The 60948-nt window shown below is 38.6% G+C and overlaps 1 protein-coding gene across 1 annotated transcript; it reads left to right on the forward strand.

Moving 5' to 3' along the window:
- The first annotated feature begins 44476 nt into the window (after positions 1–44476).
- Positions 44477–59994, forward strand: oaz2a (ornithine decarboxylase antizyme 2a). The gene is given in 6 exon segments (XM_055192067.2): positions 44477–44653; positions 52227–52278; positions 52280–52357; positions 57135–57307; positions 57782–57867; positions 58247–59994. Coding segments are annotated over 6 exon segments (621 nt in total). The 5' UTR covers positions 44477–44555; the 3' UTR covers positions 58381–59994.
- The last annotated feature ends 954 nt before the right edge of the window (positions 59995–60948 follow it).

Here is a 60948-nt window from a genome sequence, read left to right on the forward strand (position 1 = left end):
CGGATCATTGCTGGACTGTACCGGAGGTGGAACTTCCCGTAGCTCTGGTCAAGACAGACAGATGATTGACAGACAGAAAAACAGACGGACAGATAGATTGCTAAGATGGACAAATAAGAGTTGGACTGGACAAGACCTGGATCTTTCTATGCCTCTGCTTAAGACAGAGAGACAGACAGACAGATCAAGGTTGTACTACCAAAGCTGGATCTTCCTGTAGGGCTGGTCAAGACAGACAGACACAAAGCTGGATTTTCCTGTAGGGCTGGTCAAGACAGACAGACAAACAGATGGATAAGGGTTGGACTGGACATGACATGAATCTACCTGTGACTCTGACAAAGACAGACAGACAGATGGTCGGATCAAGGTTGAACTGTACAAAAGCATGGATGGACAGACAGACGGATCAAATTTGGACTGTATCAGAGCTGAATAACAGACAGATAGATTGATAAGACTGATAGATAAGGGTTGGACTGGACATGATCTGGATCTTCCTGAGGCTCTGCGACAGACAGGCAGGCAGACAGACAGAAAGACGGATCATTGTTGGACTTTACCGGAGGTGTATCTTCCTGCAGCTCTGGTCAAGACAGACAGACGACTAACAGACAGAAAAACAGACAGACCGATAAATTGATAAAATTAATGGATAAGGGTTGGACTGGACATGACATGAATCTACCTGTGGCTCTGATAAAGACAGACAGACAGACAGACAGACAGACAGATCAAGGTTGTACTACCAAAGCTGGATCTTCCTGTAGGGCTGGTCAAGACAGACAGACAAACAGATGGATAAGGGTTGGGTTGGACTGGACATGACATGAATCTACCTGTGGCTCTGACAAAGACAGACAGAAAGTCAGACAGATGGTCAGATCAAGGTTGAACTGTACCAAAGGTGGATCTTCCTGTAGCTCTGGTCAAGATAGACAGACAAACGGACTGGCTGACAGTAAAACAGAAAGACAGATTGATAAGGAGACTGGACAGGGGCTGGATCTTTCTGCAGCTCTTATACAGAGCGCCTGTGCAAGATTTTGCGGGTGTCGCTCTGGTGGGATGTGGTGTAAAACAGCAGGCTTTTAGCCGCTCTCAGAGGGACAGCCTTCCACCTCACTGCTTCTCCTTCCACAGTTAAATCTTACAGTTCATTACCCAACCTGAGCTAAAAACATCCCTTCGCCTGAGCTCCACCAGTCAGAGGGCGAACCAGTGAAAAGAAATGGCACGGAAATCAATGATAGATGAGAAAGAAGTAGAGGAAAGCCTTTGGTTTTAATTCTTAATTTATCATCTGGAATCAAACGTTGAATTTATTTCTGACACAAATGTAAAGGTAGAGTCCATCAGAGACTGCGGTCTGATTCTCTTTAAAAACTGGTAAAGTGAAATCCTGGTTTAAAGCACAGGCTTTGATTGAATGGTTCTTCAAAGAACCAAAGATGGTTTTCTATTATTTTTTAAGGGTGTATGCATGGTAATTTAATTGATTTGGCAGTGTACATATTGAACAACAAAACATAATACTGTATGCCACAATATATTAGACAACTGGACACCAATAGCAGAATTAAACATTATAGCATGAAACACTAATACTAGTAGTTATGCTAATATTATTGCATCTAATAATCTAAAGCCAGTCAGACACAAACCTGCTTGAAACTCTCATGTTCATAGTATCTCCCGCTGCTGCTGTCATACTTAATAAACATCACTGTTCACAGTCACAACATGTCTTCTTGTATAGGTGTATATTTTCCTGTCCACCTTCCCCTTAGCCCAGGGTAATACGCCTGGCCCTTCCTGATCCCCCCAGACCCGGTTGCCTCATCCATACAGACACCACGGAGAAGGAACATACCTTATTTATGCTCCCCAGCTTTGAGAACCTCTAGTTTAGGGATGCGGTTAGGACAAGACCCTCTTTTCCCTGAACTTCCATAAATGATGAACACTAAAGCATGCCGCAGCGAAGCCCCGCTGTTCCCAGCAGTGCCGCCACAGGGACGCTAAATCATTCACAGCGCTGTGGCTTTGGAAAGAAAAGTTTCTGCTTGCTGTCGGCCTACGGCAAACGCAAAGGATGAAGTTGGCAAGGCAAGTGTCTTGAGAGGGCACAGGATGATGTCTTTAACAGGACTTTGGACAGTCTGGTTGTACCAGTAGATGACAGGCAGTCCGGTCATAATCCAAAGCTGATTTCATATTTAAGAAGGGGTCTGTGAAAAAAATATCCTTTTGTTAAAGCGATACCCCAGCCAAATGTCAATATTACCTCATGTTTTACAGTTAAACAATCCGACATACAAATGTCCACTATCTTTCAGAAGAACACATTTGGAGTTATTTTAGTAAATGTCCTTGCTGTTATAATGGGAGAAAACAGGGATCAGGGATCAACTACTGACTTTGAAGCCCAAAAATGTGCATCCATCCTTCACAGAAGTAATTCATACGGCTCCAAGGGGTTAATAAAAGTTTTGCAGGTAATCAATGCAATGTAAGAAAAAAATATATATTTTAAACTTTATAAACTATAGCTTTCGGTAACGACGCCATCTTGGACTCACGTGATTCACGAGAGTCACTGCGCAACGTTCCCATGGCAACGACTGCGTACTACGTTAAAACTCTCGAGTGAAACGCATGAGTCCAAGATGGCGCCGTTACCGGAAGCTAGTTATTATAATTTATAAAGTTTAAAATATTGATATTTTTCTTACAAATTGTGGCGATTACTCGCAGTAGACCTTTATTAACCCCTTGGAGTCATGTGGATTACCCATGTTAAGGATAAATGCACTTTTGGCGGTTTAAAGTCAGAAGTTTCCCTTATCCCTGTTTTCTCCCATTATAAGCTTGGAAGAGCAAGGACATTTACTAAAATAATTTTAAAAGATAATGGACATGTGTATCTCAGATTGCTTAAAGGTGAGTAAATCATGGGGTTATTTTGATATTTGGCTGGTATATTCCTTTAAGCAGGAAACATGAAGAATATAAAGACAGGAAGTGAGGTCATTGTTCAGACGGACTGAAGAATTACACACCTGAGCATAGAAGGAAATGGGAATTCCACTGTCCTAATGAGGAAAAAATATAGGGATTGTCCAACATCAAACATGTTGTACAAATATTATTCTCTGTTGCGAACTTTCTGTGAACATTTCTCATGTGAAATAACTTGTTCATGGCAGGACTAAATTAAAATTTTCCAGATTCTGCAAGGTGTATGTAAACTTCTAACCTCAACTGTCACCTTGTTTACTTTATTTGTGTAACATAAGGTTAAAATTTCCATCTTGTGGTGATTAATCTGGTTATGGGTCTCACCTCACCTCTCTCTCCTCCAGATGATTCACCACTCTCAGACTCCCAGGAGAAGTGAGGGTTGTCTGGCCATTACATCACACTCCTAACACCTGAAAACGACAGCTTGTTTAAGTTTAGAAAAATGCAAAGAAATTGTTTTCCAGTTGCACTTTCCTAGTAAACTGCTCCCAATAATCTTGCATAGTAGGTTCAGTCCAAGACTACCATTCAATATGCAATATGCGGCAGAATCAGATTATGATTAATTTGTTTTTAAACAGGCTTCCTTAGATAATGCAATTGGTTTATATTCATTTATACAGGTTATATTCCCATTATTTGCTGCATCATGCTTTCTTGTACCAGCACAAGAGGTTGCAGTCGGTACAAGTAAAGCCATAGATTCACCTAGGCTATAAATGCAGCAGGTCCCTCAGCGTCCCCCAACTCTCTCTCCATCCCTTTTCCCTTCTTCGTTCTTTCACTCTCTCTATCTCGCTTCGATGGATACATCCAATCGCATTAGCTTCATCTCAGTGCTAAAACGCTCTCTCCGCACCCCCTCTGTCCTCTGCGCCCTCATTTCCACAGAAGAAAAACACTCTGAAATCTCTCACAACAGGAAAGATCCAGGCCTTCACTTCCTGTGCAGCATTTGTGTTTGATAACACTCAAGACGACATAATGACAGAAAATTACTCCAGCGATTTTGTAATTAGCTTGTGGATTTGTTTAAGTTCCACTTATGTTGTGCTCTCAAATCTTATCAGCGTTTTAGGGCATTTCCTTAATCGGCTGAGATCTTATACAACTACAAGGCTATGGTCCAAACACACAGAACTAGGAATTCTGATCTTAAAAGTCTAAATATTATGTTGCAAAAATGTCCTGCCCAGCACAGATATGTGTTACAGATCAGCAATTACCTCTGAGACGTGCCATAGGGAGTGTAATGGTTAAAAGATAACTCCACTTTCATAAAAAATCCTGATAATTTACTCACCCCCATGTCATCCAAGATGTTGATGTCTTTCTTTGTTCAGTAGAAAAGAAATTAAATTTTTTTGAGGAAAACATTTTTCTCAAATTAATAGACTTTATTGGACCTCAAGGGCTCTTAATGCTCCCAACCGAGGCATAAGAATCTTATCTAGCGAAATCATTGTCGTTTTCACCAATAAATAAATACAAATATTTACTTTTTAACCACAATTTCTCGTCTTGCACTAGCCGTGCAATGCGCTAGCGCGATCTTACGTATTACGCAATCACATCGAAAGGTCACGCGTTACATATGTTAAAAGCACACTCGCGGACCATTTTAAACAATAAACTGACACAAAGACATTATATAGTATCATTCCACATACAAAAATGTCAGAACGGTCCTTTTTTCCACACTTGTAAACACTGGAGCGGTAGATTCGCATACGTCAAGCGTGACCTTTTGACGTGATTACGTAATACGGAAGGTTATGCTGGCGCATCACATGGCTGGTGCAAGACAAAAAGTTGCGGTTGAAAAGTATAATTTTTTTTGTGAAAATGACGATTGTTTTGCTAGATAAAACCCTTATGCTTTGGTTAAGATCGTTTAGAGCCGTTTGAAGCTGCATTGAAACTGTACGTTGAGGTCCACTAGAGTTCACTATATGGAGAAAAATTCTTCTCAACTTAACAAAGAAAGACATCAACATCTTGGATGACATGGGGGTGAGTAAATTATCAGGATTTTCTATGAAAGTGAAGTAATCCTTTAAAGTTTAGGGCTGGCAAATAGATGGTTCCTGGTTTGATCTTCATGAGGCACAAACCATGAGTTATCACCAAGTTTAAAGGAACAGTATGTAGGATTGTGGCTAAAACTGGTACTGCAATCACACAACTGGTGGCCAATACACAAAATCACAACATAAACATCAGTTGAGGGCTGCAACTCCACTTTTAAAATGACAATATCCTGGCCAGACCACTGTTGTCAGTGATATAAGTATTTGAAAAGAAAATGATTTCTTAATGTCTAGTGACATATCAGGGCCATTTTATGATTTATTGATATAAATTTCTTACATACTGTTCCTTTAAGTGTTTGATACCAAATAAGTATGGAAGTATGGAGCAGAGGAATGCTAATCCTACAAACATCATATTACATACAATCAACACTTGTGGTCAAAGCAGAAAATTTTCATTTTTGTTTACAGTAAGAATACAAGAATTCATGACCACAAGTAATGTACTTTTTTCATGGAGATTACTGTAATGCTTGTAATAAGCAGGTAAGTCACACACACTGTAAAAAAGTTTGTTTAACTTAAAATGTAAGTTAACTGGTTGCCTTAAAATTTTAAGTTCATTGAACTTAAAAAAAGTATTAGGTGACACAACAATTTAAACACAACTTTTTTTAGTGCTGGGCAAAGATTAATCGCATACAAAATAAAAGTGATTTTTTTGCATAATATATGTGCGTGTACTGTGTCTAATAATTGTGTATATTTAACCACACACACATTCATATATTCATTTCATAATTGTTTTACTTATATATAATTGTTTTTAATTTATTTTTAATATAGAATATATAAAAATATAAATAAATATATATAAACATGTAAATGTTTCTTAAATACGTACATGAATGTGTGTGTATTTATTTATACATAATAATTACACACAGCACATACTCATATATTATGCCAAAAATCACTTTTATTTTGTATGCGATTAATCGCGATTAATCTTTGCCCAGCACTACTTTTTTTAAGTTGAATGAACTCAAAATTTTAAAGGAAAACACCACCGTTTTGTAATATTTTACTATTTGCTTACCTCAACTTTACGAATTAATACATACCTATCTTTTTTCAATGCATGCACTTAATATTTGTACAGCGTGTCTTGAATGTGTTAGCATTTAGCCCAGCCCCATTCATTTCTTAGGATCCAAACTGGGATGAATTTAGAAGCCACCAATTTTTAGACCCTATTTAAAGGCTTTTACATGAGTAGTTACACAAGTAATGATTTTTCTGCACGCCGTGGTCGAAGTGCTGCAAACTAAGTGCTCTTCTGCCATACAATATAGTTATCATTTTTTATCCGCTTAAAAAAACACCACGTTTTATTTTGTGTCACCATACTTACTCGTGTAACAGTCTTTAAATAAGGAAAACATTGAAGTGTTTGGTGGCTTCTAAATTCATCCCTGTTTGGATCCTAAGGAATAAATGGGGCTTGGCTATATGCTCACAATGCGCTGTGCAAAGATTAAGTGCACGCATTGAAAAAAAAGGATAGCAAAATATTGAAAAAGTTGGTGTTCTCCTTTCAAGGATTAGTCCATTTTCTTTAAAAAAAATCCAGATTATTTACATCCACAATGTTGATGTCTTTCTTTGTTCAGTTGAGAAGAAATTATGTATTCTGAGAAAAACATTCTAGGATTTTTCTCATTTTAATGGACCCCAACACTTATTAGTTTTAATGCAGTTTAAAATTGCAGTTTCAAAGGACTCTAAACGATCTCAAACGATGCATAAGGGTCTTATCTAGCGAAACGATTGTAATTTTTGGCAAGGAAAAAAAAATGCACTTTTAAACACCAACTTCTCGTCTATCTCCGGTCCTGTGGCACGCCAGCGCGACCTCCTGTAATTGTGTGATGACGTGGAAAGGTTATGTGTTACATATATGAAACGCACATTTGCGGAGCATTTTAAACAATAAACTGACACAAAGACATTAATTAGTATCATTCCACATACAACAATGTTGGAATGGTCCTCTTTCGCCACACTTGTAAACACTGGGGCGTAGTTTCACATACATCATCCGTGACCTCTTGACGTATTACGTGAGGTCGCGCTGGCCCATCACAGGAGTAGGACTAGAGGAAGATGAGAAGTTGTGGTTTAAGAGTGCATATCGTTTCGCTAGATAAGACCCTTATGCCTCGTTTGGGATTATTTAGAGTCCTTTGAAGCTGCAATTTTAAACTGCATTAAAACTAATAAGTGTTGAGGTCCATTAAAGTCCATTAAAATGAGAAAAATCCTGGAATGTTTTCCTTAAAAAAACATAATTTCTTCTCGACTGAACAAAGAAAGACATCAACATTTTGGATGATGTGGTGAGTAAAATATCTGGATTTTTTTTTTTCAGAAAATAGACTAATCCTTTAAGGCAACCAGGTAACTTACTTTTTACATTTGAACCAACAGTTTTTATTTACATTACTGTAGGTCAGCAGGTAGAGCCCTCACTTTTTGAAGAGACAATCATTTCAGTAGATGTTACTGAACTCAAACACAAGGCCCTTCAGAAATGCATCTTTGGTGAGTTTAGTGAGACTTTGTGGTGTAGGAGCGACACAGAGACGGTCTGATTGATGACATGATCTGTCTGCAGAGATCTGTACGATCGGCTAAGGCAAGATTAGAGCCAGAGACTTAAAAAACTCTTTCTGTCTGTCTTTCTACATCTTAAGCTTTATAAATCTCTTCTTTTGGAATGCCAAGCATAAGAACAGTCTGTCCTCACGATGAGGTGTTTACATTCTGAAGGGCCCTCCAAACTCGCTCTCCCCCATCCGGCTCTCCCTCACTCTGTGCAGGAGGACAAACCACTGGAAGTCAGCGAGGGACTTGGATGCGGTCCAGTACAAAAACAGAGACAAATACTGTAGCACAAAGTGTGCATGTGCAGAACAAAAGAAGTCACGTGACCAGTGGAATCACAAGACCGATCGAGATCACACCTGACGTATGACAGACGCATGCAGGGAAAAGCGCTTGAGCGGTAACTCTCACATGATGACGTCAGAAAGTAAGTGCAAGCCCTCTCTGTTATTGCAGTGAGAGGTCAAGGGCACCATGTTCCCAACAAAAATGGAGGAGAAACGATTAACAGGACTTTCACAGCACGAGAGAAACATGGAGAGAGCTGAGGGGGTCTCAAGAGATCCAAAATAGCAGAAAAATGACCTTTTTCCTTACTGTGTCGCTGAGAGCATCTCCAAAGCTCCTAAATATAGTTCTCTGGGAATTTTTGGGAGTGAATGGAAAAACATGGGAAATCTCCCTCCACGAAGAATTCGGTGTTCTTCACTGACTTGACGAAGTTGTTCAAACAAAACAAAATGCAAAGTAATGCCGGGTACACACCAAAAGATTGTGTGATAGACCACAAACATGAAAATAAAAAGATATAACCGTTAGATTTAACCATTTTCCTTCTATTGTGAACACAGGAAATCTCGCAAAATCACACAAGACTTCAGAATAAACATGGCGGATGATATGCAGGAAAAAAATAGTTTCGAATGATTTTCACAGAAAATTCAAGAAAAAAAGGGTTTGGGTGAAGTCGTGGAGACAGCGGGAACATGGTCTGTACAAGTTGATTTTGCATCAACTTCATTTTGTGCTACGCCACCCAGGTGAAAAAGTAGTGCATATCCATGTACTTAAAGTGCTTCATTTTCGCACACTAATTTTGTACTAAATATACTAAAAATTCATCTTTAGTACTTCTTCCTAAGATCATCTAAGTGTACCTCAGTGTGCTATTTTGAGACACCATGAATATTAACTAAAATGCACTTTTAACATACTATCTCTGTATTAAAAAATTTATTTAGTTCACACTTGTATTAAACTTGAACTCAACTTTTATACAAAAATGGGTTCAAGTTTACTATAAGTGGTACCTAAATACATTTTTAGCACTTTTAAGTTCATATTTATGGTCTCAAAATAGCACAGTGAAGTACACTTAGATGATCTTAAGAACATCTTAAGAAGTACTAAAGATGAATTTTTAGTATATTAAGTACAAAATTAGTGTGCGAAAATAAAGCACTTTAACTCTTTCCCCGCCATTGACAAGTTATCTCGTCAATTAAGAGAAAATGCCGAGAATTTCCGGCTTTCCGCAATACCGCTATTATCCACCAGGTGGGTGGAAGTAGCGCCTCGCGTGAAAGAGAAAGAACTCCGTGTATGTACGCAAAAATATAATTATCTCAGCTTTTGCTGAAAAATTGGTGTTTTTGAAGAAACCTACCCATATCTGAGAGTTGATAAAAAGAGAACTTATCAAGTTAGGATGAATCGTTTTTTGTTTTTTTAAAGCAGAGGGTCTGTTCTTTCATTTGATATATTGTATGTTTATATATTTAAAGAAGAACGTTTTCTGGAAGGCATTAAACTTTTGTGAAAATCATGAAAATTGCTGGCGCTGGCTGTCAACTTATTTTTTTTAAACGCTGGCGGGGAAAGAGTTAAGTACACTATGAAAGTGTACTACTTTTTTACCTGGGCATGACTGCTCCATCTTCCGTCATCTTGCTTTCTGATTGGATATTGTTTCGTTTCACGTGATAATCTCAAGAGCCTGTGCGCGTTTGTCCTCGGCGTTGCCCCCACACATCAGGATTTCTGATTGTAAATATTTAACATGTTTAATATTTACGATTCGCGATCGGGGTGGCTCCGACGTTCTTCCAGTCAGGTTCGGACACTCTTAACACACCTCACACCAAGAGAAAATCTGATAACAGAACAATCTTCGACAGAACACGTTTTGTCACTACGTTGACAATAGCCTCTTTCACACAGTAATTCTGGTAAATTACCATGAATTTACCAGAATGAATTTACCAGTAAATACAAAAATGTGCTGTTCACACACGCAGTGGCGTTCCGTTATTTTACCAGTAAGACATCATTCACAGCTCTGTATCAAAATACCGGTAAATTCGTTGAGAAAGCGGAAGTACCTGTGGGGTGCGGCGAGCTCAGTGTTGTATTTGTAAACAATCCACGTCGTTCATAACCACGGTCCGTATTTTGTTGTTTTCACGTCTGTGGTAAACAGTCGCGAAGTTGCTCATGACCAAACAACATTGAATGAGACGACGTCAAACCGAAAATGCGTTTTTAACAACAGTTTGCACTTTAGGCTTCACAGAGGGCGTGCTAAGGACGTCGGCAAGTCGGCGGTAAGCTGTTTTAAACAACTTTGGTGAAGAAATGTGGACGTAAACTTCAGATGTGCTCAACTTTCAAGCAGCATGTGTGTGGAAACGCCAGTAAACAGTTCGGGGGTAAACGCGTCATCTGTATTAAAACGCTATGATTGGCCCGAAGCTGTCAGCACGGTCTGACGTCGTCCGTTCTAAATGCCGGTAATCCTATAATTTTCATAACACACAGCGCTTACCGGTAAATTACTGGTAATCTTACAACCTGTCTTACTGGTAAATTGGGAGCACTGATTTACCGGAAAGGTTCTGTTCACACGACATGTTAACGGCAATTTACCAGTAAATTACCAGTAAAGACTGTATGTGTGAAAGGGACTATTGACAATCTTTGTCTTGTGGTGGCTATTGTAGCTTCTCATTGCGTTTCAAAATCAAGGTTGGTTACAATTCTCAATCTCACCGCTAGATGGCGCTAAAAACCTTTTAAAGGAACACAAATGAAGATATTTTGAAAAAATTTTACAAACCAAAACGATCTGGGGTCTCATTTATAAAACTTACTAAATCTTACTAAAAGTCTACATACGCACAAAAGCAAAAAAATGAAGACTTATAATACAAAGCAATGTTCCCTTTATAAATCACAGATCACCTGAATACATGAATCAACCACAGATACCACCCTGCAAGCACATTCGCCGGTCAAGATTGTTTTATATAGATCACAACCTTTGCATGGAAACTAGGGATGCATAAGATTAATCGTGATTAATCTATAGCAGAATAAAAGTTTTTGTTTACATCATATATGTGTGTGTGAACTATGTATAACAATTATGTATATATATAAATATGCACACATGCATGTATAATTTTAAGAATTTATTTATTTATTTATTAAGTATTTATATTTATATATAATATAAATTATACATAAATATACAAATATATATACAGATGTAAACATTTCTTAAAGGAACAATATGTAGGATTGTGGCTAAAACTGGTACTGCAATCACACAACTGGTGGCCAATACACAAAATGACAACATAAACATCAGTTGAGGGCTGCAACTCCACTTTTTAAATGACAATATCCTGGCCGGACCACTGTTGTCAGTGATATAAGTATTTGAAATGAAAATAATTTCTTAAAGTTTAGTGACATATCAGCGCCATTTTATGATTAATTGATATACATTTCTTACATGCTGTTCCTTTAAATATATACATGCATGTGTCTGCATTTATCTATACAAATATTTTATACACAGTTCACACACAAATATGATGTAAACAAAAGCTTGTATTCTGCTATAGATTAATCGCGATTAATCGTTATGCATCCCTAGTGGAAACTGGCGTATACTTTATACATGATACCTCTGGTGCACCATTTACTTTCATACTACTATTTTATCTTACTATGGAAGTCAATGGTGCCACACATGTGCCATGTGTGTACATAAAGCAGAACAAAGACATTTATAAAAGTGTGTGAACATCTTGAGGGTGAGTAAATTATGACAGAATCATTTTTGGGTAAACGATCCCCTTAACAAATATAAAAAAGTAAATCAATTAAAAGGGTCAACAAAAGTTATTATAAAAATCCTAAATCCTAGCTCTATAATTGGAATATTTTTTGTTCCACCTTTCCCATGACCAATATGACTGACCAATTCATGACCACCATACATCCCCACTGGGGTTAAACCAGGGGGAAGTCTCTGCTGGGCTTCCACCCACAGATGTTCTGCCTTCCTCTGTGACCCATTATTCCCATTTCTGATCCACACAGCGTGGGAATCCCAGCAGCTTGTCACAACATCTCTGTGTAAATTTACAGGCTAATAAACTTGAAACACTCCTATAGCATGTTTTCTACAAATAACATGTATGCTTAAAATACATCGGCCTTGGTTTTATATAACGTAACCTGGACCACCAACAGAACATTTGCTCATAAAATGACAATATTTTTCTTAATCTCTAAGTGGGCGATTCTTCATCAGTCTTTGTGTCTATATACAAAAATCCTGGATTCGCAAGTTAGCATGAGCTTGATTTCGGGAAAGATTGTTTTATCTTTGTCTTATATAAATACAAGCTTACAGTAACATCTTCAGATTCGAGACATTCCCAGGGGTTGTGTTTCTTTTGAAGAGTCTTTTTACGATAAGATATCTTAGTGTCAGACACTCTCGAATTAAAAACAATGGAAATCTTCACCATTTCCCCATACAAATGCGCTCATGAGGTAATGTCACCTCACTCTTTCATCTGGGAGAGTTTTTGGGAACTTCCTGCTCAATACGAGAGGTCTTTTGTGAGTGTTTGTACCCTGAGCTGAAGAAAGTCTGAGCGCATCAATCAGAGATCTGAAACCAAAACACATGCCATCTCTGTTTATATCTCTCTGTCTCTCTGCAGCTCTTCCCACCATCTTCTGGATTACGTCTACAAGCTGTCAGTGATAAACCACAGGCGCACCTGAAAACTCTTGCAGTGCTAAACAAGCGTTTCATCGACCCTCTCTTCTCTGCATGTTTACATTACCTCCCCAACATCGAAGTATTTAGTTTGTTGAATTTGGAAAACAAATTAAAATGTGTTATTTGACTACAATATCTGAGCATACATCTGAAGTCACATCTATTGATAACAAACACTTGCAGAAAGTTTAACCTCATCTCAGATAATCTGATCTGTATACTATGCACTCAAAAATGCTGGTAAAAAATACATTGAATTTTTTTATGTTGTTACTGAGTCACAGGTGGTTTCTAAGGTGCTTTTAGCCCATTGCAGTTGCTGGAGTCTTGTGGAGGGTTGCTAAGATGTTTCTGGAACATTGGTATGTGGTTGATAAGGTGTTGTTAAGGTGTTTCTGACGCATTGCTATAAGTTTGCTAGTGTTGTAGACGGTAGATGTTGCTAAGGTGTTTCAACATGTTTGCTGGAGTGGTTTAGAGGGTTGCTAAGGTGTTTCTGGAACACTACTATGTGGTTGCTAAGATGTTGCTAAGGTGTTTCAGGCATATTGCATTAGGTTTGGTAGTGTTGTGTGATGGCTGAAGTGTTGTGGATGGTTGCTAAGGTGTTTCTGGAACATTGCTATGTGGTTGATAAGGTGTTGTTAAGGTGTTTCTGACGCATTGCTATAAGTTTGCTAGTGTTGTAGACGGTAGATGTTGCTAAGGTGTTTCAACATGTTTGCTGGAGTGGTTTAGAGGGTTGCTAAGGTGTTTCTGGAACACTACTATGTGGTTGCTAAGATGTTGCTAAGGTGTTTCAGGCATATTGCATTAGGTTTGGTAGTGTTGTGTGATGGCTGAAGTGTTGTGGATGGTTGCTAAGGTGTTTCTGGAACATTGCTATGTGGTTGATAAGGTGTTGTTAAGGTGTTTCTGACGCATTGCTATAAGTTTGCTAGTGTTGTAGACGGTAGATGTTGCTAAGGTGTTTCAACATGTTTGCTGGAGTGGTTTAGAGGGTTGCTAAGGTGTTTCTGGAACACTACTATGTGGTTGCTAAGATGTTGCTAAGGTGTTTCAGGCATATTGCATTAGGTTTGGTAGTGTTGTGTGATGGCTGAAGTGTTGTGGATGGTTGCTAAGGTGTTTATGGAACATTGCTATGTGGTTGCTGGAGCGTTGTAGATGATTGCTAAGATGTTTCAACATGTTTGCTGGAGTGTTGTAGACGGTTGCTAAGATGTTTCTGGAACATTGCTATGTGGTTGATAAGGTGTTGTTAAGGTGTTTCTGACGCATTGCTATAAGTTTGCTAGTGTTGTAGACGGTAGATGTTGCTAAGGTGTTTCAACATGTTTGCTGGAGTGGTTTAGAGGGTTGCTAAGGTGTTTCTGGAACACTACTATGTGGTTGCTAAGATGTTGCTAAGGTGTTTCAGGCATATTGCATTAGGTTTGGTAGTGTTGTGTGATGGCTGAAGTGTTGTGGATGGTTGCTAAGGTGTTTATGGAACATTGCTATGTGGTTGCTGGAGCGTTGTAGATGATTGCTAAGATGTTTCAACATGTTTGCTGGAGTGTTGTAGACGGTTGCTAAGATGTTTCTGGAACATTGCTATGTGGTTGATAAGGTGTTGTTAAGGTGTTTCTGACGCATTGCTATAAGTTTGCTAGTGTTGTAGACGGTAGATGTTGCTAAGGTGTTTCAACATGTTTGCTGGAGTGGTTTAGAGGGTTGCTAAGGTGTTTCTGGAACACTACTATGTGGTTGCTAAGATGTTGCTAAGGTGTTTCAGGCATATTGCATTAGGTTTGGTAGTGTTGTGTGATGGCTGAAGTGTTGTGGATGGTTGCTAAGGTGTTTCTGGCACATTGCTATGTGGTTGCTGGAGCGTTGTAGATGATTGCTAAGATGTTTCAACATGTTTGCTGGAGTGTTGTAGACGGTTGCTAAGATGTTTCTGGAACATTGCTATGTGGTTGATAAGGTGTTGTTAAGGTGTTTCTGACGCATTGCTATAAGTTTGCTAGTGTTGTAGACGGTAGATGTTGCTAAGGTGTTTCAACATGTTTGCTGGAGTGGTTTAGAGGGTTGCTAAGGTGTTTCTGGAACACTACTATGTGGTTGCTAAGATGTTGCTAAGGTGTTTCAGGCATATTGCATTAGGTTTGGTAGTGTTGTGTGATGGCTGAAGTGTTGTGGATGGTTGCTAAGGTGTTTCTGGAACATTGCTATGTGGTTGATAAGGTGTTGTTAAGGTGTTTCTGACGCATTGCTATAAGTTTGCTAATGTTGTAGACGGTAGATGTTGCTAAGGTGTTTCAACATGTTTGCTGGAGTGGTTTAGAGGGTTGCTAAGGTGTTTCTGGAACACTACTATGTGGTTGCTAAGATGTTGCTAAGGTGTTTCAGGCATATTGCATTAGGTTTGGTAGTGTTGTGTGATGGCTGAAGTGTTGTGGATGGTTGCTAAGGTGTTTCTGGCACATTGCTATGTGGTTGCTGGAGCGTTGTAGATGATTGCTAAGATGTTTCAACATGTTTGCTGGAGTGTTGTAGACGGTTGCTAAGATGTTTCTGGAACATTGCTATGTGGTTGATAAGGTGTTGTTAAGGTGTTTCTGACGCATTGCTATAAGTTTGCTAGTGTTGTAGACGGTAGATGTTGCTAAGGTGTTTCAACATGTTTGCTGGAGTGGTTTAGAGGGTTGCTAAGGTGTTTCTGGAACACTACTATGTGGTTGCTAAGATGTTGCTAAGGTGTTTCAGGCATATTGCATTAGGTTTGGTAGTGTTGTGTGATGGCTGAAGTGTTGTGGATGGTTGCTAAGGTGTTTCTGGCACATTGCTATGTGGTTGCTGGAGCGTTGTAGATGATTGCTAAGATGTTTCAACATGTTTGCTGGAGTGTTGTAGACGGTTGCTAAGATGTTTCTGGAACATTGCTATGTGGTTGATAAGGTGTTGTTAAGGTGTTTCTGATGCATTGCTATAAGTTTGCTAGTGTTGTAGACGGTAGATGTTGCTAAGGTGTTTCAACATGTTTGCTGGAGTGTTGTAGGTGGTTGTTAAGGTGTTTCTGACGCATTGCTATAAGTTTGCTAGTGTTGTAGACGGTAGATGTTGCTAAGGTGTTTCAACATGTTTGCTGGAGTGGTTTAGAGGGTTGCTAAGGTGTTTCTGGAACACTACTATGTGGTTGCTAAGATGTTGCTAAGGTGTTTCAGGCATATTGCATTAGGTTTGGTAGTGTTGTGTGATGGCTGAAGTGTTGTGGATGGTTGCTAAGGTGTTTCTGGCACATTGCTATGTGGTTGCTGGAGCGTTGTAGATGATTGCTAAGATGTTTCAACATGTTTGCTGGAGTGTTGTAGACGGTTGCTAAGATGTTTCTGGAACATTGCTATGTGGTTGATAAGGTGTTGTTAAGGTGTTTCTGACGCATTGCTATAAGTTTGCTAGTGTTGTAGACGGTAGATGTTGCTAAGGTGTTTCAACATGTTTGCTGGAGTGTTGTAGGTGGTTGTTAAGGTGTTTCTGACGCATTGCTATAAGTTTGCTAATGTTGTAGACGGTAGATCAGGGCTATTCAATTAGTTTGTCATGGGGGCCAGTTCATAAAAAGTATCTTAAATGAGGGGCCGGAGATATAACAGTGATGATGACTAAATTTTTCTACATTTAAACATATTCATGTTGGGTTTTTTTAACTGCATAACAACAAATTCAGTGCATTGTACAATAAGCTTTTTCTACAAACATGTATTTTGAAACTGCATTCAACAACATTAGTGCATTGTTAGATGTCAAAGTAGGCTTTTTCTACATCCAGGCATGTTCATATGTTGTATTTTAAAATTGCATAACAACATAAGTGCATTGTAAGATGCCCAAGTAAGCTTTATTCTACATTTAAATAGGTAAATAAGATCCATATCACACTTATTGAGAATTTAACTCATTTACTCACTTCAGTGCACATAACAAAAAAGTTTATAATATGGAACATAATTGTTTTATGCTGTTTTTTGTCAAGGCTAATTATTACAGTAGCCCCTATTTAAACTACAACAGCCATCTTAATAATTGGCGAACATTAGGCTACCTTCTAATAAACAGAATATGTTTTTAGATTTCGCAAGAGCAGTAAAATGAGGTGTATGTTTGTCATGATACGCATACAGTGGTGCAGGTGCTGGGCTTTGAGCCATGGGTGACTACTGTTACTCGTTTTAATTGCATTCTTGTGTGAGAACGATAACTCGCATAATATTTGAGCCTTTGTCTGCTTTGAATTTTGGAGAAACGGCAGGATCTTTTTTGTCTAACTTAGTTCACAAAATCGTTTTAACGAGTTTCCTTTATCTAACGTTAATGTCATTGTGGATAAGCATAAACATATCAGACAACAATTGTCGGAAAAGGCAGTGTTTTAAGCTGAAAATACAACAAATAAAGTTAAACAACCATAGAGTCCGGTCTCTTAACTCACCACTGTCAGCTATCGCGTCTTGAGACGCGGGCGCGAGCGGGGGAGGCGATCGCTTTGAGCTTGTGGACAAAAGCGCGAATATAATCACGTGACACAGCTGCTCGCACCAGTCACGTGACTCGCGCTCTGCAGCTCATGCTGCATGAAACAGACGCACGCGCATCAACTCGTAACTGTACGGCCCGTTGTCTAACTTACTAAATTTATTTTAGAGATGTCTTTGTTACAGACTACATAAAGGGCCGGATCAAATAACCTTGGGGGCCGGGTTTGGCCCGCGGGCCGCCAATTGAATAGCCCTGCGGTAGATGTTGCTAAGGTGTTTCAACATGTTTGCTGGAGTGGTTTAGAGGGTTGCTAAGGTGTTTCTGGAACACTACTATGTGGTTGCTAAGATGTTGCTAAGGTGTTTCAGGCATATTGCATTAGGTTTGGTAGTGTTGTGTGATGGCTGAAGTGTTGTGGATGGTTGCTAAGGTGTTTCTGGCACATTGCTATGTGGTTGCTGGAGCGTTGTAGATGATTGCTAAGATGTTTCAACATGTTTGCTGGAGTGTTGTAGACGGTTGCTAAGATGTTTCTGGAACATTGCTATGTGGTTGATAAGGTGTTGTTAAGGTGTTTCTGACGCATTGCTATAAGTTTGCTAGTGTTGTAGACGGTAGATGTTGCTAAGGTGTTTCAACATGTTTGCTGGAGTGGTTTAGAGGGTTGCTAAGGTGTTTCTGGAACACTACTATGTGGTTGCTAAGATGTTGCTAAGGTGTTTCAGGCATATTGCATTAGGTTTGGTAGTGTTGTGTGATGGCTGAAGTGTTGTGGATGGTTGCTAAGGTGTTTCTGGCACATTGCTATGTGGTTGCTGGAGCGTTGTAGATGATTGCTAAGATGTTTCAACATGTTTGCTGGAGTGTTGTAGACGGTTGCTAAGATGTTTCTGGAACATTGCTATGTGGTTGATAAGGTGTTGTTAAGGTGTTTCTGACGCATTGCTATAAGTTTGCTAGTGTTGTAGACGGTAGATGTTGCTAAGGTGTTTCAACATGTTTGCTGGAGTGTTGTAGGTGGTTGTTAAGGTGTTTCTGACGCATTGCTATAAGTTTGCTAATGTTGTAGACGGTAGATGTTGCTAAGGTGTTTCAACATGTTTGCTGGAGTGGTTTAGAGGGTTGCTAAGGTGTTTCTGGAACACTACTATGTGGTTGCTAAGATGTTGCTAAGGTGTTTCAGGCATATTGCATTAGGTTTGGTAGTGTTGTGTGATGGCTGAAGTGTTGTGGATGGTTGCTAAGGTGTTTCTGGCACATTGCTATGTGGTTGCTGGAGCGTTGTAGATGATTGCTAAGATGTTTCAACATGTTTGCTGGAGTGTTGTAGACGGTTGCTAAGATGTTTCTGGAACATTGCTATGTGGTTGATAAGGTGTTGTTAAGGTGTTTCTGACGCATTGCTATAAGTTTGCTAGTGTTGTAGACGGTAGATGTTGCTAAGGTGTTTCAACATGTTTGCTGGAGTGGTTTAGAGGGTTGCTAAGGTGTTTCTGGAACACTACTATGTGGTTGCTAAGATGTTGCTAAGGTGTTTCAGGCATATTGCATTAGGTTTGGTAGTGTTGTGTGATGGCTGAAGTGTTGTGGATGGTTGCTAAGGTGTTTCTGGAACATTGCTATGTGGTTGATAAGGTGTTGTTAAGGTGTTTCTGACGCACTGCTATAAGTTTGCTAATGTTGTAGACGGTAGATGTTGCTAAGGTGTTTCAACATGTTTGCTGGAGTGGTTTAGAGGGTTGCTAAGGTGTTTCTGGAACACTACTATGTGGTTGCTAAGATGTTGCTAAGGTGTTTCAGGCATATTGCATTAGGTTTGGTAGTGTTGTGTGATGGCTGAAGTGTTGTGGATGGTTGCTAAGGTGTTTCTGGCACATTGCTATGTGGTTGCTGGAGCGTTGTAGATGATTGCTAAGATGTTTCAACATGTTTGCTGGAGTGTTGTAGACGGTTGCTAAGATGTTTCTGGAACATTGCTATGTGGTTGATAAGGTGTTGTTAAGGTGTTTCTGACGCATTGCTATAAGTTTGCTAGTGTTGTAGACGGTAGATGTTGCTAAGGTGTTTCAACATGTTTGCTGGAGTGGTTTAGAGGGTTGCTAAGGTGTTTCTGGAACACTACTATGTGGTTGCTAAGATGTTGCTAAGGTGTTTCAGGCATATTGCATTAGGTTTGGTAGTGTTGTGTGATGGCTGAAGTGTTGTGGATGGTTGCTAAGGTGTTTCTGGAACATTGCTATGTGGTTGATAAGGTGTTGTTAAGGTGTTTCTGACGCATTGCTATAAGTTTGCTAATGTTGTAGACGGTAGATGTTGCTAAGGTGTTTCAACATGTTTGCTGGAGTGGTTTAGAGGGTTGCTAAGGTGTTTCTGGAACACTACTATGTGGTTGCTAAGATGTTGCTAAGGTGTTTCAGGCATATTGCATTAGGTTTGGTAGTGTTGTGTGATGGCTGAAGTGTTGTGGATGGTTGCTAAGGTGTTTATGGAACATTGCTATGTGGTTGCTGGAGCGTTGTAGATGATTGCTAAGATGTTTCAACATGTTTGCTGAAGTGTTGTAGACGGTTGCTAAGATGTTTCTGGAACATTGCTATGTGGTTGATAAGGTGTTGTTAAGGTGTTTCTGACGCATTGCTATAAGTTTGCTAGTGTTGTAGACGGTAGATGTTGCTAAGGTGTTTCAGGCATATTGCTTTAGGTTTGGTAGTGTTGTGTGATGGCTGAAGTGTTGTGGATGGTTGCTAAGGTGTTTTTGGCACATTGCTATGTGGTTGCTAGAGTGTTGTAGACTGTTGCTAAGGTGTTTCAACATGTTTGCTGGAGTGTTGTAGAAGGTTGCTAAGGTGTTTCTGGAACATTGCTATGTGGTTGATAAGGTGTTGTTAAGGTGTTTCTGACACATTGCTATGTGGTTGCTGGAGCATTGTAGATGACTGCTAAGATGTTTCAACATGTTTTCTGGAGTGTTGTAGGTGGTTGCTAAGGTGTTTCTGGAACATTGCTATGTGGTTGATAAGGTGTTGTTAAGGTGTTTCTGACGCATTGCTATACGTTTGCTAGTGTTGTAGATGGTAGATGTTGCTAAGATGTTTTAACATGTTTGCTGGAGTGGTTTAGAGGGTTGCTAAGGTGTTTCTGGAACACTACTATGTGGTTGCTAAGATGTTGCTAAGGTGTTGCAGGCATATTGCTTTAGGTTTGGTAGTGTTGTGTGATGGCTGAAGTGTTGTGGATGGTTGCTAAGGGGTTTCAACATGTTTGCTGGACTTTTGTAGATCGTTGCTAAGGTGTTTCTGGCACATTGCTATGTGGCTGATATGGTGTTGCTAAGGTGTTTCTGGCACATTGTTATAAGGTTGCTAGTGTTGTGTGATTGCTAAAGTGTTGTAGATGGTTGCTAAGGTGTTTCTGGAACATTGGTATGTGGTTGATAAGGTGTTGTTAAGGTGTTTCTGACGCATTGCTATAAGTTTGCTAGTGTTGTAGACGGTAGATGTTGCTAAGGTGTTTCAACATGTTTGCTGGAGTGGTTTAGAGGGTTGCTAAGGTGTTTCTGGCACATTGCTATGTGGGTGATAAGGTGTTGCTAAGGTGTTTCTGACACATTACTATAAGGTTGCTAGTGTTGTGTGATTGCTAAAATGTTGTAGATGGTTGCTAAGGTGTTTCTGGAACATTGCTATGTGGTTGATAAGGTCTTGTTAAGGTGTTTCTGACACATTGCTATGTGGTTGCTGGAGCGTTGTAGATGATTGCTAAGATGTTTCAACATGTTTGCTGGAGTGTTGTAGACGGTTGCTAAGATGTTTCAACATGTTTGCTGGACTGTTGTAGATGGTTGCTAAGGTGTTTCTGGAACATTGCTATGTGGTTGATAAGTTGTTGTTAAGGTGTTTCTGACACATTGCTATGTGGTTGCTGGAGCTTTGTAGATGATTGCTAAGATGTTTCAACATGTTTGCTGGAGTGTTGTAGATGGTTGCTAAGATGTTTCTGGAACATTGCTATGTGGTTGATAAGGAGTTGTTTGCTAAAATGTTTCAACATGTTTGCTGGAGTGTTGTAGACGGTTGCTAAGATGTTTCAACATGTTTGCTGGAGTGTTGTAGGTGGTTGTTAAGGTGTTTCTGACGCATTGCTATAAGTTTGCTAGTGTTGTAGACGGTAGATGTTGCTAAGGTGTTTCAACATGTTTGCTGGAGTGGTTTAGAGGGTTACTAAGGTGTTTCTGGAACACTACTATGTGGTTGCTAAGATGTTTCTAAGGCGTTTCAGGCATATTGCTTTAGGTTTGGTAGTGTTGTGTGATGGCTGAAGTGTTGTGGATGGTTGCTAAGGTGTTTCTGGCACATTGCTATGTGGTTGCTAGAGTGTTGTAGACCGTTGCTAAGGTGTTTCAACATGTTTGCTGGACTTTTGTAGATGGTTGCTTAGGTGTTTCTGGCACATTGCTATGTGGTTAATAAGGTGTTGTTAAGGTGTTTCTGGCACATTGCTATGTGGGTGATAAGATGTTGCTAAGGTGTTTCTGGCACATTGCTATAAGGTTGCTAGTGTTGTGTGATTGCTAAAGTGTTGTAAATGGTTGCTAAGGTGTTGCTAAGGTGTTCATAGCACATTGCTATGCAGTTGCTAAAGTGTTTTAGATGATTGCTTAGATGTCGCTAAGGCGTTTCTGGGACATTGTTTTGCGGTTACTGTTGTTTTGAGGTTGCTGGAGTGTTGTGGATGGTGTTATTTTAGGCACAATGCTATGTGGATGCTAAGATGTTGCTAAGGCATTTCTGGCACATTGCTATGCGGTTGCTGAAGTGTTGTAGAGGGTTGGTAAGATGTTGCTAAGGTGTTTCTGGGACATTGCTATGTGGGTGATAAGGTGTTGCTTAGGTGTTTCTGGCAAATTGCTATAAGGTTGCTAGTGTTGAGTGCGATCCATTGATTGTGCAGTCCAATGCAGTCTATTTGTGTGATTGCTGAAGTGTTGTGAATGGTTGCTAAGGTGTTGCTAAGGTGTTTATAGCACATTGCTATGTAGTTGCTAAAGTGTTTTAGATGATTGTTAAGATGTTGCTAAGGTGTTTGCTGGAGTGTTGTGGATGGTGTTATTTTAGGCACATTGCTATGTGGATGCTAAGATGTTGCTAAGGTGTTTCTGGCACATTGCTATAAGGTTGCTAGTGTTGAGTGCAGTCCATTGTGCAGTCCATTTGTGTGATTGCTGAAGTGTTGTGAATGGTTGCTAAGGTGTTGCTAAGGCACATTGCTGTGCAGTTACTAAAGTGTTTTAGATTATTTCTAAGATGTTGCTAAGGTGTTTGCTGGAGTGTTGTTGACGGTGTTATTTAAGGCACATTGCTATGTGGATGCTAAGATGTTGCTAAGGTGTTTCTGGCACATTGCTATGCGTTTGTTGGAGTTTTGCAGACGGTTGGAAAGCTGTTGCTAAGGTGTTTTAACATGTTTGCTGAAGTGTTGTAGACGGTTGCTAAGGTGTTTCTGGCACATTGCTATGTGGTTTATAAGGTGTTGCTAAGGTGTTTCTGGCACTTTGCTATGTGTTTGTAGGAGTGTTGAAGACAGTTGCTAAGATGTTGCTATGGTGTTTTAACGCGATTGCTGAAGTGTTGTGGATGGTTCTAAGGTGTTTCTGGCACACTCCTATGTGGCTGCTAAGATGTTGCTAAGGTGTTTCTGGCATATTGTTTACATTTGGTAGTGTTGTGTGATTGCGGCAGTGTTGTAGACAGTTGCTAAGGTGTTTCTGGAACATTGCTATGTGGTTGCTAAGATGTTACTAAGGTGTTTCTGGCATATTGCTTTACGTTTGGTAGTGTTGTGTGATTGATAAAGTGTTGTTTGTGCATGGTTGCTAAAGTGTTGCTTAGGTGATTCGGCACATTGCTATGTGGTTGCTGAAGTGTTGTGCCAGGTCATTACTTTGCTGTTGGTGGCTATGATTATTAATAGTGCAAATTTTTATGAATTATGGTGAAATCCCAGCACATCCAAAAAGCAGAGGGCGCTTTCGTGCAGAAACTCCATTTTTGCCACACAAGAAGTAACATACACACACTATTCCAGGAAATGTCTACAACAACATTTATATCACTGTTCTTCAAATTGTTTCAGGTATTTTCATGGTAATAAAGAATATTTTGAATTAATTTCTTTAACGAGTGTTGCTTTTTTAAATGCACTTTATAAACGACTCAAACTCATAATGATTGTAGATTGATAAGACTTCCTACTGACCAAAATGCCGTACTACATGCACAAGCTGTGCATGAAACACAGAATTGCAGCCTTGCGATTCAGAATCGATTCCAGAAAGGCTTTTTTAATGGGACACGCGATTAATTGTCACGGCCATAGCTGTTGGTAAGATGCTCTGAGTGTTTAAAATGAATTGCTATGGTGTGCTGGGTGGTTAGTAGACACCACTATGACATTTTCCACCACAAATTTCCACCAGGATAAGAAGAAAGTCACACACTACCCTAAACACACACATATGACCTCCAGCTCTAAACCAGCACCATCTATGGATCTGTAGCTGCAGACGGGCCAGGAGATCTGATCTGTGCTCAAATTGACCCGTCTTACCGCCAATTACTGACCATAAAATAAAGGCCTTGTTTTTTCAGTCTACTGCTTTGTCCCGACTTGGGCTGCAGAAAGGCATGGGCAGTGGGTGGAAACTAATCTCATTAAATATGAAAAAGCTTCCAGTGAATCTGGGAAAGAAAAACAGAGAGTGAGAAAAATACAGAAAGAGGAGAGGTGAGGTTACTAAAAGTTAAAGTGCTCGAGTGTGCGTCCGTGCACACGGCTCATAAATCTAAACACTTGTCCGGAGAGTTATGAGAACTTTGAGGAACTTTGACGTAATTGTGTCGCAGTGCGTTTCCTGTTTGGACAGGCAGAGGAGGTGGGACTTAAATGACGGACATTCCACCGGACGAATGCGAGCTCAAGTCAACAGGAAATACCTGGTTCTCTTAGTTGACAGCATGTATCTTCAAAATCCGAGTAAAAAAAATGTAATTAAATTGATCATATAAATAAGATTTTCCTCTGCTCTTATGATCACAAAGCTAGGATTATTAAAACAAGACTTATTGTCCTTCGGAAAAGTGCGCACTTGGAACAAGTATTAAGGAAATGAATGGGTCAAATTCATGTTGAAGGTCTGACAGAGGGTGAAAAACAGTCATGAAAGTAAATAATGACTTCAAAATGTTTTTGGTGCATAAAACCCTGACTAACATTATTAGTGGAAAAAAGCTACAAATTTAAAGAATATGACTCCCTTTTAAAAGCATTCACATCTAAGAGAACATCTAGTTCCACTAAAATAGGAAGAAACCAAAAACACAAGCGCACATTCCACAAAACTTGCAAAAGTGCAATTATTTACCTGCGTGACACGTATCCAATAATAGCAATAACAATGAGCGAGGGACCGATTTAATCAGGAAAATGGAAATTAGCCATATATGGGCTCAGTAACCAGAATGAGGAAGTCGAATCATGGAAATCTGAATACATCACTTTACTTTGGTTGGCAAGAGGGGGACTTATCTAACACCAGAGGAATGCATAGAGAGAGAGAGAGAGAGAGATTGGAAAGGATTTGTATCTGGAAGGATTTGTTACCACATTTACGTCTATGGGTTTCACCTCTATGCTCTGATTTGGGCTACTAAAACTAATTTATTACCCTGCTAAAATGTGCAGATTGGTTTACATAGGAAATGCACAAAAAGAAACAAGAACAGGAATAAACATCCTGTGCTGTTTGTGGTTGTCGCCATTACAAAAATGTGTCACCATCTGGCATTAAATGGTACTTCAATAAATCCTCTGTGATCAACATTCATCATATATATTTTTTTACGATAGTATGCTTGGCCTGAAAATCTTAATACCAGGGCTCCAAACTAACTTTTTTCACTAGGAGCACAGTGGCCCCCAACTGAACATTTTAGGGGCGCAACCAGAAAATTTAGGGGCACACACTGTAAATCAACATGTTATCCAAATATTCAGATTTCTACTCATTTCCACTGTATTACTAATAAATACTTTAATGATGTATCCAGAGAGTACAATGTGCTGTTTTCAATTCAGAGTCACATCACAAAAAAAGCTTAAATTTACTGGTCGCACATGTGCAACTGGATGTAAAATTCAGTGGCACACTTTCAAATTTTGGTGGCAAAATGCCCCCATTTGGTGGCAGTCTGCAGCCCTGAATACTCATGAATTTTAGATGATTCGTGTTTTAATGCAGATGACTAAGGAGCAGAGTGCCAAACTGTGTGCTTTTTGCGAGTTGTCGCCCTGCGAGGTCTCCACAGACTTCGTCTTGAATCAGAACCATCCAGCTGATCTCCACTTAACAGAGTAAATATTTCATGCTCACATCGAACTGCCATTTCAAGTTGAGAGATACAGACGAAGAGCAGCCGTCACTGAACTCCACAGAGCCTGCATGATTCAACAACTCTATTTCTAGCTTTCCAACTCTCTCTCTCTCTCGACACAGCCAAAGTTCAGTGTTTGTAACCGCAAAGTTGTTGATTCACCTATCCTTAGGTTAATCCAGCTCTGTATAAATGCATCGCAATTGTTCGAATCATTCCCAGCATGCAGAACGAATCAGATCTTAAAATTGAGGAAAAATGTGATCTTTTGGTTTCGCCAAGACTGTCGGTAGGGGATACGAGGCCCTCGGTGATGCAAGACAGATTAAATGTTTTGATCATGACGCAACACTAAAGGAGTAAACTCCTCTGCGCTGGGCTAACGTTCACTTCCCGACTGGAATTCCACTTGTTATTCATCAACCGAGCAACATGCCAGTATGGTGACATCACAATGAAAGACTCTCCTCAGTAAATTAGGCTAAACTCCCTCTGATCTGAAGTTCATCGAGAGAAAGAGAGAGGTGAATGAACATGAAAGCAGATTAATAATCCAATGTATGAGATCCACAGTCTGTATTGTCTTTTGAACAACAGAACTGTTGAGAAAGAGAGAAAGAGAGATGACTGGCGTGTATCAACAGTTTTTTGTTTTTCTCGAAGAACCAAAAACACAATAATGGCGCTGAAATATGGGTCAATCTGTTTCACAATGAATCCCTGAGAAACATCATTTCATAATGTGTTTGAAATGAAAAAAACAATGTTATTTTGTGTATTTGGAATAATATAATGTGTTTGCGTGGTTTATAGTTAAAAAAAAACATATTATTTTTCACATACCGTACATTTTTTAGCGTCTGGTGTAAGCCCTGCATAGGAATGAAGTGTTCATATTTCAAAACCTTTTAGCAGTAATAACAATGCAGTGACAGTCATTTATTAATTTGTAACAAGAGTATGCAGCAAAGGGGTCATAGCATGAAAATCTAACTTTGTCATGTTTAGGTCCTATAATTGGGTCCCCAGTGCTTGTATAATCTTAGAAAAAGTGAAAAAGAAAAACCCAGTAACTTAGTTTTGGTAAACCATTCTCTGCAAGCATGTGAAAAATTAGGTTGTTAAGATTTCGCCTGTTTTGTGAGGTAGGTAGCAAGGCCAATTACAATAATAATGCCCCTTAATCTGCACTATCAAATCACGGCACTGCTCTTTATTGTAGAGAAAGAGAGAGACCAAAAAATATTTGACAGTACAATTGAGTTTCAATTGCAACAAACCACCATTATTCCAATCAGTGTTTGAATTTCATCAGCTCATTTGCATTTTAAAGGACACACCCAAAAACGGCACATTTTTTAACCTACAAAGTGGGGATTTTAACATGTTATAATAAATTATCTGTGGGGTATTTTAAGCGAAAACTTCACATAAGCACTCTGGGGACACCAAAGACTTTTTTACATCCTAAAAAATTTCATAATATGACCCCTTTAACACCTAGTGGCCGTTGTTGGTAAAACCGCTAAAAGTGTAACACAAATCTCGTTGTATGTGATACTTTTATATATAACATAGATAGTTTATTGCGTTAATTTTATTTAGTACAATAAATGTTACTGCTTACTTTTTTTATATATATATATTTTTATATATTATAAAAACTTTAAAAGTGTCTTTTAAAACAACAAACTGCTTTGCCTTTACTGTTTGGTCTAATTTATCCATACCAAATATTTTTTAGATTTTTAATGAAATCAAGCCATTAGTTTTGTAAATAAATTTGGCAAAATTTTGGCATTTGTATACAAAACTATTTCAAGCATTTAAACATGGAACATAAAAAACTAAATGTGACCCTGTCTGTGGAATACAGGCAAAAGTATCATAATCTAATGATGAGATTAGGAGCATCAAAGTTTGATTCTATTCATTGATTTCAATCATTAATATGATCATAATCAATATTAAAGATATCAAGGTTTTATAGTTACTATGTAAAAAAAAAACAGTACATTACAAAAAAATTACTTTAGCTGGTTTTTCACAGGTAGGGTAACAAAATCTGAGTAGTCACTGTCAGATTTATAAAAGTGTACATATGTAAATGAGACCTGTGTGAGGTCTTACTCTCTTAAGGAGTGCAGGCCTTTCATATTTTATGTGGTCTCATGACAAAAGAATTCTGAGGATTTTGTAAAGTGCTGACACAGATGAGGTCCCGGCGCAAAGCATTTAGATTTTTTAATAGCAAAGACGCCTCTGGTTTTCTATTCCTCAGATCTGCTAATTCATCCGAACGTCGGATCACATGACCGACGTGCCTCATGAAACATAACACTGTGGAAAAACATAAAAGAATGAAAGAAGGAGATTTGGTTTATTATGTCCAGCTGTTAGTTACGCAGCCCCCTCGGTCTGTGTTGTAACACACTGTGTGTGTGGCAGACGATTATTTACACTCATAAGCGGTGTGGGCTTTAGGTCTCTGTAGCGATATAATAGTTCTTAAAACGTCAGAATTAAGATATCTATTTATTAATGTAGCTTCTGTGTAAAGATGATATTAAGGCATGTAAAAAAAAATATTTGTATGCAATGATATCCTCACACACAGCAAACTGTTTTAAAATAACTTAAACTCCAATATAAACAATTAAGAGTTCAGCCATATTACCAACTGGTTTTACAAATGCACGCTAGTGGCAGAAGCTGTTTAAACTGGTCATGACTGGTGCAGCCATAATGGGTGACCAGACAAAACATATCTGATACTGGTAGCCAGTAATAACGTTTAAATGGTCAGTTAATCTGCTTTCCAAATGAACAGTTTTAGCAAATGAGACTGTTTTTGTCATCAGGGATGTTTAGGAACGGAAATGACCCAATTCACATCTCAGCTGTAGTTGACTTGTACTGACCTCTGACCTTTAAACTGTTTAGTCCCCCAGCGAGAGCGACAGAGAGAGAGAGAGAGAGAGAGAGAGAGAGAGAGAGAGAGAGAGAGAGAGAGAGAGAGAGAGAGAGTGAGAGAGATGGCCTCTGGCGTCCCCTAGTGGAGAGAGTCAAAATTTCATATCCTACCCTGGACTATTCCTACTGTATGTGGTTTTATAATTTCACACTGTACATTTGTGAAGTATAGGTAAAAAGGGCCGCTAACGAAGGTGTTTTCAGCAACATAAAAATAGTCTCTGGTTTTCCCAGAATGTGTCTGTAAAGTTACGGTGTTGAACATGGCCATTTGTGGCTGCTTGAAAAACGCGCTGTTTTTGTGTGTGTTTCTTTAAATGCAAAGAAAGCTTCTGTTCCCCTTCCCATATGCAAAGTAAGGGGTAGAGCGCTTACACATGTGCTTTGGACTACACCAAAACGTGTCTGTGGCAGAAGATTGAACTACGCGCTCATAAGGCGGAGTCTGTGAACGGTTATGGTTGGGGCAGAATCAATGTGACATCACATTGATAGGGGATCCCCAACAGATGTTACACAAAGAAGAATAAATGGATATGTATCCACCTGTTTCTTGACGTAAATGTGGGTGCCGCCATCTTTGAGCTTAAAGTTTATGACTTCCGGTGAGCCACTAAAGCTAATGGTAGTCTATTGCAAAGGACACAAGTGTGCCGTTTTGACTGGCTGTTTAATGTTTATTATGAAATCCAGGAAGACCGACATAATTTGTGCAGCTATGGGTTGTCATAATAGCTAATACAAACGCAGTAAATCTCTACAAAACATTTGTTTTAATCCCATGCACAAGAGCTGAATGTGTATGTTGCGCACATGCACACAAGATCTGTATTTACAAATCCATCCAGTAAAACCTTTCATAGAAACTGACAATAAATACAATAATTGTTTAAAAACAAATAATATTATGATGATAAAAATATGCTGGTTTAGCTGATTTATTTATTCTGCTACTATATATTATTACAAAAATGCAATTACAGTACAGAATATATATATACAACATAATCTGCTTAGTTAATGTTTAAAACAGTTCGTAATGTGTTTGCGCGTACTTTTATGATGTTTTAAATTAAAAAGCAAATACTTTTAAAAGTAAGCAAATAATTTCATAAGCTCATGTCTTCACCTAGTACGTAAGTAAGAAGCGATGTAATATTTAACGGATATAAATGAAAACAATACTCAATACATGTGGTAGTTTAATATGTTTATTATGGTTTGTTCAAATAACTTACAATGTGTTGAATGAGAAAGATACTGCTGACTGTGTCGGACCGCATGAAGTTCGACGTGTCGCCATAAACAAGTCCATTAAAAATTACTGTTTAAAAAAACCTCACACAAGAGGGACAGTTGTGACATTTAAAACCATCCCCTGAAAAAAAACATGAAGGCTTGGTAAATTCCATGTACAAACACTCGACTGACTTTCCCATTGTAAAGATACTGGTATGTCTGTGTGGTTTTATATTTGCGCATTGAAGACCTGCGATCCTCCGATCAACAACACGAAATGATTGAATATATCTTCATATATCAAGCCACTTCTTAATTTCATCCTCACACTGGTTCATACATGGAAGGTGTAGTAAATATTAACTGTTTAAATCATGTTTTATGCGTGCTCCTACTACACTGTTTTCTACCGGCTGTCTATTGAACCAGAAGTCTCGCACCGGAAAGGAAATACGTCACATCACTTACTTCCGCGTTCAAGAAAAAGGTGGATAATAACAGAATTTTTCTGCAAACACACACTGGCGACTCATTTTCTGATAGAAACACTTTTTAAACAGCGTTATATCATTATATTAAGTTATATATTAAACATGTTGGTAAAGTTACTAAATTTAGCACTAAAAATGAACCAAGACAAAGATAAAGGGAATATAACTGGTTACACTGCAAGCTAAAAGTAGGCTTGATATATTTAAGCTATTTAATAAAAAATTATTTCCTATAATTTATAATTAATAAAAATATAATAAAAAACAACAAACAAATAAAAATGCAACGACATATAGATAAAACAAAAATGAAATGGTTCAGTGGTACACTTAAGGTAAAACCATATTACTTGGATGTGTACACCGTAACTTTTATAAGGTGTGTTAATATTTATTTTACTACTGTGAAAATATGTATCGTCTTGTTGAATATTATACACAATTTTTTATAGTAATTTATCTTCTTTCTTTCAAAAACAAAAAATATTTTATAATTTTGCAGAAAATTAAATTTAAAACCTTTCATTTATTACAATTTTCGCTATGTAAGTTAAGTATTTTTTATGGTTACCAATTCATATGTTTTAATGCTTGGAGTTTTACATTATTTTCTGTTAAAATTAAATTTTTTTTACAAAAATGGTGATGACCCAGTGTTAAAATCTTACCTCCAGCCACCGACAGATGGCGCTATCTGCCAATACAACACTACAGAAACCTGCTGTCATTGATTCAGACTCAAAGCTCTGCCAACATCTTACCTCTTATGAAATAAATTGTGCTTTGGATCAATTTCATTTAAACAAATGTATCCACTGTCACTTTAACTGATCAGTGTCAGATCAGCGGTGTATCTGTCAGCAGTCATTGTTATCACAAAACTGATTCTGGCATCAGCAAACCTGTCAGTCAAACAGATTGACCGTTGGCCCTCCAACAAATCAATAACTCATCTTTAATCATCTGAGTGAATTTGGGTTTGGTTATGTTGTTGACTTAAAGCCCAACCCATTTCAGCTGTTTCTGCACACATTTTCTTCTCAGTTCTTTTGATAAAGGTTGATATTTCACCAGCTTGGCAGTAAAACGGTCAATATGCACGTACAAACAAGAGGTTTGAGGTCATGAGCTCATAAACTCTGCAAAGCTTATCACACATGTGCATGTGCACGTTCAGTGTCAGATGATCCTCAAAACATTATTATGTCACACACAGGTGCTGCTGACACACTATACTACTGTGCATATGTATGGATATGTTTGTTCTCCACAGACCTGTACATGGATGTTAGAAAACATTTTTGCAGCACTTTAAAGAGCACCTTTTGTCCGATTCACATTCTTACATTTCCTTTTGGTGTGTATTAGTACATGTTAACGATATGCAAAAGGTACAAAACCCAAAGTAAACAATGAAGCATCTCCAACAAAAATATATTTTCTTGGACAACAACAAACACACGGATTGAAGGCAACAGTTAACTTCATGGGATTGGTGATGTAGTAAAGACCGACATTATCATAATTCCTCCCGCTTCAGACTCAAAGCCTGTAAGTCAACTCCTGTCAGCATTGCATTGTGAGCGAATCTTTAAAACATGGTAAGGAGCGTCACGTTTCCGGCTGACGTCAGAGGTATTCAGGCTAATCACAATGTACAGATTAGTTGGCCAATCAGGGACACAGAGCTTTTCAAATCTGTGCGTTTCAGAAAGAGAGTGAAATCTGGAGCTACAAAAATGTACGATATGTGGATAATAATGTGTTTTTAACCACAAACCACGCAAACACATTGTATTACACCAAATATACAAAATAACATTGTTTTCAGCAATGAAATGGGTGCACTTTAACTTTCAAAATTAAGTTAAACAAATTCAACTTGTTTTTATAAGTTATGTCAACTGTTTGCATGTCAAAACTTTAAATAGTAGGTTGAATTGACTTGTCAAACCAAGCTGTTTTAACTCCATGCTTCATATTTTTACAGTGTGGATATTTGGCCGATATATAGCTATTTGAAAATCTGCAATTTAAGGGTTCAAAACAGTCGGAGCCGATGGTGCAGTGGACAGTGCTCCGACATATGGTGCAGACGCACTTCAGGCGACCCGAGTTCGAATCCTGGCTTAAAGGTATAGTCTACTCATTTTCAATATTAAAATATGTTATCATGTTTTTATTGTGTTGTATTGTGCTACTTAGCTGTATTTCTTTAGTTATGAAGGTTTAAATAAAAAAAACTGCAGTTTGATTGATATTAATTGGAATGCACAATTAAAAAATAAGATTGTTGATACATCCCTCTATCATCTGTGTGCGTGCACGTAAGCGCTGGAGCGCGCTGCGACACTTCGATAGCATTTAGCTTAGCCCCATTCATTCAATGGTATCAAACAGAGATAAAGTTAGAAGTGACCAAACACATCAACGTTTTTCCTATTTAATGTGGCACTAGCTGGTTTATGCTGGTCCTCCCAGCCTGACAAAGCTGGCCATGCTGGTGGGCCAGCTGGTCTTCCAGCCTGACCAGCTAAGTCCAGCTAGACCAGCTTAAAAAGTGACCAAAACACTAGACCAGCTTGCTACACCAGCAAAACCAGACCGGCTAAAACCAAGCTGGGAGACCAGCTAAAACCAGCTCACCAGCTTATGCTGGTCTTAGCTGGATTTTTCAGTAGGGTCAGCAGATCTCCGATGACAGATCTCAAGTCAGCTGCTGTCTTTGAGCTTTGTATAAACAGCGCTGCAGGCTCTGAGTCAGGTGATGAATGTAGGCCAACTGCAAACAAGTACACAAACATATTTGTTTGCAAGCATTAATTGTGAGTGTTTTTTCAGATCGCAAAAAGCTTCTGAAAGTAACGCAGTTTGACACCCAAGAAGATCTTGTCCATCTCTCTTTCTTTCTCTCTCTCTGGTCATGGATTTGAGATTTCCTCCTCATGCGAGAAGTTTCCGGGATACATGTTTCCCAGCACGCACTGTTGCTGTACTGTGAGGTCAAAGACATGCTGACCAAACACTAAGAGATTAAAATCAAAAACACACAATGTTTCTCATCCCCAGTATTGCCTGCCGCCAGCATATTGTGTTGCTGATACGCTTCTTACAACCTTAACCAACTAGATTTATTTGGTAGAAATGCCATGCCGACTGACCAACCTGGCAATGCTTGACTAACATTAAACCATCACAAATCATTTTAAGGTGTTTCGGTCACCATGGCATGACTCCTCTCCTTGTTTTGCTCAGATTCAATCATGCAGAAACGGACTTGGTGAGCGGAAGTATGAGAGGAATTCCCTCGACTCTGCAAAAATGTATCTCTCTTAAGCCTCACTGTATGGCTCGAACCATGAAAACACTTTATACCGCAGATGTTTACTGGCATGCCGGGAAGAACACAGAGACCCGGACATACCCGGAATATCTGCACACGCTCGCTCTTTAAGCACAGAGATTAAGGAAAGCCGGGCAGTAACAACATGCCGATTAAGTGCTTAATGCTGTTTCAGTGTCAGAATGTCGCATCAGTTCCGTATATTATGCAGGATGTGTTTATTCATATATACTTAAATATTACAAATAAAGGTTTTTCAGATTATAAGAAGGTAAGAAATAAATGGTTCTTTCGTAAAAACCAAAAATGGTTCTTGTCTCTGAAGAACATCATAACCACCCTTGTTGTGTAAGACAGGAACAATGTTATTTACCGATTGCTTTGCTTAAACCGCTGTACTGGTCACGTTCTAGCTTCCTACTGGAAACCATTTCCATAAACAACACCCAAAAGCAGACATTACCGGTCAGCATGGTTCATTTCCAGTCAAGAGACCTTTGAAATTTAGGTTAGTCACAAAGTATCCTATAAATAGTTTAAATTTAGTGTTAAAGGAAGCGGAAATATAGCAATAACACCAGTAAATAAGAAGCGTGAGAGCTTAAATCCCGGAAATGTACGCAGAATTATGGGAAGCAGGACTTTCTCTCCGTGGGCTACTGGGTCCAGAGAAATAACTGTCAGTGTTCTGCAGTCCCACACCCTGATTCAGCTCCGTGTTTGTTACTCATACATTGTTTCTTCACTTCCTCAGTTTCTCTTTTACTGCACTTCTGATGTTTTCTGTGGAAGCGAGTCACTACTGAGGGTCCAGGCTGGTGGGTTGAAGCGATTCCCACGACCCGCTGCCCTTCCTACTTACACACTTTTCGAAAAGATTGTCTGGATTTTTTCTCAGGGCACCGGGTATAAAAATAGAGCCAGATGGGAACCGTGAAAAATAAGGGATCTCAGGACTGAAAAGTTGAAAGCCACTTTACACAATCCACGAGTACGTCTATGATCTTTGTGTGTGTGAAGCAAATCAGAAAATGGGTCACTTGCGCCCACCAAATAATGGGGCAGGTCGTAGGCTGTTCAAAATGTTTTCTATTGTTCATCAGGATGTCTTTTTAGGTTTAGTTTTATGACATGATGAAATTTATTTTTAACCGAATATCTTAAGTGTCACATTTGACCCCCGAACTAATCCTGGTGATCTGTTATATGCAGGTGAGGTGAGCAGAGAGTGCAGGTGCACATAAAACTAGACACGGTTCCAATACAAAACACATCTAGACTAACACTTATTAGTGCTGACTGAACAAATGTTTTTTATTATACAAATTATATCATTCACAGGGTTTTTAAAAATCAGGCAGTATTGCTCATGATCTTTTTTATGACTCTATTTGACGGTTTGCCACTGTACGTTAGTGTTAACGACGACAGTGGGGCTTCTGGCCTTAGTCAAACGAGTTTCTGTTACTGTTTTAAAGATCAGATGGGGGGCCCCATACATAGATTCGAACTGGGCCCACAAATTTGCTAAATCCTCAACTATGGGTAATATACTTATGCTGCAATAGTTAGCCTGTCTGGAACCGAGCTGACTTAAACCACATCACTGTGTGACACTTGCATTACATGTGAACGGCCCCTACGCTAATAGGATTTTTTTCTCGTCCTCGACCCTGAGGACAATGAGACAAACAGACCCAGTTCCCGTAAATGTGAAGGTCGGAACATCCCTGATTTACTAGCCGTCCTTCACATGATGCCCAGCTGATGCCTGACCAACGTCAGTCAACGACTTTTTTTTCTCCCGGCTAAAAAAGTCCGGGTTTTTTTTCTCCTAGGGGTTTTTTCAACCCGGGGAGTCAGCCTTCATTGGCTTAACTTAGCACCCTCTTCTATACGTTACATTAGTAATACGCTCGCTTATAGTGTTGAATCAAATCCGCAGCAAATTTTGCTGCTTATGCTATCTGTATTATGTTATGCTATCTGTTGATTTTTCTGTGTTTTTCCCTGCTTCTATTAATGTAAAGCTGCTTTGAAACAATTACCAATTGTGAAAAGCGCTATATAAATAAAATTGAATTGAATTTCTCTTTCTGTCTCTCTTTTTCTTTCTATCTCTCCATATGATTACCATCTTCTTTGGACAAAAAAAGGTTTATTTATTTATTAGAGGTTTATATTACAATTATTTCAAAATATTCAAGTAAAACACTAAAAACTAATCTACGGTACTTCGCAAAATCACCATGCCACCATTAGATTTGTATTTGCAATAGTGACCATATATAATTATTTCTCAATCTTTTTATTAGAATACAATGCATTATTAAAAAACAAGGCATTAAAATTATAATCTTACACTTGATCAATAGCAGGAACCTGCTTTCTCTTTTAAACCTAAATGAAATGAAACCACAATTTCCAATTCAAATCAAATGACTTCAGGACTTTAGTTTCCTCAAACAAGTTCAAGATGTGTTTAGTGCCTAGAAAGAGATCACGCTTAATACTGACTTTTACTGGGACCTGGGACTAGCGCAGGTGTTTTCAAACCGTGGGTTGGGACCCACTAGACTAGTGGGTTGCACAGTGGGATTAGGTGGGTCCGGCAAAGTTACTTGGTTGTTGTAGTGAATGACACAAAAACAGTTTTGTCCTATTAATGACAATTAGTAGCAATGGTTTTAATTTTGAAAAGTATTTTGGTGAGTCCTGAGATAAAATATACTAAAGTCTAGGATTAGACTACTGGACTAGACAACACATGAATAAAGAGATGTGTGGACGATAAGTACATGTTTTAATAGTAATGACAATACTGATGGATATATGGATGAATGAAACTGGACTTCTGTGTTCTAGTTTGTAAATCAGATGGCAGTCAAACACTAGTCATGTCCTGTGTGATAGGTTGCAATGGAAACTTTAAGAACCAAGAAGCCAAGAACATAAAGTATTAGTGTCAATCAGCTTAATGCATTACAAACACACACTGTACCGTACCGTACTGTAATGAACACACACACTCGCTTTAAAATCGTCTGATCAATGACAGATATTCAATATGTCCATCACGGGCCAGAGTTCAAATCTATTTACTTACATAGGAGCATTTTATGGATATACTCTATTACAAAAAAAAACATATAACACCATATAAAAATCTAAAGCTTTTAACTGCTACAGTAATGGTGATTTGACGCGTCGTCAAATCACCGGAAGAAAAATGCACGACTACATATTCTGAACGTTCTGAATGTGGGCGGGTCTTGAGGCCAGATGATTGACAGTAGATGATAACATTCTTTGATTGACAGCTGCACAGGATGAGCTAACGTTAGCTTGCTTTGCTCGTGTTCATAATCAACATTATCTCACAAAGTTCCGTGGGATAGTCACTGAATTTTTTTGCTCATTTTTCCGTGGCATTCTCACGGAGCTCCGGAATTTCTTTTCCATGGCCCTGCCACGGACTTTCTTTTCATTCTCACGGATTGGCTACTCAACTACCCCTTCCCATTCTCAAACCATTGTCGCTTCGGTTTGGTGTTTGCATTAGTATGTCACTGTAATTATTGGTTTATACTTTTTTTCATATTTATTCTTTTATATTTTCTAAACTTTAAACAATTGTCGCCTGGTGTTGGGGTTAGAGTTGAGTTTGGGTAAGGATGTAATTTTATGTAAATCTAACCCTACACCGAAATGACATTTGTAAGAAAATAAGACAAAACAGTTGAGTAACCAATCTGTGAGAATTTTTTGCTCATTTTTCCGTGGCATTCTCACGGATCTCTGCATTTTTCCGTGGCCCTGCCACGGACTTTCTTTTCAATTCCGCTTTAAGTGGTGCTAAAGCATGACTATAGCAGCACAATATGGTTCTACACAAGTGCTACAAAGGTTCTACATAGGTGATGTAGCACTTAAAATGGTTCCCCTATATGATTACGAGCCAGTGAACCATGTGTATGCCCCTTTTCCACAAGAAAGAACCTGGTGAGCGTGTGACGCGCTATTCTTTTATGCTGCTGAATGATCTCCCCTGCAGCGCGGAGAGTGAGGAGCTCCCAGTTTGCAAACATTTCTTGTTGTGAATGTTAATCTAAATGTAAATCCCTCATTTAAAGGAGCTGAACCATGACTTCGTTGTTGCGATGATACCATAGACTGTAAAAAAGATGGACGACGCCCGTTCGCTCTCTTCCATTGGTGAAAAGGGAAGCCGCCAGTGTCCCGATATGGTGCTGACATCTTGGGTCTTGAGTCTGCGCACGCAGTAGCGATTTCGTGACCAGTCATGCGCAGTAGTGAGCAGGAAGTAAAGCTGCGAAGTCAAGACCCCGTCCTCGCTCTCGCAGAGTGCGCATATCACACGGTATCACAGCTGTCAATCATGACGTGACACCGCCGTTTTTATATCATAACTAAACACAAACTTATTTTAAAAACAAAAACTACTGTAAATGACAGAAACCAGCTTCGGAAAAAAGATATTTGAAGTGTAATTAAATTTTTTAGTTGGTCTCAAGTCCCATTAAAAAACATGGAGAGGCGGGCTTTATGACCTATACTGGGACCAGTCACTGGGGGGGGCGATCGAAACATTTTGGCTTCACTTTTCAGGGCTTCCCTACTGAAAAATCCAGCTAAAACCAGCATAAGCTGATAGCTGGTTTTAGCTGGTTTAAGGTGGTTTACGCTGGTCCTCCCAGCCTGACAAAGCTGGTCATGCTGGTGGGCCTGCTGGTATTCCAGCATGACCAGCTAAGTCCAGCTAGACCAGCTTAAAATGTGACCAAAACACAGCTTGCTACACCAGCAAAACCAGCTTCCTACACCAGCAAAACCAGCTAAAACCAAGCTGGGGACCAGCTAAAACCAGCTCACCAGCTTATGCTGGTCTTAGCTGGATTTTTCAGTAGGGTTGTGCGGCACGCTTGGATGATACGCGCATCCTCAGTACGGCACGCCCCTTACGGAATTGTTTCTGCATCTTATCCACACTGAGGGCTTTCCGGGAATGTTATGGGAATGTTATAGGTCCTCTTTCCGGGAGCGATCCCAGAACTTTTTTGGGACGTGTTTGCGTACACAAAAGCCTGTCTGCCAATTTTACGGGTATTTTCTGGTGTGCTGTGTCAATGAGGTTTTACAGTGAAACACACCTGTACCTTATTACAAAATTTTTTTTTTTAATGCTGTACTTTTATCTATAGTGGTTTTGTGACTCTTTTTTAAAGTATCAGATTAGGCACGAGTAATGTTTTAAAAGTATCAGGAAAAACAAACAAACGATACCCATCCCTAGTTTCTGTATGCTGTATATATTCTACCCTTACAAAAATTTTGGTGTATCAATTACCATTGGAAAAAACATGACCTTGGGGTCAGGGTGCACAGAATGCCTTTAATTGAAATGTAACTGTGCCTCAGAATGTGCAGGTACCTGATACACGTGTCTACGTCAATGAACAGAGAATACACCCAGGTGAGCATGCATAAGGCAGAGTCTGAACTCGGCATCGCTGGTGAAAGTTCATTCAATTAGACTGAGGCATTTTATTGTTGGCAAGCATCAAGTCAGAAACTAGGTGAGAGCTTACAGTCAGAACAAGACCATTTCTTTAAAAATGAAACCTATATGCATATGAGATCAAATAAATGTGCATTAGCTTGTTATGTATGTTATGAATGAAGCAGAATTTATAAACTGGCGTGACAAAGACTCTTCGAGCTAATTACCTGACAGTAAACAAGCATTTCCTGGATATACAAGAGCGCCAAGGAGGAAAAGGTACAATGGAGCTTTTAATAGATCTGTAGCATATGCTGTCCATGGGATGACACATACTCTGTGTTCCTGCTAGCCTAACAGAACGGCGTGTACCACTATGTGTCAGCAGGTTTTAGTTGAACACTTTTCTTTAGTATCATGTTCAGTGCAGTTTCATTACAACAATTAACCAATCTATCTGATTTATTGCTCTAAAAACCTTTAATAATATGCGCTATTCGTTGTGATTATTCATCGTCACTGCATGGTGAGGTGATGTGTCATTATTAATGAACTAAGAAATCTTAGGGTCCTGAGGGTTTAAAATGACACATACCTGCAACACATACGTGATGTGAAGTGACATATAGGTCACCCAACTTGTTTATCTATTTAAAAAGACAGCGACCAGAATGCATTGCTGTTAAAGCCATAAATAGCCTAATGAGCTAAACAACAACAAAAACTAAAACTAAAGTCCCTCTTATAGCTGTGGTTTCTGTTCTCAAAATGAGATTTAAGCAGGTCACAACCCACCCCCTTTGCTGTTTCATTACTACAGAAATGAATCCTATAGTGGCCTGTTGAAGTTAAACTGTATCATTTAGGATATTGAGTAAGTTGTGGGTCCTCTCTGGAGGTCATACACCCCACTCAACCAACCCTGTGCAGGACTGGATCTCATGGTGTCTGATTCCTAATCCTTTAATCTTTTGGCATAGGGTTGTTTCCATTAGCATTTACATAAGTTGTGTCTGCACTGTTCCCCAATCAGTCTTGTAACTGCAGAAGCAATTTAAATTCAATTATAGGATTCATTTTAGGGCCCACACCATTGGTTTGTGTTTTTGTTTCATTTCTTAATTCATATAGTGATGATGATATGATATTTGCCAATATTTCATTTGATGTTGCTCATAAGGTGACCATGCCATTCTTCCCGGACGCGTCCTGGCCAGGATTTCTGGTGCGTCTTCCGGAAGTCGATTGCATACGTCATAGAGGATTATTATTGTTATTACAGAAAAGCAACCGTTACATTTTATGGTAAGAATGAAACTATGATTTTATTTCGTATGGTTTTAAATGAATGGCGTATGCCGTGAACAAATACAACTTCCGAAAGACGCACCCGAAATCCTGGGAAAAATGGCCCGTATGATCACCCTAGCTCATTCTAGAGACATTTATTTGTTTTGTTTATTCGTAGATAGTTCACACAAAAATGAAAATTTACTCACTCTCGTTGTTACAAACCTGTATAATTTTTTTGTTCTGATAAACACGAAGGAAGATATTTTGAGGAATGTTTGAAATCAAACCGATCATGAGCCCTATTCACTACAATGAAAGTCAATGGGGCTTCTCGAGTAGGTTACAAACATTCCTCAAAATATATTAATCAGAACAAAGAAATGTATGCAGGTTTGTAACAACATGAGAGTGAAAAAATGATGACAGAATTTAAATTATTGGGTGAACTATCCCTTTAAATGATTGAAACTACATTTCCCAGAATCTCTCGGCGGCCAGAACTTTCCAGTTACAGTCAATTTCAACTATATATTTTTATATGGTTGCATTTCACGTTTTATAGAGGGGAAGAACACAATAATTCAAAATAATTTATTATTAAACTACAAAACTAGACTGACTACCAGTGAGGTAAAACGGTTTCGATCTTCCTTGTTCCCAGCTTCCCTCTTGTGGCTAGAAGGGATACAGCTACGGCCAAAACCGCGTGAAATCTCGCCATAGAGACAGAGCGCAGCGCGTCACAACCTGAAAACCACGCCCACCGGGGGGGAAAGCAATCCAACAGTCTCCATTGACTTTGTATTGCAAAAGGCCGCCTCCTTGTCATTTCTGGCTTATAACAAAAAACTGAATAATGCCTAAAAGCTGCTTTGGGACAATATGTACAGCTAACAAGCCAAAGAACACAGAAATAAGTTTTTATAAGCTGTCGACAGGGCTCTCAAGTTTTGAAGACAGGCAAGAGTGACACCCCTCCAAACACCCCCCCCCACCACCCCAAATATTATTTAACTATTAGGTTGTATACTACTAACCTTATTGCAATCCACTATTCCATTGTATTCCCTGTGTGTCATAAATGGGACTAATTTACATTTGGGAATGGATTTTTTTACAATGAAGACTTCCTGATTCATTATTCACTGTGTAAATACACGTACACATTTCCAGTACAAACACATCATTTTACTGTTTGCATTTCTATGCTCACATAGAAACCTTAGCCAAGGATTTTTTGACAAAATAAACTTTTAACCAGAAAATAAGATAAATGTGTGTGTTCACATAAATGTAAACATAAACCGGATTTGCTAATCTTATAGGTTAATATTATTAGTTGATAGCCACTGTGTTAATCTGGAAATTATACAGATCTAAAATTTAGAAAAGGGGACTGACCAACAAGTGATCTACCTTAATACTGAGTTGTCAAGATGCATTATGATGTGGTTTTCAGGACAGGGTTTAGATTAAGCCAGGACAAGGCCTTAGTTATATTAGGATGTTTATGTAGTTTTTACAAGCACAAAAATATTACAGGTGTGCATCTTGAGACAAAACAACGTGACTGATGTATTTTAAGATATGTTAGTGCAAGCTACTTTTAGTTAAGAACTAAAACTCAAACAGGCATTTTAGTCTTGAACAAGACTTAAGCCCTGTTTGGGAAACAGCCCCTATGTCTATACTGTAGGTCAGGGGTCTCCAACCTTTTTATAAGCAAGGGCTACCACAATGGATAAAACAATCTGGATGGGTACTTACTACTTTCTGATATAGTTTAATCAAAACGTTTTTCTTTTACTTGTTGTTTTATTTTACTTTACTTGTTGATACGTTTTAGTATTGTTTAAAATGTTAAGATAGGTAAACCAAGCCAAGCTAATATTAAAAATACCATGTTGAACCCTCAAAAACTTACTAGGAATACACATTATACTACCATACCAAAGACAAATACACAGGTGCCTTACACTTTTTAAAAGGAAGGAGTTCAAATGTTAAAATATTAATATTTTAAATGAAATGAAACAAACATATTTAATAAGCTATAATTTAATTATATTATTAGATTTAAAAAAAGTTATTTTACTGCAAATATAAGGTGAAATGCCCATTAAAAGCTCAATTTGCACGTTTGATCCAGTTTTTCCACAAAAAAAAAACTAGTTTTATAAAAGGATACACTTCACAATCACCTGGTGTTTCGCTGCATGAAATGATCTGCCTGATGCGTTCAGTACAACAACTGTACATAATGCAATGCATCACGCCAGCACATGACTTTAAAACCTGTTACGTTAATAAGCAATATATAGACGCGTGCTTTTACTGGTGACTGACCTGCTCCCTTCCTGGAGAATATTTCTGTGATTGATTTTGCAGCATCTCGCTGCGTCTGTCTCTCTCTCTTTCACATGTCAACCTGAGATGACTGCACGGCGGGTCAGAACAGCCGCCAGGTCAACATGGCCAGTCCGCCCTGCACACACCTTGTACTACTGATGTTCGCTCTGCTCGGCCCCCTGCGGATTGATAAACGCGCTAAATCCATGCTGCTGACTCAGATCAGGGGAGCAGACAAAACTTGACGCAGCATGCCGCCTTTCATTGGTTGTTGCGTTAAATCTTACCCAGATACAATAGTGCTATTTTCTGATTGGCTATTGTGTAGCCTATTTCTTTTTTTTTGATTGGCTGATAAGTGGCAGGCTCTAGGGGATACGCGCTTGATTCCTGCCGGTTTCCATAGTGAGAGCGGCGCGACCAGATAACTTTTGTGCGCTGCGGCATATATTAAATATATTATAAATAGTTTTTCTGCGTGAGAAATACAATGTGTGGCGGGAGTGCGTGACAAAAGACCGAAATGAGTGACTGTCACGCTCAATGCGTGACACTTGAGAGCCCTGTGTCGAGCCGTAAAACCCAGTCTTTAAGGAGAATAAAGTGGATCGCCGATTACGTTTCCCCCTATTGGACGCAGTTTTACTAATAGGAGTACTATGAAAAGTTGCCTGTTTCCATTTCTGTGTCTAAACGCTCGTTTTTTGAAGTCGACAGCTTATAAAAAATTATTTCTTTATTTTTTTGGCGTGTTAGATGTACACCTTGTCACACAGCAGCTTTTAGGTATTATTCTGTTTTTAAGTTTAATCTGTAAATAAGTTTTTATAAGCTGTCGACCCCTAAAGATGAGCGTTTAAAGACACAGGGATGGAAACGGGCAACTTTTCGTGGTGCTTCTATTGGTGGAGCTGCGTCCACTGGGGGGAAGCGTGGTCGGCGATCCACTTTGTTCTCCTTGAAGGCTGGGTTTTGCGGCTCGACAGCTTGTAAAGGCTTATTTCTGGGTTCTTTGGCTTGTTAGCTGTACATATTGTCACACAGCAGCTTTTAGGCATTATTCAGTTTTTTGTTATAAGCCAGAAATGACAAGGAGGCGGCTTCTCGCAATACAAACTCAATGGAGACGGTTGGATTGATTTCCCCCCCGGTGGGCGTGGTTTTCAAATTTGCATAACGGCGCTCTGTCTCTATATGAGCGCTGTTTTCCATCTTAATCCTATCCCCAAACTTAACCCTAAACCCAACATTTCACGGGATTTAGGCCGTAACAATATTCTATCTAGCCAAAACCGCTGTTTTGCATCCTTTCATCCATACCGAACCCTAAACCCAACATCTCGCGAGATTTGGCCGTAGCTGTACCTTTCCTTTCATAATTTACCTCGCCGCAGATCGATGAATATTAATTACGCTGCGTGACACTCGCCAATCAAACGGCAACCTGGAGTGTCAATACGTAGCCTAATGAATATTCATGACCGGGTCGTTACGTCGCTCGCAGCACATCCAGTACTTTGTGTCAGAGCGCAGAGCGCGTGTGACAGAAAGCATCGATAGACACACCATCGCTTTTTTTTATTACACATATGTTAAAATTTTCACCGGACTTTCTGCTTAACAGTCATTGTTTGGGTTTTCGGAGTAAAGCAGTCCACGAAAAAAACATGTGCAACACGGAAGAGAGGTGAGAAAACAAACAAATGTTTAATATCTAACGTTACAGTCATGCAGATGCAACATTGTACATGTCTTGTTTTTTTTCTGCACAGAAGTGTAGATATAATGATTATTTTGTCATCTTTTTACATATTATTATCTATATAAGGGACACTTTTGACATAAATAAACATCGTATTTGCATGTATATGTAATGTTTATGTCAACATTTATGCAGACTTTTATCCAAAGCGAGTTCATTACGACGTTTACTACATTGTATCAGAATGTGTGTTCCCTGAGATCGACCCCATGATGACCTTTTGGGCTGCTACCAATTTAGCTACAGGCACATTAAAGGTGCCACTAAATAAAATATTAATACATGAAATTTACATAAAAGTAAATAACCTCTTAATAAAGTATAATGCAAGGTAAATGAAATAGTTAAATGTGCAGACTGTTATAAAAAGCGTATTAAATGTCTAGTAGGCTAGACTAGTGTGAGACGACTGATACTATAAATATTTAAACTCGTTTAGGATTCACGAGCAGACAGTGCATACAGACTTAATCTGTATTTGCTTTAAGATCTAGTTTTTGACTTGCACAGTCTCACTTTTTAATCTAAATAAGGGAAAACCGAGATCACCTGTTGTATAACTCCAGGTTGTTGTTTTTTTTAAATCAAATGTTTTTCTAACAAGATCATCACAAGGCATGTGAGAAGCTAATAAACTTTATTTCCCTTATTGAGCGAGGAATACAGGGAGAAAATGTTAAAACATTACAATTTTACTTATAAAGGCGCCGTCTTGTTTAGGTCACCATCTCTGCTGTATAGATACAGACAGCAGGCGTGTCATAAACCATTTATATATCATCTTAAATTCATTCCATGCATACACTCCAGGGAAAGCCACGCATTTTCCATATGGCTTGTTTTGCAGGTCACGAGATGACGATACAAATCCATCCACACTCACTTAACACACAATGTCCTGTTTCTCACGTTTGTTTTCTTTATTTGTCATGCATGGCAAAAAGCCAGATCCGTAACGCAGAAAGAGTTTATTGGAGAATGCGCGACGCTTAAGTAATAAAGCTCACGAGAATCCAACAGCACAGAAACATGTCAGACTTGTTGTCGACAAGGCCATTTGCATGCTGAGGCTTTGTAATGTGATATGTGAAAAACACAAACCTGCCATATCTCTCTGGCCAGGGTTTAGTCCAGAACGCATTTGCAGGGAGTTGAAGGTCGGACGTCACCCTTTATACCCCGCTGTAGCCAAATGATAACTGTTTTCCTGGAAGACTCGCATTATCCTGTTTTGGTTTGGACTTGTTTCCTGGTCTTACTCCAGCGAATCTTTGGAGCGCCGGTAATTAAGGCACTAAAGATTAACCTGAATCAGACCGCTGTTTAAAGTCTTTCATCAGATCCGGATTGTCACCCCATGCTTTCCTTGAAGCTTATGAGGGCAGGCCAAATGATAAAGCCAGCAGCCTTTCGTTTTTCACGTTTTCGTTGAAACGTTTGGAGTGTGGGCCCGTTTCTCTTCGCAAAACAAAAATCATATAGTTTGCTAAGGAAATATATGATTTTAGTTTTTTTTTAAAGCCTTTGATAAAACAAGCAAAAGCATCCCATTAAGTTAAAGGTGCAGTGTGTAACTTTTATAAGAATCTTTTGACAGAAATGCAATATAACATACATAACTATATTATCAGTGGTGTATAAAGACCTTTTATAATGAACCGTTATGTTTTTATTACCTTAGAAGAGATGTTTATCTACATGCACCGAAGGTCCCCTTCCATGGAAGTCGCCATTTTGTGCCGCCATGTTTCTACAGAAGCCATTAAAGGTGCAGTGTGTAATTTTTTGAAGGATTTCTTGACAGAAATGCTAAATAATATACAAAACTATATTATCAGGGGTGTATAAAGACCTTTCATATTGTTATGTGTTTATTGCCTTAGAATAAGACGTTTTTATCTACATACACGAGGGTCCTCTTACGTGGAGGTCGCCATTTTGTGCCGCCATGTTTCTACAGAAGCCCTTAACAGACAAACTTTTTTTACTAAGTTCTCTCTAAAGATGACATGTTTGTCCGGTGATGGCTACCGTAGCTTCTCTGTGTGTTTCAAAAGCGAGGGGTGAGCAGTGGACTGAGCCGTTGATTGCAATTCACAACATCACCACTAGATGCCGCTAAAATTTACACACTGCACCTTTAACGGACAAACTTTTTTACCAAGTTGTCTCTGAAGATGACATATTTGTCTGGTGGAGGCTACCGTAGCTTCTCTTCGTGTTTTGGGGAACGGTGGACTGAAACGTTGGTTGAAATTCGTAACCTCACCACTAGATGCCGCTAAAATTTACACACTGCACCTTTAAATTAGACGTGGGATGCAGATCCCATTTGAGGACCCGGATCATAAGAGATTTATGGGACGTTTGCCTACACTGGGTTATTTTCAACCCAGTGTTGGGTCAAAAAGGGACAAACTAGGGTTGTGCCGATAGACGATAGTATCGACGATCGCCAGACATATCGCCAATAACAGTCTTTCATGACGATAGTTAGCGATGGTTATTATTATCATATTATAGTTTCACATTAACATGCGTGTTGCGTGCTTTTCCTCGCATGAGAGGGTTTGTGGGCTTCACTTTGCACAAAAGAGTTTGTTGAGACGCGCAATCAACGGAGGCTCGTGTTGCGGACCAAAGCGCGAGTATGCTCGTTTGCTCGGAGCTGAATGCACGCGGCATGGACTCCTTCTAGCACCTGAACTTGTAATGCGCATGATTCTGACTCTTCCTTGCACACGAGCTTGTAATTCGTGCGTCTCTGACATTGTGGCACGAGAGGTTGGCACGCAGGGGTTTAAAACCAGCGAGTATGTTGTCCCCGGTCCCTGGCACGCAGGAAATTTCAGAGCGACTGTGCTTTAATGACGCACTCAAATTAATGGCGTCGGTTTTAAGGTTGCTGTCATGACAGTGTTGCCCTTGATTCATTTTTGTCCACCAATCAAATGACTTGTCATAAATGAGTAAAAAATGAACGAATAAATAAATGAGTAAACTATTGCCCCACCCCCGATACTATCGTGTATCGGCGATCTCACAGGCTGACGGTAGGATGATCTCAAAATGGACATGTACATATCTGACCCAAAATGTTAAAACAACCCAGCATAGGTTAACTTACAACCCAATGGGTCATCTCTTTTTGACCCAGTGCTGGGTCGAAAATAACCCAACATTTTTCAGAGTTTAGTAAGCAACCAAATACACAAAACTGCAAATAAGTGTGCTAAAAACCAGCCATGCAACTATCAAACAATGCCCTGGCAACCACGGTCTCCCCTGACTTCAGCATGGGCAAGCACGTCTCATGTTTTTTTTAGGAAGTACATTAGTAATAATCTTGTTAAACTCGTTTTAATTTATCTGCATGTTTCACAGAACCAGGAAAGAAAGATCCACAAACCTGTTTTTGTTTTTGTCTTGTGTACTTGTGACACTTTTCTTTTTACTGCCCTTTCCTGATTCAGAAGGTATAATCAGAGACAGCGAAGGGGCTTGAATGTCAGAGAGCACAAGTTTCGGCTTTCAAAACAAGCTGACATTTCACTCATAGGTGCGCACTGCTTTGTATAGCGACGAGGGAAGATGGAATGGACTAAAAAAAAAAAACTCTGCTACAGTAATACCCATTCTTTATGAAAGAAATAATCGATGACAGACCATTGCATGATTCGAAAATAATGCATACCGAAGGTTGTAATGCGGTACGACACAAAGCGGATTATTTTCAAATAGGTCAAAAGAATGGAGTCAATTATTCAGCTTATACCACAGACCTTGCTCTGGTGGTTATTTTGACAGGTTAGTTGTGCGTATTTATCGAAAAATAATGCATGGAAAAAATTTCAACCAATCAGAATAAAGCATTCAAAATCCCGTGGTATAAACTACAACAAAGATAGAGTCGGGAGATTATCATAGATGTTGTTGGTCACAGCCTGTTTTCATGCAGATTATGTCACCTGGGTTACATGTCTGGTTGCCAGGGCACTGAAACCACTACGCCTCCCTACTTTCATTTGCCTGCTGGGTAATCTTGAGAAACAGCTTTGAAAACTCATTTCATTTGGTCAGTGTTTAGCAGAAACCAAACGCAGAATACTGGAACTGTGCCCATAAATGTGCCCACAAATGCATCTCCATAATGGTTTATTCTCATTTTTCGATCATTACAGATCACATATGCCTCACTCTCTCCCAATACAGAGTTAGTAAAAATGCTTATAAAGTGATGTTTTTCTGTCAGTGTTTGTGATATACGGGTTTTGAAGCGACTGATCTCTAAACGCCAGTGCTGTAACTCAAACCCTCTGGGATGCGAAATGTTCTCAGCCAAGCTGCTATTTACAGACTTGTTTTTACATCATGTGCTTGTTTGTGATCTGTCTCTTCTCTGTCTGGTGGAAAGTGAAACATCTGTTTCTCCTAACGTGCATATTCTCTGTAAACTGATCTGAGGTCAGCTTGTCATGATATGCCATAAGCTGCACTTATTAAACATTTACTGTCAGCAGTTAGATATAGATATATGCTGTACATTTACTGTTATGCATTTGGCATATGCTCTTATTTAAAGTGACTTGCAGTGTATTCAAGCTATACATTTTATGAGTAGTGTGTTCCCTGGGGAGCGAACCCAGAACCTTTTTTTACCAGTTGAGCTACAAGAAGACTATGGGGCAGTTTCCCGGACAGTGCTTGCTTAGATAAATCCAGGACTAGGCCTTGGTTATATTAGGACATTTACAGTCACCTAAAGGATTATTAGGAATAGGAACACCATACTAATACTGTGTTTGACCGCCTTAATTCTACATGGCATTGATTCCACAAGGTGCTAAAAAAGCATTCTTTAGAAATGTTGGCCCATATTGATAGGATTGCATCTTGCAGTTGATGGAGATTTGTGGGATGCACATCCAAAGCACGAAGCTCCCGTTCCACCAAATCCCAAAGATGCTCTATTGGGTTGAGATCTGGTGACTGTGGGGGCCATTTTAGTACAGTGAACTCATTGTCATGTTCACAAAAAAACATTTTTTTTTAAATGATTCGAGCTTTGTGACATGGTGCATTATCCTGCTGGAAGTAGCCATCAGAAGATGGGTACATGGTGGTCATAAAGGGATGGACACGGTTAGAAACAATGCTCAGGTAGGTCGTGGCATTTAAATGATGCCCAATTGGCACTAAGGGGCCTAAAGTGTGCCAAGAAAACATCCCCCACACCATTACACCATTGCATGAATGAGAAATTAAACAGGTGTTCCTAATTAACCTTTAGGTGAGTGTAAGTAGTTTTTACAAACATACCTTACGAAAACCAATACATGGTATGCATCCTGAGACAAAACAATGGCACTGATACATGTAAAGATTTGTCATTACAAGGTGTTTCTAAATTAAAGCAGCTCAAACTTGCATTTTAGTCCTGCACTAAACTTAAGCCCTGTCTGGGAAACTGCCCCTTAATGCTGTACATGGACACATACATGTACTTATGAAATTATCACACTATTTACGCATATGTACGCAAAATTATATTATAATAGGTAATTTATGCCTTAATGTTCATGCCTTAATGTGTTATGCCTGATAATAATCTAAAAATTGACAAATATCCGTAAATTAATCGGCCTGGCTGATAAAGGAGTCGATTACGTTACGATTTTTTTATTGCACGATTTGTCTGTGTTTTTACTGTGTTGTTAATGAAAAACATCAGAACAGAGAACATTGCAAGGTGACATAGTGTCTGATAAGATGCTTAAACACACACCGAGATTTCCCTTTAAAGTGCCAACACTGCAGTTCAGCACACCGCCAGACTGTTTTTGTGCTGTTGGCAGGACGGGTATCTCTACAAGCAATGCCAGTCCGGTGCCAAACTGCGTCATGCACTTAATTCATAAATGTCAGAGCCAACGAGAGTATAGGTTATATAACTAAAACACCGTTGACGTTCTTCCCTGGTCTGTGTTTATTATGCTTAGCTAGCTTTTAAAGTCTCGCTGTAGTCAGTTAAAACTTATCTTTGAGCATCATAATAATATCAAAAGTTTTACCTGTGACAGTAATTTCCTCATGCTTTAAAACAGCTTGAATGTAACTCTACTCCCTTGTCTCATTTAGTATACGTGGATCTATGAATATTCTAATTAGTCCCCGCCTCTGCTCAATAACATTGCTTGGACAATAGATATGAATATGCGAATTAGACCCCGCCTCCACTCTTTTGCACCACCTCGGACCATAGATGCATAGCGGCAGGAGGCGTAATGATATTACGCACTGCCCGAAAATAGTCCCCTTGGTAACTTTCAACAGCAGGGGACTATTTTCGGCTGCTGTGTAATATTATTGCGCCTCTTACAGTCAGCAAAGTCCTTGATTATTACTCCAGAATTAGAGTATAGTTCCTAGCCATATCGGCCTACAAAATTACAACTTTTAATTTTCCGTCGGCCTTAGTAGTACACGATGTAACTACAGAAGAGTCAAGTTTTAAATAGGAAAAATATCAAAACTCATTGGTTATTTTTTTGGGGCGATGCTAATGGTCTAATCAGATTCAATGGATTATGCTATGCTATGCTAAAAGTGGTACCTGTAGATCAGATTGATGGATTCCAAAACTGTAAAAATCAAATGTTTAACTCTAGGGGAGCTGGAAAATGAGCATTTTTTTTTTTAAAAAGTGGAGTGTCCCTTTAAAATTTAAATACCAAATTTAGGTGTCCAGAATCAGATTTTTTTTTAAAGCCCTTAAAGCCAATTTTTTTGCACATATATGATTAACGAACTTACTATAACCATTATTTTTAGAGGATTTAAAAAATATTTCCTATAGTATTATTTAAATTTTTTAGATTATCATTTTTCAAAAATTATCATTACCGCAACATGATATTACATTAAATATATGCATTTACAAACTCATGTTTCGGTAATGAGAACAAAAGAGTTGTCTAGGTACTATCACAAACAAAATTTCAACTTTTATCTGGAGAGAAAAAATAAAAACTGCTTACCTGGTAGCCATCTTGAGTGTCACAGTCAATTATGTCCCTTCCAAAAAATTTTTGAAAATTGAAAATTGTTGCGGAGGATGAGAAAAATTTTCTTGGACACATTTATATTCCTTATTATTATCTCTACATTTACCAATGATCACCAAATACCACGTGTTTCTTTACTGTAAATGTTTATAGTATAACATTGGACATGGTTTTAGAATGTCATGGACACATTGCGGTAATGAAAATTTTCCCCCTTAAATGGGGAAAAAACAACAAAATTGGTTTGTATGATGTCATTTAAAATCATGTGCAAAATAGTCAGCAAGGGATGTTTGTAACTGTATGCTTCTTATTTTGATACTCTTACTTTGCATTTACTTTTATATCAAAATGTTTTATGACACCTCATAAGTCTAATTTCGCAAGAATCACCCATATAATGAACTCTCTCTCTCTCTTTTTTTCACATGTAGTTGTGCTGTGCTAGGCTCCAGGCAGCAGGCTCCGGGGCCTCTGTGGTGCTCCTGATGCCCCTCTCCCACTGACGAAGATCCCGGGTGGGCGAGGGACAGGCAGGGATCTCCCTCACAGTGTACTGCACAAGGTAAGAGCGCACGCACACACCTTTGTTTTGCAAAGTCTCACGGGAATGACATGCAACATTAAAACGCTTTGTTTATTCGGAGTTCGTGTCCCACGGCAAACTCTGTCCTTGATAGCAGCGAATGGCAATCTCACGGGAGAACGAGGCTTACCATCTGCTGTAGAATCAACCCGCTTTCCTTTAGTCAACATGTTGTTCCTGCAGTCTTACCAAGTATACTGTATTGACTATGAGATTGTACAGACGCTTGGCATTTGTGGATACTAAAGTCAGTCATTTACAGACGTCACTGTGTATGAAATATAGGGGATAAAGGATTAGTCCATTTTCTTAAAAAAAAATCCAGATAATTTACTCACCAACATGTCATCCAAAATATTGGTGTCGAGAAGAAATTCAGTTTTTTGAGGAAAACATTGCAGGATTTTTCTCATTTTAATGGACCCCAACACTTAACAGTTTTAAGTTTAAAATTGCAGTTTTAAAGGACTCTAAATGATCCCAAACGAGGCATAAGGGTCTTATCTAACGAGACGATTGTCATTTTTGACAAGAAAAACAAAAAATATGCACCTCCAAAACACAACTTCTCGTCTTCCTCCGTACATGCGAAGCGCCAGTGCGACCTCACGCAATACGTCAGCACGTCAAGAGGTCACAGATGACGTATGCAAAACTACGCCCCAGTGCTTACAAGTGTGTGGAAAGAGGACCATTGCAACGTTGTTGTATGTGGAATGATACTAATTAATGTCTTTGTGTCAGTTTATTGTTTGAAATGGTCCACAAATGTGCATTTCATATATGTAACACGTGACCTTTCCACGGCATTATTACGCTATTAAGTGAGGTCGCACTGGTTCGTCGCAGGACCGGAGATGGCCGGGGATTTGTGGTTTGGGAGTGCATATTTTTATTTCTCTTGTCAAAAATGACAATCGTTTCGCTGGATAAGACCCTTATGCCTCGTTTGGGATCGTTTAGAGTCCTACAATTTTAAACTGCATTAAAACTGTTACGTGTTGGTGTCCATTGGGGTCCATTGAAGTGAGAAAAGTTTTGGAATGTTTTCCTCAAAAAACATAATTTCTTCTGGATGACATGGTGGTGAGTAAATTATCTGGATTTTTTTTTTTTAAAGAAAATGGACTATAAGTAACCAAAACTGTATGCTAGGTGGGTAGACCACATATGCTTTGTTATTTGGTTTTGCATGTACGTTTACATTTATGCATTTGGCAGATGCTTTTTCCCAAAAGCCTGCTTTAAATTTTATCAGTATGTGTGTTCCCTGGGAATCAATCCCACAACCTTTGCATTGCTAACACAGTGCTCTAGCAAATAAGGCAACAGGAACACAGTAAATGTTCGCATAATTGTTTCAGGTAATACAAACCCTAAAAGCATGTGCAGGTGCATGCTCGAAAATAGTGCATCATTTTGGTACTTGCAAAATATATTTAAAGGTGCACTGTGGGACTTTAAGAGGGATCTTGACAGAAATGCAATATAATATACATAACTATATTATCAGTGGTGTCTAATGTATAATGAACTGTATTGTTTTTATTACCTAAGAATGAGCCGTTTTTATCTTCCCCTTACATGGAAGTCGACACCAGCACAGTCCTTTAACATACTTTCATTTGGGATCCACTTATAGAGTATGGATAGTAACTTTACAATGATTAGCAACAAGTCAGACCTTTGTAGGCATACATGGATAGAGACTTGCATAACAAGTAATATGTAGACTAGCAACAGTAAATGTCCTCCAGTCAATAAGTGACAGGGTCAGCAAACCAGGGGCGTGTAGGGATACCAAAGAGCTTGTTTTTTTGTCACGTAGCTCTGTGGAATATTTACAGCTAGAGTTTCCATCTGGCCTACATATGCAGAGCGGCGAGCACTCGAGCTGGTCATGCACCTGACCGCGTGTGTGAGGCTATAGATGTCAGCACTGTCTGTGTTCAGACATGTGATCATCTCAAAAGGTTAAAGAGGGGTTTGGATCACTCACACCTGTGATACACACGCTCACAAATGAAAGGCCCTATTGTACAAATGGCTGCTGGCTATTTTTCAGTCAGCTCATTTATTTCAGTTGATCTTATCTAAATATCTCTCAGAGCGGCATGTGACTCAACTCAGACAATCATATGAAACTATCCAGGATTACGACGGCTTCATTACCGAAATTAAACAGCCAAACTGATGTAGTATAAACATTAAACTGGGTTACGTTGCGTGTTTGTATTGGAGGATTAAAAATGAACAGTGGTAGACTACCTTTAGCCTTGAAAAGGGTATATTTAATATGTCTTTTGTTCATTTTAGACACCACAATTAAATTGAGAGAAAGTGGCAAATCTGACGTTTTCTGCATAGCTGAATCTTCGGTTGATCTATTACAATGCAAATCTTTCCTTGGTTTTAGGAGTTTGTAACATATTTTAAACTGCCAAAAAGTTATTAAATTAGAAGTATTTTAATACTTTAATACCTTAATTTAAAATTGGTGCTGCTAGAAACATCACTTTTTCTCTTAGAACAACAGGTGGACGACAAAATTTGTTTACATTATTAATGCACCAATATTTCAGCCTATAATCGGCGAAATTTGTTTGGTAATGCACCGATATTTTCGCCTTATAATTGGTGAAATTTGTTTGTTTATGTTGTAAATAACATAAACAAACAATAATCGGCAAAATTTGTTTGTTTTTTTACGTTGTAAATGCACCGATATTTTGGCTTATAATCTGAGAAATTTGTTTGTTTACGTTGTTAATGCACGGATATTTCGGCCTATAAACAGCGTAATTATTTGTTTATGTTGTTAATGTACCGATATTTCAAAATGTAATCAGCGTATTTTTTTTACGTTGTTAATCCACCGATATTTTGGCCTATAAACTGTGTAAGTTTATGTTTACGTTCTTAAAGTACCGATATTTCAGCTTATAATCTGATAAATTTGCTTGTATACGTTGTTAATGCACCGATATGTTGGCAGATTAACAGTGTACTTGGATGTTTAGGTTATTAAATTACCGATATTTGCGCTTATAATCACTGTTATTTTGTTTACGTTGTTAATGCACCGATATTTCGGCTTATAATTGGAGAAATTTGTTTGTTTATGGTTTTAATGCACCGATATTTCGTCTTCTAATCTGAGAAATTTGTTTGTTTACGTTGTTAATGCACCGATATTTTGGCCTATGATTGGAGAAATTTGTTTACGTTATTAATGCATCAATATTCGGCCTATAATCAGCGTAATTATTTTGTTTATGTTGTTAATGTACCGATATTTCCGTTTATAATCAGTGTATATTTTTGTTTATGTTATTAATGCACCGATATTTTGGCCTATAATTGGAGAAATTTTTTATGTTGTTAATGCACCGATATTTTGGCCTATAAACTGTGTAATTTTATGTTTACGTTCTTAAAGTACCGATATTTCATCTTATAATCACTGCAATTTTTTTACGTTGTTAATGCACCGATATTTCGGCTTATAATTGGAGAAATTAGTTTGTTTATGGTTTTAATGCACCGATATTTCGTCTTCTAATCTGAGAAATTTGTTTGTTTACGTTGTTAATGCACCGATATTTTGGCCTATGATTGGAGAAATTTGTTTACGTTATTAATGCATCAATATTCGGCCTATAATCAGCGTAATTATTTTGTTTACGTTGTTAATGTACCGATATTTCAGTTTATAATCAGCGTATATGTTTGTTTATGTTATTAATGCACCGATATTTTGGCCTATAATTGGATAATTTTTTATGTTGTTAATGCACCGATATTTCGGCCTATAAACAGCGTAATTTTTTGTCTACGTTGTTTATGTACCGATATTTTAGCCTGTAATCAGCGTAATTTTTTTACGTTGTTAATGCACCGATATTTCGGCCTATAATTGGAGAAATTTGTTTGTTTGTGGTTTTAATGTACCGATATTTCATCTTATAATCTGATAAATTTGTTTACGTTGTTAATGCACCGATATTTTGGCCTTTAAACTGTGTAATTTTATGTTTATGTTCTTAAAGTACCGATATTTCAGTTTATAATCACTGTAATTTTGTTTACGTTGTTATTGCACCGATACATTGGCCTATAAACTGTGTAATTTTATGTTTACGTTCTTAAAGTACCGATATTTCAGCTTATAATCACTGTAAAAAATTTTACGTTGTTAATGCACCGATATTTCGGCTTATAATTGGAGAAATTAGTTTGTTTATGGTTTTAATGCACCAATATTTCGTCTTCTAATCTGAGAAATTTGTTTGTTTACGTTGTTAATGCACCGATATTTTGGCCTATGATTGGAGAAATTTGTTTACGTTATTAATGCATCAATATTCGGCCTATAATCAGCGTAATTATTTTGTTTACGTTGTTAATGTACCGATGTTTCAGTTTATAATCAGCGTATATTTTTGTTTATGTTATTAATGCACCGATATTTTGGCCTATAATTGGAGAAATTTTTTATGTTGTTAATGCACCGCTATTTCGTCTTATAATCTGAGAAATTTGTTTGTCTATGTTGTTATCGCACCGTTATTTCAGCCTATAATCTGTGAAATTTGTCTGTTTACATGGTTAACACACAGATATCTGCATACCGTATGATTATATTGAAGTTGGGTCACAATGACAACAGCATTACAATTTGTACACTCCAGCCAAACTCTATATCCGTATCGGTAGGTTTTCCCTTGTTAACGTTATTTCTCCTCTCATCCCCCAGGACGACAAGTTGACAGTGACCCGAGCGGGGTCGGTAAGCGGGGATCCACCCGTTTTGCTCTTCCAGTACCAGCTAAGCGAGCGACGGTTCTCTTGCTGGGACACGGTTCTTTCAGACGATGCACTCTATTTGGAAATCCCTGATGGGGCTCTCCACAGTGGCAGCAAAGAAAGGTACGCATACACACGCACATCGAGTTAATAATTTGTTGTACTGTACAACTCTATACTGGATCTGGCTCTAGGACTGGATCAATTTGTCTCTACAGGGTTTGGCTTTAACAGAAACAAAAAACCTTTAGCTGGCTTTTAGCGACTTGGTTTTCCATCTGACGTTTCGTAAATGGTATGAGATTGCGACAGGCACGACGAATGGAAAACCAAGTCCTGAAAGAAGTTCTGCCAATCGGTTTTCATTTGGATCAGTCACATCGAATCATTTTTTATCTTTGCAGTCATTAAAGAAGACACTCAGTTTGTTTTACCTTCATAAGCAGACGCTGAACTGTCAGGACTCAGGAGTATTAAGATGCGTCTTTGTGTGTTTTAACTTAATGTTGTTCTGTGGCTGGTGCATTATTATATAAGATACAGATTATGTAAAAGCAGCAGTGCGTCACCCTCTCTCTCTCTCTCTCTCCACTGCAGTTTCACCAGGCTGTTGGAGTTTGCAGAAGAACAGCTGAAAGTCAGCTTCGTATTCCTGTGGTTTTACAAAAACAGAGACGATCGAGGTAAGATCAAATGCATACAGTTCATCCAAAGAATTGGTCATCCTTCACTCACCATCTTGTCCTTCCAACTATAATGCATTCTTGTCCAGATAATAGAGACCAAGGCTGTTTTTGTATTTGCTATATTATATAGCCTTCCAAAGTCAACGGGTACGATGCCAATGATGTCAAACATCATCTGTTCTTATGTGATCATCATTGGCGTCCATTTTGAAGTGGAATATTCTCATTTGCCTGAAAAATGACATAAATATTGAAATGTTATTCACATGAAGCCAAAAATACATTCTGTAAAAATCAAGCTATACAGGTTTGGAGGGCGGGTGAAAGATTTGGTATTATTTTGTCTGTTGCTAACTGTCGGTGTCTTATTTCGCAGCATCCTTAATGAAGACCTTTCACTACATGGGTTTCGAAGTGGTAAAACCGGGTCACCCGCTGGTGCCGGCCCGACCCGAACTTCTCTTTATGGTCTATTCGATGGACAGCAGCAGCAGTTCTGATGAAGAGTGACCATCAACCCCCCAGCCTTCCTCTTTACCCTCTTTGTGATAACATAACCCTGCACCAAAGTGACTTTTAGCCAAGGGCTAAGACGGGGAAGGGCCAGCTAACACGGATTGGTTCAGTTTCTGTTATTATCCCACCGATCAATTCGGATCGGTCGGTTCATTAGCGAGAGTTGGGTTGGTGCTAAACAGAAATTCGGCATATCCTCTGTAATTCACACTGTATATCAAACTGTCTGTACTGTTGTATACTCTACTATGTAGTGGACATTGAAAACTGAATATAGATAACAGGTTATATGATTTTTGGAGAAGGGAAATGTTAAATTGATTGTATTTCCAGTGAAGGTTTTGCATACGGGTGCTGGTGAAACGGGGATTTTTATTTGATTCCAGTTCGGCACTCCTCACTGTCCTGGATTTGTTTTTAGTTAACAGTTTCACTACTTTGACCAGTTAATCATTCAACATGCTCAAAGGAAGCGAGCTGCATAGCTCCTAGCAACTAAGACTGTTTTACTCGTCACAATTAGCCCTCAAGTCTTCAAAATCCCATTACGATTTACACTGCATTTCAACTCGGATGGTTTGAGTTTTCAACTTCCTACTGGGAGAAACGCAATAGGAAAGCTTCAATATAAAGTGCATCATTCCAGACCCCAAGGCACTTGAATCAAGTGTAGTTTATTTAGTATTTTTTCAGTTTGGCTGTGAGGTTTGCTTGTGACTCGAGTAGAAGTAGAGTAGGTTTTAAAACAAGAAGCCAAGCACAAACTCCTACTTCTAGATGTTTGTGAGAGAACAGTCAATTCTTGTTTAGATTCTCCTCAGTGGCTTTTACATGTAATTCAAATGGCCCTGATATCTTCACTTTCGCTTTTTTTCTTGGGAGATGCATAAAGCAGAGAGTCTTCTATACGAGTCCCATCTTAATGCATCACACCTTTTTCTTCACCATCTTAAAAGCAACCATCAGGAAACAAGAACCAACTCCACCCTTGGCCTCTTGGGGACTTCACCGCAAGCACTTTAGGAAAACACATGCGATTTAGCCTGCGATGCATTGTATATCCATTACAGATATGCTTTGAGCTGCCGAGATGTCTTGCTGTGTTTAGCGAACGTGACGCACTTGCCAAAGATAATGGTCTCCATTCAAGTCTATGGCCTCAAGTTTCATACAGATGATACATTTTCTATCGTAGCAACGCTATGAGATGGCAAAATCAGTCCCGTTGTATTTACGGGTATAAGATGCAAAAACATTCCCCAGTACTGAAGCCTCCGTTTCTCAGATTTCTGGTGCAATCTGTACCAAATCCTGAACCAATGTTCTGAATCCAGTTCTGTGTACTTAACAAGCAGGATGGCCTTTAGGTTTTGCATGTGTAAATATTACCTTTTACTTATAGCTGTAATGATACGCTTTCAGAGAGTTTCTTCGCTCATCCACTTAAAGTTTATTTTTATCTTGAGCAATTGATTTTATTTTGTCTATATTGATTGATTTTTTTGTAGTGTAGAATTTTGAGCAAATGAGATATTATCATTTATTGACAATCTACACTTGTATACCTTAAACTTTACTTATGTTCAAATAAACGTGAGAAAAATAAAACTTGTTTTTTTTAACAAACCCAATCAAGATAAAAGACACAAATAAATGCTTACTGTCGTTTGGTCTGCTAGAAAATTCTCTTACTGATTTTCCACACGACAACGCCCAGATAAAACCTGTGGATCCTTATGTTTTTGTGGTGATTTTGAGGGAAAAACATAGTTCAATTCAATTCAATTTTATTTATATAGCGTTTTTCACAATAGTTAATTGTTTCAAAGCAGCTTTACATTAATAGATGTATGAAACCGAGAAAAACAAGCATAGTAATAATGTAACTTATACAGTAAAGTAGTAAGTTAAGCCAAAGGTGGCGGACTTTTTTATATTTTTAACTGCAAGCAAATACCATACAAAAAATATGTCCTCCCTGTCATGCAAACATAATGTAAATTTTCATGACAGGGTGGACATTTTAGCTAAATTTAGCATTTAATGAACGTATGATGTAGCTGCAGTTAGCTAAGTGGTTCTAAGCTGATTGTGTAATGTTTAAAATACATATTTAAAGTTTTATGTTAATTAATATTTCATAGTGACAGGGTGGACATTTTAAGCTTGACACCAGGCAACTACAAACACAATATATATTAACCTCCACTGAATAAAGACCAAATGGGGGACAGGATGTCACTGAGTACATCAGTTGGTTACTTAAAGGGGCATTTACCCCAAAATGCTTAACATTATTATGAAAATTGAATATAAATTATAAAAATGACTTGTTTTATCAAATAACTTGTTGAGGACAATAAGGAAAATCAAAAAGTTTTTACATTTTGTGTCATTTTATTCACTTTTTACACTCGCTAAAGTTAGCTGAGCAGTGTCTGGGACATGCCAAAATTGCATACATCCAATGAAAGAAAATGGTATAAAATGGGAAAAACATTTCAAGAGACTTATCATTGAAATTGTATGTGTGTAATGTTTGACCATTTATAATAAAACCTC

The sequence above is a fragment of the Misgurnus anguillicaudatus genome, chromosome 6, assembly GCF_027580225.2.
Source record: "Misgurnus anguillicaudatus chromosome 6, ASM2758022v2, whole genome shotgun sequence".
Lineage (NCBI taxonomy): Eukaryota > Metazoa > Chordata > Actinopteri > Cypriniformes > Cobitidae > Misgurnus > Misgurnus anguillicaudatus.